At 37.0% G+C, this 72,089-nt stretch overlaps 1 non-coding gene across 1 annotated transcript; it reads left to right on the forward strand.

Annotated features, from left to right (window-relative positions):
• Positions 1-20,805: 20,805 nt before the first annotated feature.
• On the forward strand, positions 20,806-20,912 carry LOC141681721 (small nucleolar RNA R71). Its single transcript, XR_012559146.1, has one exon. It is a non-coding gene; the product is annotated as a small nucleolar RNA R71 (small nucleolar RNA).
• The last annotated feature ends 51,177 nt before the right edge of the window (positions 20,913-72,089 follow it).

Below are 72,089 nucleotides of genomic sequence, written 5' to 3' on the forward strand. Positions count from 1 at the left end.
TGTTCTAATACCTATACCTTGTCTAAAACCATTGCTTTAAGCTTAGTTTGGCATTACTCCTTCCTATTATCCAAAAACCCTACTAAATCTCCTTGTCAAAATCCTTATAAATAGAAACTGTTCAAGTACCCTGATAGAATAAAGTCTAGTGAATCATGGCCCTGAGATTTTGTGACATATTTCCAGTGTTTCAAAGTTGATCCATAATCCCTTGATAAAGATGTTTACTATTTAAGAAATTTTATTATCAATCGGCATCAGTTTTTGAAATGATTAAAATGTGGATTTTCAGTCCCAAAGGGGGATAAATGCTTTCTTTGAATAGCGGATCTGGACTGAGACGTGAGTCCTTTCCACACTTATATTGTAGGCTTAAAAGTTTCCTAGGGATCCCATTAATGTTTTAGAACCCAGCGAAGTTCGGGATTACTTCGCGGCTGATCACCGGCTGTAATCCATAGCGTCATAAAATGATTTTGATTAAGATATGATTTTGAAAATGTTTTGATTCAAGCAAATGATGCCATCACCCAAAGTTTCATCTCTTGTTATTATTAGTTATATCTTCGTATTGTCATTCTTTAATATATATATCTGGATTTATGTTTTGTATCGTATTTTTTAGCACTTGTTGAGCATTTGGCTCACTCCCTGCTTTAACCCTAATATTACAGCTAGCAGCTATGGTTAGATTCAAGCAGAAACCATGTAAGACTTGTGACGCCGATGCGTATGTCCGAGCTCAGGTAGAATAAGGGATAGTTTTGTGTGAGGATACGATGCTAAAACTAGTTGTAATAGTTAGTAGTGTTGGGCTGTTCCATACCCTAAACTGTAAGATCTTGGATTCAGATGTATTTACTTTCTTTTAAATATTGTAATAGTTATATATTATGTTTTGTTTAGTTGGGGGTGTGACAGGTTTTGGTATCAGAGCTACGGTTTAGAGTCCCTAGACAGTCCAATTAGGTTATAGAATATAGGTTATAAATAATATGCGAGTGAGTAGGTTAAGTAAATTTATTATTAATACTCCTCTTATTGGTTTGTCAGCAAAGGGCGCACTCCTCGTCATCCTCTGGGTCAGATGACACTATTGCTTTCTCCGTGTATGCTGAGTTGAGGCACGAGTTTGACATGCTTCAGGGCAAGTACGACTGACTGATAGACCGATTGAAGAACGTGTATCCGGACAGCCGAAACTATGAAGGGAAGCCTAAGGAGCAGATGACTGTGATAAGTGGCATTTTATACCACTTAGAACGTCTTATAATAGCTTAAATTGGTGTCTTGAAATCAAGTATTTTTTGTATTTGATGCCTTTTTCTAGTGTTTGTGCATTTCAGGGTATTAGTTGCATTTCGGGGGAGAATTCATCAAAAATAAGCCTTAGCATGTGTCTAGCATTGCAAGAGGGAAGAGAGGAGCAGATTACAGTGAAGAAATGGAGCAAAAATAGACCATTTTCCAGTAGGGGTCTGAGCGCCAGCTGAGCGGCCGCGCAGGGATGGAAAATCAGATTTATTATTTTAGACTCCTATTTCTGTTTGGCTTCCAACTTCTGAGTAATCTGAGTTTTATGGGACTCCTATATAAGTAGATTTCAGAGACGTTTCACGTGTGTTGGATCGTTGTATTAATCAAGGAGCGAAGGAGATAAGGAAGAAGAACGTTTGTGCACACCGCAACGAAGAGGAAGCATATTTTCTTGTGATTCTTTATTTCGTTGTAACGTTGGATGCTAGTTTTCTTTGCTTTGAACCTATTTACTCTTGTGACGTACTCTGGTTTAATATAATTAGTTTAGTTATTATTCTTTTGTTTTTATTTATCATGTTTTCATATGAACCCATGATGACGATAAGTGCTAGCATGGGCTAATCGTGATCATGGGGTCGTAACGGATGTACTATGGAATTCTTTAGTTAGTTGTTTAATACCTTAGTGTGTGATGATTGTATGATATTTAGTATTGGTTGTGCGTATTCGTCTTATGTGCGTCACGAACATATAAGATAGGGTGTTAATCTCTTGTGAAGCGACGGTGGATCTCGAGATTTAGAACTTGCCATGCTAGCATAGGTTCATGTACGAGTCTGCATGATTAGTGGGTAACTCTAACTGTTTTATTCGCCCTGTGTAATCAAAAGGAATAACTTGTTCTTAAATCATTATGTTGTCAATTTCTGTAGACATATAGGGACTCAACATAATTGATGCCTATTCAACTTTTATCTTAATTGTGGATGTTTGGTAGAATGGTATTAGTACAATGAAAGTTGGCTTTTATCAGTTTCGTGTTATTCAATTAATATCATCACGGTTGCATGCTAAGGGTAATAACAATGACTATTGAAGGAAGTAGTAATGAAGTTATGATCTCATGAATGTTTTAATATTGTTAATTCGAAGTGTTAATTAAAAAATTAATTTTAGTAGTTAATTGTAGTCAATAATTAGTTACTTAAATCTAAGTATCATTATCTTAACATTGAGAAGTAATCATACATTGGTGAGTGAGTTTAATTGAAAATAATTAGTCTGAGTCTCTGTGGGAACGAACTAGAAAGTATTCTATATTACTTGCGAACGCGTATACTTGCGTGAATATTAGCGCGTATTTTCGCCCTAATGCGAGACTTGAGACTTTGGTTCGGTACGTCAACACTAAGCTTGAGGAGATGCCATCGCACCGAGACTGCACCAGCCAGTATATCATCCAGATGGTGGCGGATGAGCTCTAGAGCATTGTGAAGACGCTTCGAGAGGAGAAGACTACCAAGCCCCGTTCCGATGGAGTGGAGCCTTAGTTCTTTCCATCATCTACCTTTCATGTTGTTGTATTATCGGATTTCGTAGAATTCCCAGTTGTTTTCTTTAAATAAGCATGTTATTCCTAGAATAAGACTTTATCCTAATCTTGATGTATTGAGACCTTTAGATTTCAATTATTATGCACTATCATTCCATTTGCTTTCAGCTGTTATTTTATGCCTTTATATGCATCACCATATTTGTTTAATTTGGAACTTGACCTCATATGTAAATAAGAATGCCATGCGATACCCTCGAATTATTTCATCATTCATACCTATTTTGACATAACTCTTATTTCAGGATCATGCCACCCAAAAAGAAGAACCCAGCAACCACATCTACCACGGATCCAAATATTCTTCGATTATTGGAAACCTTACAACAGCAAACCAACGCTATAGCTCAACAACAAATAACTCTTCAACAACGATTTGAAAACCAAGATAACCGTGAAACACACCAACCACCTGATCCACCAGTACCACCTCGACAAGTTGTCACTTTCAAGGCTTTTCAGAATGTGAATCCACCTGCATTTCATGATACCACTGATCCAATAATAGCTAACACATGGATTAAGGAAATGGAAAGGGCTTTTGAGTTGGTACAGTTAGGGGACGATCAGAAGATACCATATGCTACTTACTTCTTGAAGGACGAAGTCATCTATTGGTGGGAATCAGTAAAAGCTATGGAAGTAACTCAACAAGTTTCTTGGGAAAGATTTAAGAAGTTATTTCTGGAAAAGTATTACCCTAGGTACATGCAGAATAAGATGGAGCTTAAATTTCTTGAATTGAAGCAAGGGAATCTGTCTGTACTGGAGTATGAGAAGAAGTTCACAGAGTTGTCAAGGTTTGTGACAAAGTATACCAGCAGTGAGGAGGAAAAAGCAAAGATATTTCAACAAGGATTAGAGCCTTGGATCAGAGATAGAGTGGCTATGTTTGAGCTTGATACTTATGCAGGAGTAGTACAAAAAGCTGCTCTGATTGAGAACAATGGGATGCAGTCAAGAAAGGAAAGGGATAACAAGAAGAGAAAGGTTCCATTTTATGGAGAAAAGTCCGAAGCCGGAAATTCACAAAATCGAAATGTAAAGAGGATTGGATTCCATAATGGCGGAAATTTTCAAAAGAAAGGAAGTTTGAGCAAAAGACAAGAATCGAAGGGGAACAACCAGGCAAGCCAAGGACAAGTTGGAGAAAACAGATTTCAGAGACCGGAATGCAAGCATTGTGGAAGAAGGCACCCCGGAGTGTATAATAAGTTGAGCATGACATGCTATAGGTGTAACCAGAAGGGACATTTGGCAAACGAGTGTAAGATACTGAAGCCAGGAGTTACATGTTACAAGTGTGGAAAGACTGGACACCCAGCTAGGGAGTGCAAGATAACTGGACCAGTCAAAGCTCTAATGAATGTGGCAAGTACCAGTGCAAGAGTGCCAGACGAGGTATTGGCATTACCTCCACCACCTACAACAACATCCCAAGCAACAACAATGACATTCAATTTGAAAATGAAGGACGCTGTTCAGAACTCTGAGGTGATAGCAGGTACACTTTTACTAAATAATGTCAAAGCTAAAGTATTGATTGATTCGGGATCAACGAGATCTTTCATATCAGAAACTTTTGTTAATAAACTTCAATGTGATAAAATGGTTATGAACGAGGTAGTAAATGTGGTAATTGCAAACCAAGAGAAGATTCCCGTGAATCAATTATGTCCGAAGTGTGAGATTGATATTTCGGGGTATAAGTTTTCAGCCGACTTGATACTCTTCAAGTTGGGAGAGTTTGATATAATTTTAGGTATGGATTGGTTAGGGAAGAATAACGCCCAGATTAATTATAAGACCAAGAAAGTGTATTTAAAGACGAAGAGTGGAGAGAAGGTAGTATTTAAGGGACAGAGGCAAGAACAATTGTTTCTTACAATCGTTCAGGCTAAGAAGTTACTTAGAAAAGGTTGTGAGTCGTTCCTAGCTTATGTAATGGATTCAGAAAAGGGCAACCCCAGCATAGAAGATATTCCCGTAGTTAACGAATTCCCAGATGTGTTTCCAGATGAACTACCAGGCTTACCGCCAGATCGACAAATCGAGTTCGAGATCAACCTTGCTCCGGGCACAAAACCAGTTTCAAAGGCCCCATATAGGATGGCACCAGCAGAAATGAAAGAGTTGGCGAGCCAGCTACAAGAATTGTTGGATAAAGGAGTGATACGGCCAAGTACGTCGCCATGGGGAGCACCTGTTCTGTTTGTAAAGAAGAAAGATGGAAGTATGCGGCTATGTATAGATTATCGGGAGTTGAATAAGGTAATAATTAAGAACCGCTACCCGCTACCAAGAATAGATGACCTATTTGATCAGCTGAAAGGAGCAAAGTACTTTTCAAAGACTGACTTGAGATTAGGATACCATCAATTAAAGATCAAAGAAGAAGATATTCCCAAGACAGCATTCAGGACCAGATACGGACATTATAAATTCTTAGTAATGCCTTTTGGATTGACTAATGCTCCGATAACATTTATGGATCTGATGAATCGGGTATTTAAAAAGTATTTGGACAAGTTCGTAGTGGTATTCATTGATGACATCCTTATTTACTCAAAGTCGGAAGAGAACATAAGCAGCATCTATGGATAGCATTGGAGATACTCCGACAAGAGAAGTTGTATGTCAAGTTTTCTAAATGTAAGTTTTGGTTAAAGGAAGTACAATTCTTGGGACACGTTATTGGAGATGAAGGAGTTAAAGTAGATCCGGCAAAGATTGAGGCAATTATGAGTTGGGAGAGGCCAAAGACACCTACAGAAGTGCGAAGTTTTCTAGGATTGGTAGGGTATTATAGAAGGTTTGTCAAGGATTTTTCGAAAATCGCCACGCCATTGACTAAGTTAACCAGGAAGAATCAGAAGTTCGAATGGAATGCAGAATGTGAGGATAGCTTTCAAGAGTTGAAACAAAGATTGGTAACAGCTCCGGTGTTAGTACTACCAGATGACCAAGGAAACTTTGTGATTTTCAGCGATGCTTCACATAAAGGATTGGGCTGTGTGCTAATGCAACACAGTAAGGTGATCGCGTATGCGTCAAGATAGTTAAAACCGCATGAGTTGAAGTACCCGACACATGACTTGGAACTAGCCGCCATAGTGTTCGCACTTAAGATTTGGAGACATTACCTCTACGGGGAAAAGTGTGAAATCTACACGGATCACAAGAGTTTAAAGTAAATTTTCACTCAGAAAGAGCTCAATATGAGGCAAAGGAGATGGTTGGAATTGATTAAGGACTATGAATGCTCGATAAATTATCATCCTGAAAAGACGAACGTTGTAGCCGATGCTTTGAGTAGGAAGGAAAGATTGAATATGATAGCAACACCAAAAGAATTGTCTGAAGAGATTAAGAAATTTGGATTGGAACTTTGTGATTGTGGAATAGTTGAAGAAGTTTGTCGTGCAATGACTTTTCAGCTAACACTGGTGGAAAAGATAAGGAAATGTCAGGAAGAAGTAATGGAGAAAGAGAAGAATCAGCTAACTGGAGAAGAGATTGGTACTCAAAGGGATGAGCAAGGTATACTAAGGTTTTCCTCAAGAATTTGGATTCCTCATGTACCTGAATTGAAGGATGAGATTTTGCAAGAAGCCTACAATTCAAGATTTTCAATCCAACCGGGAAGCACCAAGATGTATTGAGACTTGAAGCAGAACTTTTGGTGGCCAAACATGAAGCGAGAGGTGGCAGAATGGGTTACAAAGTGTTATACTTGTCAGAAAGTGAAGGCAGAACATCAACGACCAAGCGGATTAATTCAGCCCCTAAAGATTCCAGAATGGAAATGGGAAAATATTGCTATGGACTTTATAGTGGGACTACTGCGAACGAAATCCGGACATGACGCTATATGGGTTATAGTTGATCGCCTTATGAAGTTGGCGCATTTCCTTCCAATTAATGAGAAGTCGTCATTGGACAGGTTGGTTCATCTGTATGTGCGTAAAATCGTACTAAGGCATGGAGTACCCGTATCGATAGTTTCAGACAGAGATCCCTGATTTAACTCAAGATTCTGGAAGCAATTTCAAGAGAGTCTTGGCACGAAGTTGAACATGAGTACGGCGTATCACCCGCAAACTGATGGTCAGAGCGAAAGGACAATTCAAATAATTGAAGACATATTGCGCAGTTGTGCAATCGATTTTGCAGGAAGTTGGGATGACCACTTGCCATTAGTAGAATTCTCTTATAACAACAGCTATCACTCTAGTATTGGCATGCCACCATACGAAGCTTTGTACGGATGGAAATGTAGATCACCGACAAGTTGGGATGAAGTAGGAGAAGGACAGATTCTAGGCTCGGAATTGGTATAACAGTTGTATGAGACAATCAAGTTAATTCAGAAAAGGTTGCTTGCTGCTCAAGATAGACAGAGAAAGTATGCGGATCCAGCGCGTAAGGATGTTAGATTCGAAGTAGGCGAAGCCGTTTTGCTGAAGGTGTCACCAAGGAAAGGGTTGTCTAGATTTGGAAAGAAAGGGAAGTTAGCACCTAGATATATAGGTCCTTTTGAAATTTTGAGTCAAGTGGGGAAAGTGGCCTACGAGTTAGCCTTGCCACCTCAGTATCAGCATGTGCAAAATGTGTTCCATGTGTCATTGCTTAAGAAGTACAATCCTGATGCCAGCCATGTGATAGAATATGAACCTGTAGAAATTCTGGCAGACCTGTCATTTATGGAGCAACCTGTCAAATTACTCGACTGGCAAGTGAAGAGTCTTAGGAATAAGTCGGTAAGGTTAGTGAAAGTACTTTGGAGGAACCCCAAGGTCGAAGAATCAACTTGGGAGTTAGAGTCTGATATGCGTTCCAAGTATCCTCATCCGTTCTCTTATATTCTGGGGATAGAATCCCTTAAGGGGGAGAGGATGTTTCGACCCGCATTTTGTGTAATATTATTTGTGGACTTGGTATAATATTAGAGCCTAATGTAAATATGCCTAATGAATGTACGTTTGGGTGAATGAAAATTCTGCATTATAAATTTGCTCTATGTAGTATATGATTTTTCAAAACAAGAGTTCATTTATTTCCCTTATTTTTGATTTATAAGGAATATTCTAAACCTTGGAGAAATTTTCTTTTAAAAGTTATTTCGTTCACAAATTTTAAAAGTGATTTTATAAAATTTCTAAAAATCCAAGTTATTTTATGGTATAAATTTTATAATTTTTGAACTTGTATTTTATTTTATAAAAATAAATCTTTAAAAATTTTATTTTTTATAATTAGAAAATTACATGGAAGCCCTTGCATGCAAATCACTCTTCTATTCTCTTAAAGGGCAAATGAGACCTTTCCAACCCCACTAACTCATTTGTTGATTACCAAATTACCACACTAACCTTGCATGCAAAATGGCCTAACTCTACCTAGAGGTCATTTTTGTACATTCTCATTTCCACTCATTCTTTTTGCCAATAAAACCAAAAACAAAGTGGGAGAATTCATATTTCCACTCACTCCACACTCTAACACACCTCATTTTTTTTCTCTCATCCCCTCCCTCCCTTTTGCTCTCGGCCGAAGCCCCCATTCCCCCACTCCCTTCCATTTTTCATTCCATTTCTTATATTCTCTAGTGTATATCTTCCACCTATATTTATTTTATATACTTCCCAAGAGTTTTATGACTTGGGAGACGAAGTTTCATGGTTGCATGTGTAGTTCTTGTGTGATCTCCAAAGAGAAACTCTTGATTCTTGTGAATTCAAGAGCTCTCTATGAGATACATTTTATATATATGTTAACTAAGTGTTTTATGGAGACACCATGCTTTAAAATCCTTTTTATGCTACTGAAATTTCATTATATAATCATGTTTAGCCATGCATGCTAGTTTTAAGATGTTAAAATGATGATCAACCATGTTGTACATGCTACTCTTTTCGAAATCATGTTTTTATGTTTAAAAATTTAAAAATTCGAAATATTTGTACTTGAGATAGATTGTTTCCATGATATATTTCTTATTAATAGATAAGAGAAGATATATTTCATGATTATTAAGGATGAGCAATAGGTATAAGTCGAATTTACAAGAATTTTAACTTTATGCCTTAGCCGAAATCTTGTTAAGTGTTTTCCATGAGTTGCATGTTATATTTTTAGTTGCATATTGATGTTCTTGGGCATGGATGATTTCCCCCCCTGTTGAGGCACTATTTTAGGATATTGATGCACTAGGTTTGCTTTGGTAAAGGCTGGATGCTTGGTTATTAAGCGGGAGTCAAGGTGGAAGGGGATTAGTTAGTGTTTGCATTTTTCCAGATTTGATGCACTAGTTATGAGGAAGTTTTGAGTGAGCACTTGTTGTGCACTTTGAGGCCCAAGCCACCAGAAGCTAGAACTAGGAGTATATAAAAGGTTTTAGGTGTTTTTTGGAGGTTTGTAAGTCGTTTGGTTAGGTGCACGAGTGAAATCACAAAATCTGTCCTGCAGGGGACAGTTTTGTTACAACTTAGAAATAGGAAGTTTTGACCATGTCATGGGTAGGCCCTTGTAACACCCCCAAATCCGGGGTCGGGGATCCGGGTTGTCACGAGTTCCATTTCCCTTAATAACACCCAATCTTAATAATTAATCAACTACTCTTTACTGTGACCCCACAATAAACATACACACCACACGTTATAGTCTCAGAGATGAACATCCAAAAATAATCACAAGTCATTTTATTCCACAATTATCTGCCAATACACCTTAAAAGGTTTTCTGAATAAATTTACATTTTCTTTGCCATTATTACAATTCATAAGTATACATAAATCTGGTACATCAAAAGTTGAAGCCTAGTCTATTGGTAGTTCCCACCTTAGCTACAGCGACTTCAATGCCTATAGGAAGCTGCAGAACGTTTCCTATCCGCTCGCGAATTGAGAGCTTGGTCCTGTTCATCTTGTCTATCTGATGTTGTGTGATGAAAGAAGAAAGCAAGGGTGAGCAGCAAGCCCACCAAAATAATATGTATAATAATTTACAATATATGAGCCTTCTCATAGTACTCATGAAAGTTTTGGTCAAAAGAAATGAACCAAGTTTGATATCCTAATGCGATGAAGTCGCAAAATATTCAGTATATATACATATATACTTTTCAAAATCTTGGAAGTCCTTTTCCATGCATAATATACACAGAGTTCCAGTGTATAAATGTATAAAAATATCGTTGCAAGGTGATTTCATATATCTAACCTTGTCTCAACGTTTTTCTGAAAATCTTTGTCATGCATAAGATAATCATTTACTAGATATAAGTTTAAAAGATGAAGTTACAAGATACTCCAATATACTTATATCTTTTCCAAATACTACTTGAACTACCACCATTCAAGTTATAATTAGTTTCAAAAGTTCATTACGTAGATGAGGCTACAAGAACAGATTTGAATAGATTAAATCTTTAAAATATCATCAAAATAAAATGAAGTTACGAGATACTTCATTTGATGCAAACATCATTTTGAAAACTTAACCCTGCCAACACTCAACAATCGCCCAACCGTAGCCTTTCTATCGAAGTGCTCTGGGTAGTGTTGCAGAAATATCCAATTGGATGATGAACTCATTACGGGAGTTTGCCGCGCCAGGAAGACCACTTACGATGATCAGTTGTAGTAGTGCAACCCCACCATTTTCTACATGTAGAGGAGAACCTGTCGGATTTACTTGTCAACCGAACACTGAACTCCTAAGGAATGGACAGCCTTAGCGGAACTTCCAGGCCATTTGGGCCAATATAATAAGGCTGGTCCGGCGCCACTCGACCACTTACGCCACTCCTAGTTCAGATGAAATCTATGACTCTGAAACGTAAAGCTTGTTCCCCCTTTCCCCAAGTAGAAACTTGTTGATACGGCTCCACCAAGAAGTCGTATCTAGTTGGAAAGGAGAACTCACCGATATTTTCCAGGCGATGCCTGTTAATGGATTAACTTGTTCCAAGAATTTTACTTCCCGAGCGTTGGGTAAGTAATCGATTCATTTAACAAAACAGCAACCTTGTTGCGAATATAAAACACACCACAGAGCCGGATCCCTCAGGTTTTGAGCTAGTATTTAAATCCCCTTCGAAAGGAGGATCTTAAATATAAAAATGAGTTTTGGGATCCGCTCTAACTTTTAAAAATCATTTTGAAGACTCGCAAAATATTTTTAGGAATGTTTGGAGTGATGCTGATTTAACAAAATAAATCAGTCCCAATATATTAGAAAATATCTGAATATTATTATTTAAATAATATTTCCATAAAGAATAATCTTTATAAAAATAATTGAAGTAGAAGTTTTGAAACTTATACTTGAAATGAATATTAAATATCCAAAGATATACCTATACGAAAGTACTATCTTTATTTGAATAATCAAAAGTGAGTTTGATTATCGACACCTTATTCTTTAATAAAATAAAGAATATATCTCAGCAAATAATCGGAGTCATAGATCCTCAAATTAATATTCAAATAATATTCAATAAATAAAATAAGCTGAGTCATAAGCCCTCGAATGAATATTCGAAATAATATTCAATAAATAAATAAGCTGAGTCATAAGCCCTCGAATGAATATTCAAAATAATATTCATTAAATAATAAGCTGAGTCATAATACCTCGAATGAATATTATAAATAATATTCATTAAATAAAATAAAGGAGTCATACATCCTCAAATGAATATCCAAGTAATATTCAATAAATAATATAAAGGAGTCATAAGTCCTCGAATGAATATTCAAGATAATATTCATTAATAAAATAAAGTTATCGAATAAACCTTATTCGATTAATAGTTTTGAAAACTATAACCATATATATATATAAATATATATATATATAAAATCTACTCGGGATCCTTGTTAGGGCGAAATCACGCACTAATATTCACGTAAGTATACGCGTTCGCAAGTAATATAAAATACTTTCTAGTTCGTTCCCTCAGAGACTCAGACTAAGTTTTTGTCTAATTAAACTCACTCACCAATGTATGACTACTTCTCAATGTTAAGATAATAACACTTAAAATTGTTGATTAAATATTAACTATAATTAACTACTTAATTAACCACTTAACTAACACTTCAATTTATCAGTAATAAAATACTCATGAGATCACAACTTCATTATTACTTCCTTCTATAGCCATTGTTATTACCTTTAGCATGTGACAGTGATGACATTAATCGAATAACACGAAACTGATAAAAGCCAACTTTCATTGTACTAATACCATTCTACCAAACATCCACAATTAAGATAGAAGTTGAATAGTCATCAATTATGTTGAGCTCCTATATGTCTACAGAAATTGACAACACAACGATTTAAGCACAAGTTATTCCTTTTGATTACATAGGGAAAATAAAACTGTTAGAATTACCCACTAATCATGCACAACGTACATGAACCTATGCTAGCATGGCAAGTTCTAAATCTCAAGATCCACCGTCGCTTCACAAGAGATTAACACCCTATCTTATATGTTCGCGACGCACATAAGACGAATACGCACAACCAATACTAGATATCATGCAATCATCACACACTAAAGTATTAAACAATTAACTAAAGTATTTCATAATAAATCCGTTGCAACCCCATGATCACGATTAGCCCATAATAGAACTTATCGCCATCATGGGTTCATATGAAATCATGATAAACAACACAAGAAAATAATAACTAAACTAATTATATTAAAACAGAGTACGTCACAAGAGTAAATAAGTCAAAGCAAGAAAACTAGCATCCAACGTTACAACAAAACAAGAATCACAAGAATATATGCTTCCTCTTCGCTGCAGTGTGCTAAATCGGTCTTCTTCCTTATCTCCTTCGCTTCTTGCGCAAAAACACAATCTAAAACATAATCTCCTTCTTATTCTCTATGAAAACGTCTCAAATCTACTTATATAATAGTCCCATAAAACTCAGATTACATAGAAGTTGGAAGCCAAACAGAAGTAGAAGTCTAAAATAATTCAGCTTTTTCCCCGACCCTGCGCGGCCGCTCAGCATTTCTGCGCGGGCGCGCAAGGTTTCTGCGCGGCCGCTCAGCATTGCTGCGCGGGCGCGCAGGACCCTACTGGAAAAATTCCCGGTTTGCTCCGTTCCTTCGCCGTAATCTGGCCGTTCTCTTCCTCTCTCAATGGTGAACACATGCCAAGGCTTATTCTTGATGATTCCTCCTCCGAAATGTAACTAATACCCTGAAATGCATAAACACTAGAAAAACGCATCAAATACACAAAATACTTGATTTCAAGACACCAATTTAAGCCATTTTAAGACGTTCTAAGTGGTATAAAATGCCACTTATCACACCCCCAAACTTAAATCGATGCTTGTCCTCAAGCGTCACAGACTCAAAACAAAGAAAAATATGCATGAATGCAATCTATATGAAAATGCAACGATCCCCCTTACTACAATTAACCAACCAAATTGTCACGTCTCAACGAATGCAGTTAGACACTAAAGATCAATTAACTCATGCAAACGGACATACAACCACAAACGTGGTGTGTGCAAATGCTTAACAGATATGCTTCGGAACTAGACCAATTACTATGACTAGACTATCCTCAAGGCAATCCTACGATTATACAAAGAATAAAAATTCTAGGCACAAAGTGATATACAACACTACAAGAACTCTGGAGCTTACTACGGAATCATGCTTTTTTTTTACAACTCAAATGCTTATTTGACCGTGCAATGAGTGAGGTCCACAAAAGACTTATACAATGGTATCCATGTAACGAGCGTTAGGTTAGCGGATCCCAGACTCTAAAAGCCTTAGGTCACTAGGCACAAAGTCCCCTAAGAACTTAATAACTCGAATACCAAAGAGCCCACTCTTGATCAATTATGCAAAATATTTTTTTTTTTGTTTTTTTTTTGTTTTTTTTTTCTCTGAGCAAGTGCGTTTCGCTCCATCTTGCTCAACCCTAGACTACTCGCATAACATGCGAGCCGGCTACTAGCCATTTGACGCCTAGCCACAACTAGCAACAAATTCCATTTTTACTCCATTTTTTTTTTCTTTTTCATGCCTTTACCACTAAGAACCTATTATCAAATTCTAAGCATAATAAATAGATTATCCTCGAAAATAATCAGATCATAACAACAATCTTGCCCTTAAGCATTCTCTAAGACTTAGTGAAAATACAAGTGCTTCTAGCATGCATATCAACCTACACAACTTAATATCACTTTAATGCTATCACTACACTCGCATCAATATCACAATTCAGTCGATAAATCATTGCAAAAGGGATCATGGTATATGCATGAGCTATATGATATGCATGAGCTATATGATATGACAAACAAATAAAGCTATATAAAAAAGAACTTATATGGCAAAAATTATGCAACTATATGAACTAACTATCATGAATATGCAGCTATATGACACACACAAAATATTCCTTAACTACCACCCCCAAACTTAAAATCTTCACTGTCCCCAGTGAAGGTAGTAGAAAGGAACACAGGGTATACCTACTCGGAGTCATCATCATCATCACCCTCAGTGGGTGGAGTATCAGGCGGCGGGTATGCAGAGTCTTCACCAAAAACTGGCCACTGGATATCAGCTCCAAGGCCTCGAAAAGCAGTCCCTAACGCAAGGGTGAGCTCCTGAGCAAACCTGCTCTGCGTCTCATACATGGCATCCATCCGCCGTGAAAGCCTCCTATACTGGGCATCACCCATCCCAGCACCCTCCTGAGCTCTCGAAGAACCAGCCTCACCACGCCCTGGCCTAGCTATAGTAGCACCTCGTGCTGGACGCCCTCCTGGAAGACGATAACCCAGCCCATGCTCCTCAGGCTCACCACCGGTCCACTCCTACATCCCATTCAGAGTGCCAGAATCTATCGGAGCTGCTGGCAACTGCAACTGCTCATGAGCCGGCCAGTTCACTCCTACTGCTCGGCATAGCTTCGTAACCGTGGATTCATAACGGATGTTTATATACTTTGCTCCCCTCAAAAACTTCAGAATTCCTTGGTATATAAACTCACCAAGGTCCACATAGTATTCCTCATTCAGAATTCCCCACAACAACTGTGCTCTCTCAACTGTGACCTCGTGTGCATGTGAAGAAGGCAAAATATTAGCACATATAAATGCATTCCATGCACGGGCATACTTGTTCATGGCGATCGCCGGAAAGTGATGATACTCATTATTGGCTGGACTGCGGTTCCAAACTGTGCCCGGTCAACAGAGAGTCGCACAAATCAAATCCAAGTCAAAATCCTCAGCAGTCTTTTCATTCCAGTTCTCCTCCTCGGGCTTCCTTTCTCGCTGTCCAATCACACGGCGAATCTCCGCAGGATGATAATCAACCGTCAGCCCACGAACTACAGAAAACCCATTCTTTTCAGCCTTCGCGTTCGCGTAGAACTCGCGAACAACACTCATCGGTACTGCTTCGGGTGACTCACAAAAAGCTATCCACCCCTTCTCTGCAATTATGGGCAACAACTCACCATCCCTCCCTGATGGTAAAAACCCCCTCTCCTTCAGAATCGGCTTCCCCAACAGCCTAGTGTACTCCTCCTCCGCAGCTCTGTCAGTTAACCGAGGCCTTGCAGTAGTACCCCTTGATGAATCAGCAGTAGGAACTGTGCTGCTGCTGTCAATAGTGCGTGCTCTCTTGGGTGCCATTGATTTGTGAATAAAAGTGTGTAAGAACTGATTTTTGATGTTTATGAGAGGGTTTAAGTGTAGGAAGTTTGTGGGAGATATGTGGGATAGGTGTATGTATATATAGGGTGTGGAGTAGGTTAAATTAGATTAGGAGTGGGGTTGAGGGATAAAATCATGGGGTAATGGGAAAAGAATTCGTGGGTTTATGGGCTGTGATGGGTTTTTTGTGTTTTGTGTTTTTTTTTTTGAACTGTAAAAAATTTTCTGGAACTCGACCCCTGCGCGGCCGCTCAGCATTTCTGCGCGGGCGCGCAGCAAGCTGCGCGGCCGCTCAGCATAGCTGCGCGGGCGCGCAGAGGGTCTCTGGAAAAAAAAATTTTCAGCCCCTGTTTTTTGATTTTTTTGTGTTTTTGGATAGGTTATTAACTTCTAAGGGTTCCTGTAACAACAATTCATGGGTTGCCTCCCACGCAGCGCTTCTTTTTCGTCATTAGCTTGACGTTCCGTACCTTTCTCAAGTAGTCAACAAAATGGCACTAACCACCTCTCGGTTTGCCATGTCCCCATAGTAGTGCTTCAACCGCTGACCGTTAACCTTGAATGCTTGGTCCGAATCATTCTCAAAAATTTCCACCGCTCCATGTGGAAACACAGTTTTGACAATAAAAGGTCCAGACCACCTTGATTTCAACTTCCCAGGAAAAAGTCGCCGAGAGTTGAATAACAGAACTTGTTGCCCTGGCACAAATAACTTAGGATGTAGCTTCCTATCGTGCCACTTCTTCACCTTTTCCTTATACATTTTGTTATTCTCGTACGCTTGAAGTCGAAATTCATCAAGTTCATTAAGCTGAAGCATTCTTTTCTTACCAGCTGCATCTAAATCCAGGTTCAATTTCTTCAATGCCCAGTAGGCCTTATGCTCAAGCTCCGCCGGTAGATGACATCCCTTACCGTATACCAACTGAAACGGTGACATCCCAAGTGGAGTTTTGAATGCTGTTCTGTAAGCCCAAACAGCTTCATCGAGCTTTAAAGACCAATCCTTCCTTGACGGACAAACAACCTTCTCTAGAATGTGCTTTATCTCTCTGTTAGACACTTCCGCTTGACCATTTGTTTGCGGATGATAGGCAGTAGCTACTCGATGATTCACATTATAACGCTGCATCATAGAAGTGAACTTACGGTTGCAAAAATGCGATCCTTCATCACTTATGATTACCCGAGGCATTCCAAACCTTGTGAAAATTTGCTTATGAAGAAAATTTAGCACTGCCTTTGCATCATTTGTCGGTAAAGCTTTAACTTCGACCCATTTTGAGACATAATCGACTGCCAGCAAGATGTACTGATTATTGCAAGATGAGATAAAAGGCCCCATGAAATCGATTCCCCATACATCAAAGACCTCGACTTCAAGCATCACATTTAATGGCATCTCATCCTTCCTTGACAAATTTCCCACTCTTTGGCAACGATCACACCTTAAAACAAACTGATGAGCATCCTTGAACAAAGTAGGCCAGAAAAAACCTGCTTGCAGAATACGAGCTGCCGTCTTCTCACCTCCATAGTGTCCACCATAAACCGTGGAATGGCAGTCTCGTAATATCCCCTCCGTCTCACAGAACGGGATACATCTCCTGATGATCTGGTCAGCTCCCTGTCTAAACAAATATGGTTCATCCCACATATACCACTTCACCTCATGCAGAAACTTCTTCTTTTGAGCGGATGTCAAATTAAGCGGCATTATATTGCTGACAAGATAGTTTATAATATCTGCAAACCATGGTTCTTCCTCCTGAATTGCAAACAACTGCTCATCCGGAAAAGATTCATTGATTAACGTCCTATCTTGTGAAGTAGAATCGGGATTCTCCAACCTAGAGAGATGGTCAGCTACTTGATTCTCAGTACCTTTTCTATCTTTGATCTCTAACTCAAATTCCTGAAGTAAAAGTACCCAACGAATGAGTCTCGGCTTCGAATCCTTCTTAGAAACCAGATAGCGAATAGCTGCATGATCAGTGAATACTATTACTTTCGTACCAAGCAGATAAGATCGAAATTTCTCAAAGCCAAAGACTATAGCCAAAAGCTCCTTCTCAGTAGTGGTGTAGTTCAATTGGGCCCCATTTAAAGTCTTACTCGCATAGTAGACCACATGGAAGAGATTTTTCTTGCGCTGTCCCAGAACTGCACCTACCGCATAGTCACTCGCATCACACATCATCTCAAACGGTTCTGTCCAATCTGGTGCTGTAATAACTGGTGCCGTGATCAAACTCTCCTTGAGAGTCTTGAATGCTGCCAAACATTCATCATCAAATTTGAAAAGCACATCTTTCTCAAGAAAATTGCACAACGGCTTAGATATCTTTGAAAAGTCCTTGATGAATCGCCGATAAAAACCCACATGACCAAGAAAACTACAGATTCCTTTCACCGAATTAGGTGGGGGAAGATTTTCAATGACTCCCACCTTGGCCTTGTCCACCTCCAGGCCTTTGCTAGAGACCTTATGCCCAAGGATAATGCCTTCACGCACCATAAAATGACATTTCTCCCAATTAAGCACCAAATTAGTTTCCACGCATCTTTTGAGTACGGCGCGCAGATTATTCAAACATTCATCATATGAGTGTCCAAAGACGGAGAAGTCATCCATGAACACTTCGACGTTATTTCCAATCATGTCAGAGAATATAGCCATCATACATCTCTGAAAGGTGGCCGGGGCGCCACATAACCCAAACGAAACTCTTCGAAAAGCAAATGTGCCAAATGGACAAGTGAAGGTAGTCTTTTCCTGATCCTCTGGTGCAATACAAATCTGATTATACCCGGAATAACCATCCAGAAGACAAAAATACTCATGTCCCGCCAATCTGTCAAGCATTTGATCAATAAATGGGAGAGGGAAGTGATCCTTCCTTGTGGCTTTGTTCAATTTTCTATAATCCATGCATACTCTCCATCCTGTAACTGTTCGAGTAGGGATGAGCTCATTCTTTTCATTTGCGACCACAGTGATACCTCCTTTCTTAGGTACACATTGCACGGGACTCACCCACGAGCTGTCAGAAATAGGATAAATGATGCCTGCATCTAGCCATTTCAGAATTTCTTTCTTCACCACCTCCTTCATGATCGGGTTCAGTCTTCGCTGCTGTTCCACAGTTGGCTTACTACCTTCCTCTAACAGAATTTTATGCATACAATATGAAGGACTTATCCCCTTGATGTCTGCTATGGTCCATCCTATAGCCGATTTGAATTCTCTCAAAATCCTTAAGAGCTTGTCTTCCTCACTACCTGAAAGGTCAGCTGAAATAATAACATGTAACGTAGATGAATCACCTAAAAAAGCATACCTCAAGTGTTCAGGTAATGGTTTGAGCTCCAAGGTAGGTGCTTCCTCTATTGATGGTTTGAGCTTCCCTTCAGCATTCTTAAGGTCAGAAGTACCAAGAGATTCAAATGGTATGTCGAGCTTTCGCTTCCATGGAGAAGCGTTCAGATATTGTAATTGCTCATTGCTATCTTCATCATCACTGTCAAATTCCCCCACTAAGGCCTTTTCTAATGCATCAGACATTAGCATGTGATCGAGTTCCGAAGTAACCGCAGAATCAATCACATCCACTTTTAAGCACTCCTCATCTTCTGTAGGGAATTTCATTGCCTTGAATACGTTGAAGGTCACATCCTGATCTTGGACCCGCATAGTAAGTTCCCCTTTTTGCACATCTATCAAGGTACGGCCAGTAGCCAAGAAAGGCCTCCCCAAGATTATGGGAATCTTCTTATCTTCCTCAAAATCCAGAATAACAAAATCTGCAGGAAAGAAGAGCTTATCTACCTTGACAAGCACATCCTCAACTATGCCCCTTGGGTAAGTAATGGAACGGTCCGCCAATTGTAGTGACATGTATGTGGGTTTTGGATCAGGCAGATCCAGCTTTTTAAAGATCGACAACGGCATCAGATTAATGCTTGCTCCCAAATCACAAAGGCACTTGTTAAAAGTTAGATTGCCAATGGTGCAAGGAATGGTGAAGCTTCCTGGATCTTTCAGTTTTGGTGGTAACTTTTGCTGCAGAACAGCGCTGCATTCTTCCGTGAGAGCAACGGTTTCAAGGTCATCCAGTTTCACCTTTCTTGAAAGAATAGTCTTCATAAACTTTGCATAACTAGGCATTTGTTCCAGAGCCTCAGCGAAAGGTATATTGATGTGAAGTTTCTTGAACACCTCCAGAAACTTCCTGAACTGTCTATCCAGCTTTTGTTGCTGCAATCTCTTAGGAAAAGGTGGTGGAGGATAGAGCTATTTCTCCCCTGTATTAGCCTCAGGCAGAGTGTGTTCAACAGTAGTCTTCCTTGGTTCCGCCACTTTCTCCTTTTGCTTAGATTCTTCATCTCTAACTTCAGCTTCGACTTCTTTTGCCTTTTCAGCATCAGCTACTTTTCCAGACCTTAAGGTAATAGCCTTGACTTGCTCTTTAGCTTCCTTCCTGCCTGGTACTTCCGTGTTACTGGGAAGAGTGCCAGGTTGACGATTGAGCACTGCATTGGCTAATTGACCGATTTGATTTTCCAAGGTCTTGATAGAAACCGCCTGACTCTTGCACAACAGCTTAAGTTCCTCAAAATCAGCACTAGTAGGTGCAGCTGCACTTCCCTGTTGAGGATATGATTGCCTTGTAGCATACTGCTGTGGTTGCTGGAATCCAGGTGGGTTAAACTGTTTACTTACTCCTTGCTGATATGTTGGCTGAATAGCATTCTGATTATTCCCCCAGCTGAAATTTGGATGATTTTTGTTGTTAGGATGGTAGGTCGCTGGCACAGGCTGCTGTTGTCGCTGATAATTATTCACATACTGAACAGATTCGTTGACAAGAGAACACTGATCCGTAGCATGAGAACCTGCACAAAGCTCACAAACCATAGCTATTTGATTAACTCCATACGTAGCCAAAGAATCAACCTTCATTGATAGCGCTTGGAACTGGGCTGCAATAGCGGTGGCTGCATCAACTTCCAGAATATCTGCGACCTTGCCTGAAGTCATCCTCTGAGTTGGGTTTTGATGCTCATTTGCAGCCATCGTCTCGATAAGATTATACGCCTCAGTATAGCTTTTAGCCCATAAGGCGCCTCCAGCTGCTGCATCGAGCATGGGCCGAGATTGGGCCCCCAAACCATTATAAAAACCAGTGATTACCATCCAATCCGGTATTCCATGATGTGGACATTTTCTCAACATTTCCTTGTAGCGTTCTCAAGCCTCGCACATAGATTCTGTAGGTTGCTGCGCAAACTGAGTAAGAGCACTCCTCATAGCAGCAGTCTTTGCCATTGGATAAAACTTCACCAGAAACTTTTGCGCAAGATCTTGCCATGTAGTGATGGACCCAGCTGGTTCAGAATGTAACCAGTCTTTAGCCTTATCCCTCAGTGAGAATGGGAAAAGCCTCAACTTGATAGCCTCATCAGTCACGCCATTATACTTAAAAGTGCTGCAGATCTCGACAAAATTCCTTATGTGCATGTTGGGGTCTTCAGTTGCCGCTCCTCCAAAAGAAACAGAATTCTGCACCATCTGAATAGTGCCCGGCTTGATTTCAAAGGTGTTAGCTTGAATAGCCGGATGAAGGATGCTTGACTGAATGTCATCAATTTTAGGCCGAGAAAAATCCATAAGAGCTGGATCAGCTTGAACAATACGATCTCCCATGTTTACTGGTTCTTTCTGCTCAGTTCCTGAATCCGAATCCTCAAAATCTAACTTCTCCGGAGTATCAAGAACTTCGTCTTTCTCTTCAGCTGTATCTAAGGTCCTCTTGCGAGCACGAGAACGAGTTTGCATAAACGCTTGCTAAAGTACCTGAAACACAACCGAAAAGAGTAATTAACTACTACGTCCTAATCACTGAGTCCTAATGACCTATGATGGTAAGTACATAAACTAAACAAATACGCCGAGTCCCCGGCAGCGGCGCCAAAAACTTGTTAGGGCGAAATCACGCACTAATATTCACGCAAGTATACGCGTTCGCAAGTAATATAGAATACTTTCTAGTTCGTTCCCTCAGAGACTCAAACTAAGTTTTTGTCTAATTAAACTCACTCACCAATGTATGACTACTTCTCAATGTTAAGATAATAACACTTAAAATTGTTGATTAAATATTAACTATAATTAACTACTTAATTAACCACTTAACTAACACTTCAATTTATCAGTAATAAAACACTCATGAGATCACAACTTCATTATTACTTCCTTCTATAGCCATTGTTATTACCTTTAGCATGTGACAGTGATGACATTAATTGAATAACACGAAACTGATAAAAGCCAACTTTCATTGTACTAATACCATTCTACCAAACATTCACAATTAAGATAGAAGTTGAATAGTCATCAATTATGTTGAGTTCCTATATGTCTACAGAAATTGACAACACAACGATTTAAGCACAAGTTATTCCTTTTGATTACATAGGGCAAATAAAACTGTTAGAATTACCCACTAATCATGCACAACGTACATGAACCTATGCTAGCATGGCAAGTTCTAAATCTCAAGATCCACCGTCGCTTCACAAGAGATTAACACCCTATCTTATATGTTCGTGACGCACATAAGACGAATACGCACAACCAATACTAGATATCATGCAATCATCACACACTAAAGTATTAAACAATTAACTAAAGAATTTCATAATAAATTCGTTGCAACCCCATGATCACGATTAGCCCATAATAGAACTTATCGCCATCATGGGTTCATATGAAATCATGATAAATAACACAAGAAAATAATAACTAAACTAATTATATTAAAACAGAGTACGTCACAAGAGTAAATAAGTCAAAGCAAGAAAACTAGCATCCAACGTTACAACGAAACAAGAATCACAAGAATATATGCTTCCTCTTCACTGTAGTGTGCTAAATCGGTCTTCTTCCTTATCTCCTTCGCTTCTTGCGCAAAAACACAATCTAAAACATAATCTCCTTCTTATTCTCTATGAAAACGTCTCAAATCTACTTATATAATAGTCCCATAAAACTCAGATTACATAGAAGTTGGAAGCCAAACAGAAGTAGAAGTCTAAAATAATTCAGCTTTTTCCCCGACCTGCGCGGCCGCTCAGCATTTCTGCGCGGGCGCGCAAGGTTGCTGCGCGGCCGTTCAGCATTGCTGCGCGGGCGCGCAGGACCCTACTGGAAAAATTCCCGGTTTGCTACGTTCCTTCGCCGTAATCTGCCCGTTCTCTTCCTCTCTCAATGGTGAACACATGCCAAGGCTTATTCTTGATGATTCCTCCTCCGAAATGAAACTAATACCCTGAAATGCATAAACACTAGAAAAACGCATCAAATACACAAAATACTTGATTTCAAGACACCAATTTAAGCCATTTTAAGACGTTCTAAGTGGTATAAAATGCCACTTATCAATCCTCGACTCCCGGTTTTAGAAAATGTTTTCACCTTTGGGTCCCTATACTAAGGATATATGCAAATTACCGCTATTCTCTAGCATAGGTATTATCAACTGAACCAACAGATATATATGACAAGAATATGAAACAGGCATGCATATATACCATATCAACATGCTTCAATATATCGCAAAATTTGCTAATTAACCAACATGCATCTATCACAAGATAATGCATATACATATATACATCACAACAACAGTATAACGGGTAGAAAACTTGCCTGAGCGACTGGGGGAGATAAAAGGCTCGGGACGAGTCTGGTAACCTATAAACAACAAGTAAGTTAGAATTAAGCCAAAGTCACTTGTAAATCTATACTCTAACTACCTTAGACTCTAACGCTCGCTTTTCGCTTACTGATTCTCTTAAGTCACTCGAGTACCCTCGGCTCCACCATTTTTTATAATTTAACCATTACAAGTTTTAAGGCGATTCCTTCGTGAGTGTCTTACCAACTGCCTAACACTCTTACCATAATTGTTTCATACACTAATTAACCCTTTTTGGTCTTTAACCTATGTTCAAAATAAGGCGAGGGGAAAAGTTTCGTTCGTGAAATGCCGTTACTTAAAACGGCCGTTTCTCCTAAACCGTACATCGGAATCAAACGTACTACATATCAAAACGAAACTCGTAACATGAACTATCTAAACATGGTAATGGTCATAATCTAGCAGGGAGTTCTCGGGTCCAAATGTTATGAACAAAAGCAGTCTAAAGTAAATCAGACATTACGACGGCTATGTTTACGCGATTACCAATGTTTAAACTACTCCAATTAACCACCAACCAACTCATAACCATCAATACAACAAAACTTCACCTAAACCATACCACATCAGTCCATAATCTCCAAGGTTTTCAACTCAAACAACCACAATCAAGACCTATGAACTATAATCAAGCTTCAATTACCAAAACACTTCCAAATCAAACCAAACTACTAATAATCACAATCCATGCTTCTCATTTCACAAAACCAACCATTAAACTTACTAACAAATAAAGTAAAGTCTAGGGTTTGAAGTTTATACCTTCCTTGGGAGGTGTTAAGTTGCTAGGAAGCCTTAGGGAGCCTCCTACAAGCTTGATCTTTCGAAAGAAATCAAGAACACAAAGTTAGGCTTTGAAGTTTCTAAAAGTCCGATTTAAAGAACTGTAAAAATGAGGGTCTTACCCTGATTATTTGGACAAGACTTGTGAACAAGAGTTGTAGGCCATCTCAATACCTTTCCAATGAGCTATAGAACACAATATTTGAGTGAGAAATGAAGGAGATACAACAGTTTTAGTGTGCTGGTTCTGTTTTGGCCGAGAGCAATGGAAATGGGGGAGGAAATGCTTTTGCTTTCTTGTGTTGGTGGAATAATGTGGTGGATAATGATGGGTTGTCTTGATATTTTGCTAGGTTAATAATAAACAAAGGAGTTAGTGGAAGATGATCTCACCATTTGCCATGTGTTGGTGATTTGTGGTGAGATGAGATCATCCCTAGTTAACTATATAATTAACTAGCCATTCCTTCCTAACTATCACTTGGTTTCTTGTTTGATCAACCATCCACTTACCTTGCCACTTGCAAAGGTATTTACAAGAGTCGTTATTCATTTCTTTATCCGGTTATCACTCAATCTCGTTGATCGTTTGGTTAAATACCTTAATGGTTTTATTGATAAAATCTTCTTGGTATTTTTAATACCTAAAGTAATTCTCCTTTATAATCATTGAATTTAAAATCCTTCATCTTAATATTAATTCCTTAAATCCCTTAATGTCTGGTGGAAATCTCGGGGAAAAATAAAAGTGCTCGTTTTCAAAATCCGACAGCTTTTACATACACTTATTTTCTTTATGGAATACTAATACGATCTTAGAATTTCCATAACAGTACTCCTATATATCGTGGTCTGATAATTTTTCTTAATCAGCATTGTCAGCAAAAGTTAATATTCATCCGGGTTTCAAAAATCTCCAAAAATTGGGGTTATTACAGTCTCCCCTCCTTAAAAGGATTCCGTCCCGGAATCAGATAGAAAATAGTTGGGGATGCTTTTCTAGCATTGTGCCTTCTAACTCTCTAGTCACTTTTCCACATTATGGTTCTACCACCAAACTCTGACTAGTTTGATAACCCTTCTCCTAAGCACTTGTCCCTTTTCGATCTATAACCCTTCCTGGTTGCTCCATATAGGTTACGTCTGGTTGTATGTCTATGCGCTCATATGCCCCTATTTATCTGGCATCCGAATTACATTTTCTTAACATTGATACGTGGAACACATTATGAACTTGCTACATATTCGGGGGTAGGGCTAGCTCATATGCTATCTTCCCAATATGTCTTAATATATCCAAGGGTCCAACAATTCGTGGACTTAGCTTCCCTTTCTTTCCGAACCTCATCCTTCCTTTCCAAGGGAATACCTATAACAACACTAGGTCCCATACTTCCTATTCCTTGTCCTTTCGTGTCAAATCAACATACTTCGTGTTCCCATCTTGGGCTACTACCAGCCGTCCTCTGATTAAAATCTATTATATCCTTGATCCTTTGGACTACTGTGGGTCCGAGCATCTTGCGCTCTACAACTTCATCCTAACATAAGGGAGATCGACATTGTCTTCCCTCAAGGATCTCATAAGGCGATATCTCAATACTGACATATGATCTATTATCGTAAGAAAACTCAATCCGTGTTAAGTGATCATTCCAAATTCTTTCAAGTCTATTGCACAGACTCTCATTATAGCTTTTAACATTAGAGCTTTTGCTTCTCAATACCCATTCTTTTCCAGTTCGTAATCGCTACTACCTTCCATTCCTAATATTATACTGGTTATACTTTTGCTCCTTAGCGTTCTATAACCTTTTAATAACCATGCCAACCTTAGTATCACGAATGTGTTTCCATTCCGAATACTACCACAACTTTATTACTCCTTTTTCAGCTGTTTCTATTTTCGAAAGCTTAATCCTTCATATAGAAGTAAAAGAATTTATTGAGAGATCACTATGATCATGAACACTTGTTATATCGCATAGTTAGTACAGAAGGTGGCCAACCTTTAGTACTTGACAAGCAATTAAACAATAGATGGTATCCTACTAGGCTTCTATCACACAGATAGATAGTCATTCGGCAATACCTCCCCTTTCTGGAAGGGTTGTTCTTCTCAGCTTACATGAAATGAAAAGAAGAGAAAAGAACGAATTGAAGAGAATTGTATATATGAAAAAATATACTGCCACAAAATATCTGGCTTGGAACCTACCTCTGAACTATAGAGGTTTGTCATAGGAGAACAAAACATATATGTATTTATATCAACATCAAGTATTATAGCATCGCATTTCACATGCCTAAATATTTTCGCCATTCCGTCCATCATTCTATGGACCCATGCTCTTCCTCGAGCTTATACACAATCACCTTTGAAACTCCCTCGATATCGAAAATCGAATCTGGGATCTCATTCTAGACCTCATCGTTACTAGAATCCATTTCTATACCGCAACCTTCTTCGTATGGGTAATACTACTCTTTATCGATAAGAAGGAATAAATATATCATAGGTAGATAATCGACTTAATTAGTCTATCAATGATAACTTATACACCACCACGACCCGATTAGTGGTACTTACTCTCAACATCCCTTCCAATACAACTCTCACGGTTGTAAGTAATCAGCTCATTACTCTCAGAATCATTCCTGCATTACTATGGCCCACCGTTGACCTACTGTAGTTATTCGTTTTCCATGAAATTTTAATAGCTAACCATACGGAGTCCATTCATATCATATCGAATTCTTCTAAGGAGGTAACATGATCACCATTCTTGATTCATGAAGAACACTCCTGATCCTGACGTACATTCATGACGTGAAGCAGATAAAATTGCAGAAGAGTTTCAATGAAAGCAATGATAGCAGGTTAATACCATTCTTAATCATATGCCTTCAATAGAAGACTTAACTCAAAGGTTTGTTTAGTCCTTTTTTTTTGAAACATGGTCCAGGCTCATTCTCAAGATAGTATCTCCTGAGATAGATAGCCCGCTCATGGCGATTACACGAATTAAACCTTTACCAACTACTATTACGGTTGGGTATTGCACAGTCATCCGAAGGAATGTCAATCTTCCAAACTATAATACAACCTTCTTAGCTTTAACCATCATCACTGTATTCCTTTGGCACAAGCGCCTATAATTATCCTCTTACCTTTAAAGTGTCGGCCACCTCTTTGGCCTTTCCTGATAGTAAAATTTCCTTACAGTCAATGTCATTTTAACCACCTCCAAATAAATTTTCTACCTTATTTTAATCACAGCTTATGTGAAAATGCTTTTCTTTAATATCTGATGAGTAAATAAAAAAAATATCACCATTTTTCCATAAGTTATTGCCTCAATCTTTAGAGGTTAATCACTGTCACGACTGACTCTCAATCATACTTAGAACATCTTTTATCTTAGGTCCTAATTGCCCTGAACAATTTCGACCTTTACTGGTTCGATCCATACTTTCTCGTGGTTTAACACATGCCCCACTTGGCATCATTATAATTATGTCATATTTCCTTTATCAACATTTTTATTCTTGAGAATTTTGAATATTTCCTTTCTCCTTGTAAAACCTCTAAGGTTATCCTTCAATCGTTCCTCTTGTATTCCCTATATACAGGGCAATACTAGAACCATTGTCTATATACTTCTGAAAAATTTCTCCACTGATCCTTAAAGGTTATTATTACCTTAATCCTTTCCAATTCATACTGTCAAAACTCATACTATCCCTATTAAGGGTGAAATGCCAACCTTTATGCATTCCCCTAGGATTCGTTTTAAGTTACCGATGTTCTATCCTTAATTCCACCTTTAAAAAGGTACAAGCATCCTTCCATGGATAAATAAAGTCATATATCCCTGATAAGGGTATCTTATTCAATCATTTCCACCTCGATAGTCTATACCGAATTTCACAATAGCATCCTTATTCAAGTTAAGGTCAATCCACATGGCCTCCAAAAGATAAAAATGGTTATCTGCTTTTCTTTCCTGATTTGGTAATGATCACATGGATGATCTGGAAGATATTGGTCATGTTCAACGTGAACTTCTTCTTAATAAATCCTTATTTACTTTTGTTGTTTATCTCAACAGTCATCTCAATGTTGGGATATCTTTCATACCTGGCGTCTCCTTTCCTGGGTATCAAGCCACCGGTCTTACACTTCACATTCTTGAAGGTCACTTCCTTCATCCAATTTTTCTAATTTCTTACTTCCTTGTCTCCTCAGTCTATCCGCGTCTCAATATTTATCCTTCGAACTATCTCAAGGTTTCCTCAAATCCTCCCAACTTACAGGGGATAAAATATATTTATCTCTTATGCCTTCAACCATCAATTTAACTCATGGTGAATCACCCTCATCCTGATAATTACATACTTTTCTATTTCCATTGCTACGAGTCTTTACGGTTTCCTCATACCCAACTTCCTTATCATTCCTCAAACTCTATTGCCTTTATATTCCTTTCCACTTCAGTTTCTTTTTATTTTCCTTTCTCTTATCATTATTTCATGAACCAACACAACATAAGCATTGATTTCAAATATCCCGTCATTCTGGATTCGTGTCCTCAGAACGAATCTTGATAACTTTTACAACTTAGATTCATAATTCATCATACTCATCCGCTTTTGTTCTAGCTCCAAAGCTTTTACACTACCTCCATGACCTTGGGAAGTACTTTCCCGAAAATAATTTTCTGAATTTAAATTAGTTTATTATAATCTCTTGCTCCGTGCCTTCCTTGGCCTTTCACCAGCGGGTGGCCTCTCTCTTAGGAGGGTAAGTGACAAAAATAGTCTTTTGTGATTCGTCAATCATTTAGAATCTCAAATGATTCTTGTATTTCCTTTAGCCAGGCTCTTGCCTCGACTGGGTCAGCTTGTTCCTTGGAACTCTGAGAGCTTAGCGACTTAAAGGTCCTGAAAGAATTTCTCACCGCATTGTTTCCTCAGGGTGGTGTTTGGGGATAATAGTCTAACTTCTGTCTAGACTGGTCTATAAATTGTCGTATAGGAGTACCATCTCGGGTCTCCTTTCCTTACTCGACTTTCTGTTTCCTTAGTATGAAATATTTCAACCTTCTCCCATAATCGGGGTTATCTTATACATTAAAAACCTTGTTTTCCACTCTATTATGTTATGGGTTCTTTCTTTCTTGATGGCAACCTCCCTAACTATAACATTCAGGGTTTGCCCTAAATCTTATTCCTCAAACTATGGCTCTCATCCTTAAGCTCTTGAAATTTTGGAACCCAATTTCGGTAAGAACACCTCACTATCCCCTTATCATCTTTCTCGGTGTGGATCTCTTCTCCAGTCATTGACTCTCTGCCTTCATTCATCACTTTTTCTGGCACAATATGTTCTTTTCCAAAAATTCAGTCTGTATTGCAATCTCAAACAGCTTTTCGGTACCGGCTCAGGTTACCTTCACTTCTATTTCCATTTTCTCAAAATCTCTTATAAACTATCCCAAAGACATTATCATCTTGGGTCTCTCCTTTTTACTAAGGGCATCAGCCACCACATTGGCTTTCCCCGAATGATAAAGAATCTCCCAATCATAATTCTTGATTAGCTCTAACCGCCTCCTCTGGCGTATGTTGAGCTCTTTCTACGTAAAAATGTACTAGAGCTCCTATGGTTTGTGTAAATCTTGCACTTCTCTCCATACAAGTAGTGCCTCCAATCTTTAGGGAAAAACTATTGCCACGAGCCCAAGCTCATGGGTGGGGATATCGAATTTTATATTCCCTTAATTATCTTGACGCGTGCGCGATTACCTTGTTGTGCTGTATATGAAGCACCCTAATTCCTTATGCGAAGCGTCACTACACATCACAAAATCTCATTTTCCATCCGGCAACGCCAATATAGGGAACGTCACCAACCTTTGCTTCGGTTCTTAAAAGTTGTTCTCGCATTTCTCTGTCCATTCGAACTTCTCAGTCTTACGAGTAAGCCGCGTTAAAGGGGCTACTATCTTTACAAACTTGAACGAACCTCCGGTAGTGACCGGCCAATCCTACCTCTGGTAGTTTCCCTAACCATGGTCATCAATCCCTCAGTGGTCCTTTATTCATTCTTGTCAGGATCCTCCACAGGATCCTCCTCAGCAACAATCCCTTCTAGGACAACATCCTCAACCGCTACATCCTCAATATGAACATCATCCGGTCCTGCGTTAGGACGCTCTATCGGATCCACAATCCGATCTCCAATTAGTAATAAAACATCATCGCGTTGTTGCTCCTCAACCTCAGGGTTCGGAGTCCCGCTACCATATACGATAACGAACTACTCTTCTATCACGATATTTATAAGGGTTCCCATAAGGATTTTAACTGTCAGTACTACGTTAGGTAGCCCGACTATGAACTTGGCAAGAGTTCTTATTATCTTAGTTATTATCTTAACGTCACATCATCTCTGAGGTTTATAACGCTTAGCTCTGATACCACTTCTGTAACACCCCCAAATCCGGGGTCGGGGATCCGGGTTGTCACGAGTTCCATTTCCCTTAATAACACCCAATCTTAATAATTAATCAACTACTCTGTACTGTGACCCCACAATAAACACACACACCACACGTTATAGTCTCAGAGATGAACATCCAAAAATAATCACAAGTCATTTTATTCCACAATTATCTGCCAATACACCTTAAAAGGTTTTCTGAATAAATTTACATTTTCTTTGCCATTATTACAATTCATAAGTATACATAAATCTGGTACATCAAAAGTTGAAGCCTAGTCTATTGGTAGTTCCCACCTTAGCTACAGCGACTTCAATGCCTATAGGAAGCTGCAGAACGTTTCCTATCCGCTCGCGAATTGGGAGCTTGGTCCTGTTCATCTTGTCTATCTGATGTTGTGTGATGAAAGAAGAAAGCAAGGGTGAGCAGCAAGCCCACCAAAATAATATGTATAATAATTTACAATATATGAGCCTTCTCATAGTACTCATGAAAGTCTTGGTCAAAAGAAATGAACCAAGTTTGATATCTTAATGCGATGAAGTCGCAAAATATTCAGTATATATACATATATACTTTTCAAAATCTTGGAAGTCCTCTTCCATGCATAATATACACAGAGTTCCAGTGTATAAATGTATAAAAATATCGTTGCAAGGTGATCTCATATATCTAACCTTGTCTCAACGTTTTTCTGAAAATCTTTGTCATGCATAAGATAATCATTTACTAGATATAAGTTTAAAAGATGAAGTTACAAGATACTCCAATATACTTATATCTTTTCCAAATACTACTTGAACTACCACCGTTCAAGTTATAATTAGTTTCAAAAGTTCATCACGTAGATGAGACTACAAGACCAGATTTGAATAGATTAAATCTTTAAAATATCATCAAAATAAAATGAAGTTACGAGATACTTCATTTGATGCAAACATCATTTTGAAAACTTGACCCTACCAACACTCAACAATCGCCCAACCGTAGCCTTTCTATCGAAGTGCTCTGGGTAGTGTTGCAGAAATATCCAATTGGATGATGAACTCATTACGGGAGTTTGCCGCGCCAGGAAGACCACTTACGATGATCAGTCGTAGTAGTGCAACCCCACCATTTTCTACATGTAGAGGAGAACCTGTCGGATTTACTTGTCAACCGAACACTGAACTCCTAAGGAATGGACCGCCTTAGCGGAACTTCCAGGCCATTTGGGCCAATATAATAAGGCTGGGTCAGCGCCACTCGACCACTTACGCCACTCCTAGTTCAGATGAAATCCATGACTCTGAAACGTAAAGCTCGTTCCCCCTTTCCCCAAGTAGAAACTTATTGATACGGCTCCACCAAGAAGTCGTATCTAGTTGGAAAGGAGAACTCACCGATATTTCCCAGGTGATGCCTGTTAATGGATTAACTTGTTCCAAGAATTTTACTTCCCAAGTGTTGGGTAAGTAATCGATTCATTTAACAAAACAGCAACCTTGTTGCGAATATAAAACACACCACAGAGCCGGATCCCTCAGGTTTTGAGCGAGTATTTAAATCCCCTTCGAAAGGAGGATCTTAAATATAAAAATGAGTTTTGGGATCCGCTCTAACTTTTAAAAATCATTTTGAAGACTCGCAAAACATTTTTAAGAATGTTTGGAGTGATGCTGATTTAACAAAATAAATCAGTCCCAATATATTAGAAAATATCTGAATATTATTATTTAAATAATATTTCCATAAAGAATAATCTTTATAAAAATAATTGAAGTAGAAGTTTTGAAACTTATACTTGAAATGAATATTAAATATCCAAGATATACCTATACGAAAGTACTATCTTTATTTGAATAATCAAAAGTGAGTTTGATTATCGACACCTTATTCTTTAATAAAATAAAGAATATATCTCAGCAAATAATCGGAGTCATAAATCCTCAAATGAATATTCAAATAATATTCAATAAATAAAATAAGCTGAGTCATAAGCACTCGAATGAATATTCGAAATAATATTCAATAAATAAATAAGCTGAGTCATAAGCCCTCGAATGAATATTCGAAATAATATTCATTAAATAATAAGCTGAGTCATAATACCTCGAATTTATATTATAAATAATATTCATTAAATAAAATAAAGGAGTCATACATCCTCAAATGAATATCCAAGTAATATTCAATAAATAATATAAAGGAGTCATAAGTCCTCGAATGAATATTCAAGATAATATTCATTAATAAAATAAAGTTATCAAATAAACCTTATTCAATTAATAGTTTTGAAAACTATAACCATATATATATATAAATATATATATATATAAAATCTACTCGGGATCCTCGACTCCTGGTTTTAGAAAATGTTTTCACCTTTGGGTCCCTATACTAAGGATATATGCAAATTACCGCTATTCTCTAGCATATGTATTATCAACTGAACCAACAGATATATATGGTAAGAATACGAAACAGGCATGCATATATATACCATATCAGCATGCTTCAATATATCGCAAAATTTGTTAATTAACCAACATGCATCTATCACAAGATAATGCATATACATATATACATCACAACAACAGTATAACGGGTAGAAAACTTGCCTGAGCGACTGGGGGTGATAAAAGGCTCGGGACGAGTCTGGTAACCTATAAACAACAAGTAAGTTGGAATTAAACCAAAGTCACTTGTAAATCTATACTCTAACTACCTTAGACACTAACGCTCGCTTTGCGCTTACTGATTCTCATAAGTCACTCGAGTACCCTCGGCCCCACCATTTTTTATAATTTAACCATTACAAGTTTTAAGGTGATTCCTTCGCGAGTGTCTTACCAACTGCCTAACACTCTTACCATAATTGTTTCATACACTAATTAACCCTTTTTGGTCTTAAACCTATGTTTCAAAGTAAGGCGAGGGGAAAAGTTTCGTTCGCGAAATGCCGTTACTGAAAACGGTCGTTTCTCCTAAACCGTACATCGGAATCAAACGAACTACATATCAAAACGAAGCTCGTAACATGAACTATCTAAACATGGCAATGGTCATAGTCTAGCAGGGAGTTCTCGGGTCCAAATGTTATGAACAAAAGCAGTCTAAAGTAAATCGGACATTACGGCGGCTATGTTTACGCGATTACCAATGTTTAAACTACTCCAATTAACCACCAACCAACTCATAACCATCAATACAATAAAAATTCACCTAAACCATACCACATCAGTCCATAATATCCAAGGTTTTCAACTCAAACAACCACAATCAAGACCTATGAACTATAATCAAGCTTCAATTACCAAAACACTTCCAAATCAAACCAAACTACTAATAATCACAATCCATGCTTCTCATTTCACAAAACCAACCATTAAACTTACTAACAAATAAAGTAAAGGCTAGGGTTTGAATTTTATACCTTCCTTGGGAGGTGTTAAGTTGCTAGGAAGCCTTAGGGAGCCTCCTATAAGCTTGATCTTTCCAAAGAAATCAAGAACACAAAGTTAGGCTTTGAAGTCTCTAAAAGTCCGATTTAAAGAACTGTAAAAATGAGAGTCTTACCTTGATTATTTGGACGAGACTTGTGAACAAGAGTTGTAGGCCATCTCAATACCTTTCCAATGAGCTATAGAACACAATATTTGAGTGAGAAATGAAGGAGATACAGCAGTTTTAGTGTGCTGGTTCTGTTTTGGCCGAGAGCAATGGAAATGGGGGAGGAAATGCTTTTGCTTTCTTGTGTTGGTGGAATAATGTGGTGGATAATGATGGGTTGTCTTGATATTTTGCTAGGTTAATAATAAACAAAGGAGTTAGTGGAAGATGATCTCACCATTTGTCATGTGTTGGTGATTTGTGGTGAGATGAGATCATCCCTAGTTAACTATATAATTAACTAGCCATTCCTTCCTAACTATCACTTGGTTTCTTGTTTGATCAATCATCCACTTGTCTTGCCACTTGCAAAGGTATTTACAAGAGTCGTTATTCATTTCTTTGTCCGGTTATCACTCAATCTCGTTGATCGTTTGGTTAAATACCTTAATGGTTTTATTGATAAAATCTTCTTGGTATTTTTAATACCTAAATTAATTCTCCTTTATAATCCTTGAATTTAAAATCCTTCATCTTAATATTAATTCCTTAAATCCCTTAATGTCTGGCGGAAATCTCGGGGAAAAATAAAAGTGCTCGTTTTCAAAATCCGACAGCTTTTACATACACTTATTTTCTTTATGGAATACTAATACGATCTTAGAATTTCCATAACAGTACTCCTATATATCGTGGTCTGATAATTTTTCTTAATCAGCATTGTCAGCAAAAGTTACTATTCATCCGGGTTTCAAAAATCTCCAAAAATTGGGGTTATTACAGCCCTCATTAGGCCCTGTTGAGCCTCAGTTAGAGGGAGTGTCAGAGGAGTTTTTCCAGCCATAGTTCATAGGATTTGAGTTAGAATCATGTGTCACAAGTTAGTTCAGGTCAGGGCATTTTCTGCCCAAAAAAACAGGGAACCATGGACTTTAAGCTTAGGCCCAAGAAGGCCCAGGCTAGGCCCTTGAGCCACATCAAGTTTGGGAGATGCCTTATGATCAGAAGATTCTAGTGTAGAAGTTTTGGAGGTAAACTTGTAGTGTAAGAGTGTCTAATGCACTCAAGAAAATATAGATGTCATTCTGAAATTTACCTTAGTATGCACTTTCACTTACCACATAGTTTTAGAGCACTTATGAGTGAGACCTAGGTTGACCACTATAGTTGCAAGATAGCATAAATCCACCAGCGTAAAAGGACCAAGTGAGGGTCAATAGGTTTTGGATAGTTTAGTAAAGGCACATCGAGTTAGGAGACCAAAGTTGAAGACTTTGTCTAGTTTAGCGATCAAGTGACTTAAGTTGCGGATCGAGATCATCCAAGCCTAGTGTTGCATTATGGTGTGTGTGTGATATTATTTGGTATTAAAATATGATATGTGAGTATATGTGGCTATGTGTACTATTGTATTTATAAGGTGATTATAAATTGCGTGCATGTAGGCCTAAGTACCATTTATGTTTAATTTTGGGTTGTAAATAGGTTACGTTGGTGAGAATATAATAAGGTTATTATTAATTGTGTAGGATCTCGAGACGAGGGTAAACTTGCCATAAAGGCCGAGTAAAGCTTCCAGTTGCTCCTACTTTCCAGTCCAGTCCAGCCTTTCTCAAGGCAAGTGATTTAACCTGCTTTTTCGTTTACACTGCAAATGTGTGATAACTAGTTCCTATATATATATGATGCGAGTATCCTGAGTTATCTTGTTATACTTGAAACAAGTGATTCTCAAACCTATCTTCGTATTATATAGAAATTCCATGATCCCTCAAGTACATATTGCAAGTAGATCAAAAGTCGTATCATGCTAGTATATCAAAGTAATTAGAATGCAATGATAAAATAAAGATTTGTTATAATACTTGATTGATCCTCTTGATTAACATGCTATTGATTCCTAAAATCTTGACGTCTCACCTTGATGCTTGAACCCCAAAAGAAACTTTACCTTGATACCTAAAAGCCAGATATTCTTTAAAGTTGTTCATGATTGTTTGATAACCATATCCTTACCCTAAAGTTTGACATCCTGATATACCTTAAGCTAATGATCACTTTCTTTATACCTTAACACCTTTAGTATACTTGTAACCAGTGATGCTTATCTTCTTGATGTTCTAATACCTATACCTTGTCTAAAACCATTGCTTTAACCCTTGTTTGGCATTACTCCTTCCTATTATCCAAAAACCCTACTAAATCTCCTTGTCAAAATCCTTGTAAATAGAAATTGTTCAAGTACCCCGATAGAATAAAGTCTAGTGAATCATGACCCTGAGATTTTGTGACATATTTCCAGTGTTTCAAATTTGATCTATAATCCCTTGATAAAGATGCTTACTATTTAAGAAATTTTATTATCAATCAACATCAGTTTTTGAAATGATTAAAATGTGGATTTTCAGTCCCAAAGGGGGATAAATGCTTTCTTTGAATAGTGGATCTGGACTGAGACGCGAATCCTTTCCACACTTATATTGTAGGCTTAAAATTTGCCTAGGGATCCCATTAATGTTTTAGAACCCAGCGAGGTTCGGGATTACTTCACGGCTGATCACCGGCTGTAATCCGTAGCGTCATAAAACGATTTTGATTAAGATATGATTTTGAAAATGTTTTGATTCAAGCAAATGATGCCATCACCCAAAGTTTCATCTCTTGTTATTATTAGTTATATCTTCGCATTGTCATTCTTTAATATATATATATATATATCGATTTATGTTTTGTATCTTATTGTTTAGCACTTATTGAGCATTTGGCTCACTCCTTGCTTTAACCCTGATATTACAGCTAGCAGCTATGGTTAGATTCAAGCAGACAGCACGTAAGACTTGTGACGCCGATGCGTATGTCCGAGCTCAGGTAGAATAAGGGATAGTTTTGTGTGAGGATACGATGCTAAAAGTAGTTGTAATAGTTAGTAGTGTTGGGCTGTTCCATACCCTAAACTGTAAGATCTTGGATTCAGATGTATTTACTTTCTTTTAAATATTATAATAGTTATATATTATGTTTGTTTAGTTGGGGGTGTGACAAAATATATCCATTATACTCATCATATCAAATCAAATAATGAAATACTAACTCATCACAAGCATTATAACTCAAATAAACAAAAGTTAGCACATAAATGTGTAGTTTCGAATATATAAAATCATGACAACCTTTATAGTAGCAAAATCCAGCGATGAAACTAACATGCATTAGTGAAACCTTAATATTCAAGTTCATAAGTTAACATGCAATGACTCATACAAAATATTTCTTCTAGATTTCAAGTATCAAGCAGTTAACAAGTAAAATACAACCAAGTCGCCATTAAGAACCATTCATTCGGCTCCCTTATGGTCATGGCCGAATGAAATGGAAGGGAAATGACCATATAAACAAGAGTTTCACTCTCATGACTTGGAATTTTACCATTCCTTGTAGTTTCCTCAATAATACAACCTTAGATAAATACGAATCAAGATTATACTTTGAGTTCTAGTTAAAACCATGACATTCAAGTGTAAACATTAATCGACTTATGAAAATAACTATATGTAGGTGTTTGTCTTGAGGTGGGGAGTGTATTTACTTAGTAAAATAATGGAATCGATGAAGGAAAGGTGGGGGTATGGTGGTGATGCTAGGGTAGGCGAGGGAGAGATTGGGAGGGTGGGAGAGAGAGAAACTTGGAGTGATGTGTTGGTGGTAGGAAGAGTGTGGAAGTAAGTCAAAAATTGGATTTTGTTTATGCTATTTTAGTTAGTGGATGATGAAATGAGAAGCTTATCCTTCTATTATTAACTTGGCAAATTTGCATGCAAGGCTAGTTGGGTCATTTGCTTATTAAAAATGAGTTAGTGGGGTAGGAATTTCCAAATTTGCCCTTATCTTGCATTAGGAGTAAAATGCATGCATGGGCAACTAAGTAAATTGCAAATTAAAAATTAACTAATCTATATAAAAAAATTCTATAAATATAAATACACTTCCATAAATCACAAAATATATATATGAAAATACCTTATGATTTTAAAAATTTAATGATATATAATTTGAAATTTTTGTTAAAAGATTTTTAAAAATCAATTTTTCATATAGAATGAAATACTTTTGATTATCGTTTAAAAATACTAAATAATAAGATTTTCCTTTCAAATTTTTTTATATAAACTAATACATTAAACACTTAATTTATAGGCACTCAACATATAGATCACCCACATTTATAGTTCCACATAATTTAAATCCCCATTATAAACACATAATTATAGATAAGATTTAGAAATACCGGTCGTAACACTATCCGTGACAAACCCTTTTAAGATTTATCAACTGTAGTGCTAAGGATTATATTATCCACATGAAAAATGTACAATTATTTTAGAGCAATCTATATTTCTAAAAGAGGAGAGTTTAGACTTTTGTACCTCTGAAGAAATAATCTTTAGGTAAAACTCATAAAAATAGTCATACCAGGCTCTAGAAAATTGCATCAATCCACAAAGTTCTTTTAAAGGCCATCCCATAAAATCTATAACTCTTGAATCATCAAGATCATGAGATTGAAGTTCACAAGCTCCTTCTTTAAGTTTTTCATTTAGAAAAAGCACTTTCTTCTTTAGTTTGATAGATTTTGAAACTGATATGAACTGAGTAGACTTGAAAGATTGTGATTGCTTCAATTATAGTTACCAATGAGAATTATTTATAATAGTCAATCTTCACTTTCTGAACATAGTCTTTAGCTGTACTAGGTTTATTCCTTGAAATCATGCCATTTCCATCTATCTTAATTCTGAGTGCTCAATTAGTTCCATAGACTGAACTTTCTTTTGGTCTAGGAACCAACTTCCTGACTTTGTTTTCTTCAAATTGGTTTAAACCTTGTTACTTGGCTACAAACAAATTTGATTCTAGAAGAGTTTATTCCACTTTCTTGGGTTCTTCCTTATATAGGAAGTTGTTGTGCAATCATTCCTCTTTAGTGACTCCTCTAGCTTTCACTTTGGCAGATGTGTCTTCAAAAGATAAGTTGATTAGATGACTCCTTTATCCATTTCCCTTGATGGGGCAAGCTTAGGGTTGATACTGAAGTTCCTTAAGACTCGCCCTGAGTGAGAGACCTCAACTACTGTAGCAGTTGATGTTATTTCAGTTTCTCTATCGACTGATAGCTTATCAATGGATGGTTCAATTTAATCAATGGCTATTTTATTGAATTGATCAATGACTATTCCATTTTGTTGTTCAACTAGTATTTCCACACGTGTTGGATTAGCAATTAATTGATCAACAAGTATTTCCATTTTGTTATTTTATTGAATTGATCAATGGCTATTCTCTGAAAGAATCAGCATCAACATCTTGCAAGTCATTCTTCATATCACTTAATTTGAGACCCTATTCAAGGATCTGATCCCCAGTTCTTGAGTCTTCTTCTCATCAGATAAATCATGGAATGATTCCATAACAATTCATTTGAGTCTCAGATTGTAGATATTGTGGATTCTTCCTACTAAGCATACAATAAGGATTAATTTTTCTATTGATTTAGCTTCATGTTTGAAAATGATTTGTCCTTGTTTTAAACTAAAGCATCTGCGGCCAACGTCATGAAGAAATTTCCAAGTTATTTTTTTTTCAGATACTTGATTGATCAAGGAAGCATTCTGAATAGAGCCTCTGCTTTTAATGGCTTCAGTCTATAATTTTGTAGATATCTTTGATTCTTCAAGTATTGCGCTTAATGGCTCACTGAGTGTTCTATTGTTCTTTTGAGTTGCTCTATCTTGCAGTGGAATTCTTGATGCATAAAACTCATGAGTTAATACTTCCCTTGCACATAATTCTTTGGTGTGACTAATGATGGTCTTAATAGTTTCAATTTTTGAAAGCTAGAAGAATATCCAAGCATATTTTGAGAGATCATTAATGATCATTGAATAGAATTTCTTCAGATGCAAGATATAATCTGATCCACGTGGATCTTCATGTAGGAATAACAGGTGATTGTCAAATGATGAATCTGTCTTCTTCTTGAATAAGAACTTGTTCTTCTTATCAGGTTGATAAGTATCATGGATACCATCCCTGGAAAATTGAAACTCTGAAATTTCTCCTATTGGATTCTTCTTGATCAAATTGTTCATTTTTGAAAGATTCAAGTGAGATAGCTCCTTGTGTTCTAGCCATTTTTCATCCTTATTTGTCTTGCTGGGTAGACAAACCATTAATTTAACATCAGTTAAGCTGAAATCAGCTACATACACATTTCCTTTTCTCTTTCTAGATTAAAGGACCTTGTTGTCACTTTTGTTAATTAAAACACAGGCTTCATTATCAAAAATGACCTTAGAGCCATTGTCACATAGTTAGTTGATACTTAGCAAGTGATGCTTGAGTCCTTCAACCAGTGCTACATCATCTATGATGACATTTCTAACTGAATTCAATTTATATCCCACAGTGTGACCTTTGCTGTCATCTCAAAAGGTAATACTTGGGGCATCTTTCTCTTCAAACGTAATGAGCAGGGATGAATTAACATTCAAGTGACATGAATAACTACTGTCCACATATCAGACATTCTTCCTTTTTCCTAGCACACAACAAAACCATTTAAAACTAATTGAGGTACTCGGGTTTTCTTGGTTTCTATCATATTGACTATCTTCTTTCATTTTTGACCATCTGTTGTCTTAGAATTAATAGAATTCAGGTCCATTTTTACTCTAAATATTGGTCTTTGAGCAAAGGTGTAATTGTTAGAGTCAGATGTGAAAGTTTGAGAGTGCATCTTATTAGATAAAGATGCAAACATACTGTTCATTCCTTACTTATTTCCATGACATATTGAATGCAGAATAATAAGGATGAGAATTGATTGGCATATTTCTAGGATTCCGACTAAACATATTAGGCATGTTTGACATGACATTCATAGGTAGAGGAGAACCAAACATGACATGGATGGAAGTAATTTTACACTTAGCAGATATATGATTAACACTACCACACTTGACACAAGTTTTCCTTGAATCATATTTGTTAGGAGTGTAGTTGTCGTGCTTGTTAATCCCTTCTTTTCTATTCCTGTTGTTCTTCCTCTTGATCGCCATTATAGGTTCCCACTTATCCTTTAGTTTCGGACAAGTATATCCTATATTGCTCTGCTCAAACTTTTTAGTTTTGCTTCCTTCTCTCTTAAAAGAGCTCTTACTCATTGGTTCATCATCTTCATTTAACATATCCAGTTTGCAAGTACTGATACTTTCTTTCAACAAATAATTTTTATCCCTTGATTGATCTTCCTTTAATGAATAATTATTATTTATTGAGGCACAATTATCAGTAGAATTATCTTGTACAAATTTCTTTTTCTCCCTTTTCCAAGTATCTTCACAGAATGATTCAACACTTTCAAGATCTATAAATTTACTTGCTACATCCCTAGATTTCTTCCATTTGGAAATTACCTCTTTTTCAAGATTTAATTGCCTTTTTAGAATTTCTTCTCTTTTTAATATCCTCAACAAATCATCTTTTACAGCTAGGCAATCTTTCTTGGCATTCTTATAACTAAGCAACTAAGTATTTAGTAAAGTATTTCCCTCAAATAATAAGGAATTTGCATATTTAATTCTAGAATTTTCTTTTCTAATAGAATTAAGAGTGACCTACAAGTTATATATATTAAAATACATATCATGGATAGATTCTTGACGTTCACTCTTACTTAACTGAGAGAGATCAGTTGTAATTACTTGACTGCTTCCTGAGGTTGTCTCTGAATCATCATATTTAGCAATGAGAGACTAATTGGGAAATTCTTTGTTCAAGTCTGGAATCTAGGCTTCTACCTCCTTCTTAACCATGATTGATTGGATCGGCTTTAGGATCTTTAGACCTTCTGTTTGTTGAAGGAGGGCTCTGATACCAATGTTATCTACTAACAATCAACTTCGGTTAATTTGTAGATATGGGTTGAATAAAAATTAGATTTTTCACATTAATCTGTATTTGGGAGATAAAATTTGAACACAAATATTCAAAATTTTCAGGTGGTTTATTTTTTAACTTGTCACCTGAGTTTTTTATTGATGAAATAATCAATTACGATTACAAAGTAATTTTACAACTGCGGTTTACAATGTTTCACTCAGGAAGATCTCTCTCTCACTCTCTCTCTCTCTCTCTCTTTCTTTTACTTTCTCAAAATGTAAAACTTATTTCTTAAGTGAAACATATGCCTCTACTTGTTTTATAAATTACCAAGTTACAATGCTTGCTAGACTATACATGGCACAGTCTTCAAGGTCCAACAAAATTGCTTCTTCATTTATGTAATATCCCATAACTTTTGAATTAGATTAATAATAGAATAATAGAATAAAAAAGATTAAAATAAAATAAAGATTAGGAAAATAAAAATAAATTAGACTAATGGGCCTTGAATTTGGATAGGGTTTTAATACGGCTAACTTGGTGGTTTAGGAATAGGGTTTCATAAAGCTATAAATACTTCATAATCGTCTTCCTCATCTTTATTATTAAAATTCGTAGGGATTCTCTATAGAAAAATCAACAATCTTGTAAAATTCGTAGAAAATTCATAATAAGTCAGAATTCGTTGATTCTAGACTTTTCGGAAATGTTTTTTTCGTTCTCTACAACTTTTGTGTTTCGTGTTTTTCAAGAAAACATCATGTAGTCGATCAAAAGGGATAATTCCAGATCTAGTCAGGTTTAAAGGTAAGTAACTATTCGTTGCTCCGTTTTACTTATTTGCTTATGTATTTTTTAAGTGACTATCAGTTATTCCGTATTATTGTGTAACACTTGTTTAATTATGTGTTCTTAATTATTTAATATGTAACTATTCGATGCTATGTATTATTGTGTAGCGTATCATATGATGTTTGATAAGATGTTCTATGTTATTTATTTATTTATTATTAGTGTGATATTGATATGTAATTAATAAGATAAAATTTTTCAAAAGTCCCCATTATTAGTCTTATATAAGAATTATAACCCGATCACTGAGTAGTGTGATACATTAAACATAAAACTGGTTTGCGCACATTCTGGAACACATCGATACCTTATAAAGCTTCACTTTCACTTGATGAGGGACGTAAACTAGTCCCCCATTGAATAAGAATAAAACCCGGTCACTTGGGAAGTGTGGCATAAAGTATAAGATGTCGGTCACTGGCAAAGTGTGATATAAGGTGTGATTTAGGACTGTGAGACTTAAGATGAGAATTTGATGTTAAGTCTTATTGATTGATTAAGATTTTGAAAATGTGAATTATAGAATATGCCGTGTCCATTTCATTGATAATCGTTATAGAGTCTATCATGTGCAACTTGTTGTATTTGTTATCAAATATATGTATGATTCTACGTGATCTATGTGATATGATTGATGTCAAAGTTTTGTTTAAAAAAAGATATAAAAATATTATTTTGAGTCGTTGAACAGTACTTTCTTGCTGGGCTTCGAAGCTCATCCTTTTAATATTTCAAGTTCGGACTATGATTCAAGTTAGATAGCATTGGAATTCGAGGATCTTAGAAATGGAGTAGATTGACTTTTGGACTTCCGCTGCCTGCTTTTTTATAATAGTCACTCTTGTAATAGAATTTTGGATAAAAATATTGTATTTTGTATTAGTTTCGATTTATATTTAATAGTCCGGAAGGGCGGGCTGTTAAAGTTGGTATCAAGAGCAGGCTGTCTTTCAGAGTGTATTAGGTATGGGACTAGTACATTCCCTAGGATTTGATCGTGGGGACCATAGTTAAGTTTGACCTATATGAGATTATAGGGAGTAGACATATAGGATTGTTATGAATTTGGGGACCAAATTCTTTTTAAAGAGGGTAGTATATAATATCCTGTAATTTTTAAAATTAGATTAATTATATAATAACAGATTAAAAAGGATTAAATTAGATAAAGATTTGGATATTAAAATTAAATTAGACTAATGGGCCTAGAATTTGGATCGGATTTTAATATGGATAACTTGGTGGTTAAGAAATAGGGTTTTGTAAAGTTATAAATACATTATATTCGTCTTAATCATCTTTATTATTAAAATTCTAAGGGTTTCTCTATAAAAAAATTAGCAATCTTGTAAAATTCATAGAGAACTCATCACAAGTTAGAATTTATTGATTCTGGAATTTTCGGAAAGGTATTTTTGTTCTCTACAACTTTCGTGTTTCGTGTTTTCCAAGAAAATGTCATTTAATGGGTTAAAAGGGACAATTTCAGATCTGGTCAGGTTTTGAGGTAAGTAACTATTCGTTGCTTTGTATTACTTGTTTGCTTATGTGTTTTGTAAGTGACTATCTGTTGCTCCGTATAATTGTGTAACGCTTTTGTGTTCTTATTTATTTAGTTTGTAATTATTCGATGCTCTGTATTATTGTGTAGCGTATCATGTGATGTGTGATGTGATGTTTTATGATATTTGTTTGTATTATTTGTGTGATATCGATATGTCATTAATAAGATACCAATTTTGGAAATCCCCAATCTTAGTCATGTATAAGAATTAGAACCCGATCACTGGGTAGTGTGATATATAGAACATAGAACTAGTTTGCGTACATTCCGGAACACATCGATACCTTGTCAAACTTCAGTTTCACTTGACGAGGGATGTAAACTAGCCCCCATCGAGTAAGAATAATAACCCGATTACTTGGGAAGTGCGACATAGAGTATAAGATGTCGGTCATTGGGAAGTGTGGCATAAGGTGTGATTTAGGAGTATGGGACTTAAGATGAGAATTTTATATTAACACTTATTGATTAATTAAGACTTATTCATTAATAATCGTTAAAGAGTATATCATGTGCAAAGTTGAATTATAAAATATGTTATGTGACTAATTTCAAAGTTATGTTTAAAAAAAGATATAAAAATATTATTTTGAGCCGTTGAATGGTAGTTGCTTGCTAGGCTTCGTAGCTCATCATTTTAATATTTCATTTTTAGACTATGATTAAAGTTAGATAACATTGGAGTACGAGGACCTTACAATTGGAGTAGATTGACTTTTGGACTTCTGTTAGCTGCGTTTTTTGTAATAGTCATCCTTGTAATATAATTTTGAATAAATAGATTATATTTTGTATTAGTCTCGACTTAGATTTAATAGTCCAGAGGATAGATTGTATCTTGATATATTGCTTTAAATATCCTTCCAATTTGTCATGCATGGAAATGGAATGTTTCTTTTTCTTTCAAACCCAAGATCACATGCATAGTTTATGTTGGCTTCCATTTTCTTTACTGAGATTCTCAACGGCCCATGTGTTGTGTTAGACTCAGGACTTGACCAATCTCAAGTCGCTATCACCAGCTATGTGAGTTCTTTTAGTCATTGACAGTCACTTCATAAGCCTTTTGTGGGTTGATGTAATTAGCCATTGATGTTTTAGCTTCACGTAGCAGTTGGTCGCTCACTTTCATTTTATCAAAATTACATGGCATCGGGTATTTACAATGATCCACCCTATTCTAGTTTATCCATTTAGTCAACATGACTTCTGAATGAATGACAACATTGCTATTTATAACGAAAAATATCATATAAAAGTGTTACAAACCTCAATAATTGATGGGCAACTCCTTCAATGGCTATCCCTTAGGATGGCTATCCGTTGAAGGCTATAGTTTGTCTTAACATAATTATGCAATATGATTTTCTTATCATCAGGATTTAAGATTGATTCCTAACACGCTTCAGCTTACTTCGGACTCGGAATCGGGATTTGACCCAATCTTAAATAAGGCTTGTGATTTGACCTGGATTGTCACATTTTCCATTTTTTCATTGATCTTGCTTTTAAACAGCTTTAACTCAGCAAAAAATAACCTAATGATATATAATATCAATGGTTGAAGAAGATTACAAAGCAGTCACAGACAAATGGCATGACACAAAGTATCTTCAGGTTAAACCATTTTTTAGCTTGAAATTTCTGAACTCATTTATTAGCTTGTTGAGTTTAACTTTCTTTAAAGCATTCGATTCCACATGACATGATTCCAAGGTGTCCCATTTTCTTTGTTTTTTTTCCATGAATTTTTTTTCTACATTCACTTGGACATAATCCATTCATAAGAGTATTCATTGCCTTGCCGTTAAAGCTTGCTTTCATCAGCTTCCGTGAGATCATCAATATCTTTTGGCTTGCCATCTTTGTCGATGAATATTATATATATAGATAGATTGATAGATTTATCCAAATTTAAAATATGGGTATATCTCTATTAGCTAGCTACCATGCATATACTGATACATTTAGGGATTAATTTACTCGCTACATTTAATCTATATGCAACTACTTTAGCTTTAAGAAATACTAAATTCATAGAATAAGAAATTCAAAAGTTATAAGTTATACAACTACATCAACTTATGGCTAAGATATAATAGTCAATGACTGCATGCACATAAATATGAAAGCTTTTTTAAATTATGTGCAAGCACGCTCTTTCATCAACTAATCAGTTGTTTGGCAATCAATTATATATATAAATATATATATGTATATATATATGTATGTATGTATGTATGTATATAGGTATGTATGTAGATATATGTTTTATTTACTAATGAAAAATATGTTGGCCGATCATTAGTTACTTCAAAACAAATACATACAAATTTTGACAAAAAACACAAAGTATCCTTAGTACATCTACTAACAAACTCTGATCTTTTTTAATATACAAAGTATACTCTATGATTAAGGTTTGAGGTCCCACACTCTATTTTTTATTGAGGGTATGAGATATGATCATGATGATAATGAAACACATCTACATTTTTTTGAAACAAAATCAAATACGATCAATTAGAGTATAAATAACTAGCTTTTTATTGGATTACATATTTTTGTTCTTTGGTTGAATGATGTACTTCATAGTTCACTATTAATTACGACCCATTTTTTTTGAGTAAAAGAACCAACAAATTTTTCTTATTTTTAAGTGAATTAACCAGCCATTTTAGTTAAGTAATAGTGTCAATCTTTATGCTTATTTGTATAATATGTTGGAAAAATTATAGTATTTTTTACGATTCACAAATATTAGGTTTTTTGAAGAATTAATAAAACTATTTTTATGGAAAACTAAAAAAACAAATTTACCAAATTTTCTGAGTTGAGTCCCGGAGCTCACTTTCTTTAAGATGTTTCGTGATTCTGCTTAGAATATGCACCGCATTCGTACTTTACCAAGTCATCCCCAGGATAAAACAGCCCAAAAAATTTAGATTCTATATGATAAAATTTTGCACCAAAATTATCGCTCACTTCACACCCTTAACTGGTCAAATAATTTTCTCAAAAAATATACCTGAAAAAATTGAGATTGCACCGATTTGTAAATCACTTCTTAAGTAAACAATTGTCTCACTAATAACATCCAAACACCGAAACAAGGATGATAGATGTTGAACTCTTTTACTAATACTATATAAAATATATTAGTATCAATCTAAACAAGAAGAAGAGAAAATAATATAAAATGAGAGCTCGATATAAGTGATATAAGAGTGCAAAAAAGAAAAGAAAAGGTTGAATACATAACTTTATCTCAAATAAGCTCCTCTTTATATAGGCTTCAAAAGGATTTCTAGATTCAGTGAATTAGTCATAAAAAAGGAAAACAAGGACAACAAGACAAGCCTCCCTTCACTCAACCCTTCCACCACTCTTGCCCCTCAATAACTCTACCATTATACAATAAACTTGGAAAAGGTAAGGTACGTAATATAACTGTAGGGGGGTGAATAGAGTTTATGCAAACAATTCGATAAAGCTTAACATAATCAACAATTTTTATATTAATCAGATAAAAACTGTTACACAAGTAACCTCTCAAAAGATGAACAATTATCCTTGAGAGCTGCTAGGTTATATGGAAGATATAACAATTCGTAACACATATAGTGTAAACCTAATCTGTGATTATATAGTGCACATTTACACAATCAATAAGGAATCCTATTCTATTAAAATTAGGAAACCTTATACATATCTGTGCATGATTGCTTCTAAAATAAAGTCCCTCACCGCCTTGAATTATGCAATCCCTTTCCTTCTTGGATATCTACTGAAGTGACTAAATCCTGATCGACAAATGCTGATCATCAAGTACTGATAGACAAGTACTGATGACGTCACCTTCAGTGAATCCTGATATCAAATACTGATAATAACTCCTGATAGTTTATATCCTGATATCATCAATTATATCTAACAATCTCCCTCAACTTGTGCCTTATATAATTATGTACAATTTCTAATTGATGATGTCAAAAATTATCTAAATACAAAAATCAAGTAAACAAATGCATTCTTACAATCAGTGAATATCATACTTTATCTTCAATTCTAAACTATAATATGGTCTGTAGCTTCTTCAAGGAACTTTCTTAGTAGATTTTCTTCCATAACATCCAAGTACCATTGCATCCTCTATTTATGTTCTTTTAGCTTATCTGTTGATTCATCATTTTGATAAATGGCTACCCTGAGATCATGTAGCTTTGAATTTCCAAGTGAGAGATCATCCAGTTCTAGAAATCCAATATTCTTTCCATCAGGATTAAAGGTTAAGATTTTCCTTCCTAGACTCATTTCTATTTTAGCTCCTCCAACAGACGTATCAACAATATATTCAGTTTGATCAATGTACTTTGGAATGTAGTTAGATTTTTAAGGCATCCCTTTCTGCTTCAACTGTATCAAGTTCTTTATAAATGTAGACCATCTGGCAGTTACAAGATTAGTTACCTTAAGAATTGTAGCAACAAGTTCTAACTCCTGCCATTGTTTATATCTCATTTACTCTTGTGTCAACCTCAATCTCCTCCAAGACTCCAGAAAATAAATTAGTTTCTCTCCAACAAGTTCAATAACAATTTGTACAAATATGAACTTCTGCAAGTCTTCAAGCATCATATTATCTCCAATTTCTGTCGGGTTTGCTTGCTTCCTTAGAATCAAAGCATCAGCCACAGATGGATCAACACCTAATGTAATAACCCCAATTTTTGGAGATTTTAAAACCCTTATGAATAGTGTTTTTGCTGAATGAGAAAACTTTTCATGCCACACTATGTAGGGGTTCTGTTATTGATCTTCTGGGATATTATTAGTACTCTATGTGGTATATAAGTGTATGTAAAGATCGTCAGAATCCAATTTCCGAACACTTGGATTTTTCCCGGAAATCCAATAGATACGGAAAGAATTGAGTATAAGGTAACAGGATAAAAAGGATTTAAATTAAAGGATTATAGGAGAGGATCATAAAAGGAATATAATATATTGAGAAAGGTTAAGGGAACCTAAGTAATAAGATCCCGGGTATGATCCCTCAAATGATAAACGAGAACGAAAGATAAGCGAACCGTAAAACAAATAAGTGACCAAGAGACAAGCTTGTACAAGAAGCCAGGGATTGTGACATCATCAAACCACAAGGTGTGGACAAGTGGGAGCATTATGACATGTGCAAGGTGACACAAGCATGACATGGGAAGGAAGGAGGTGTGGTGGCTTTTTAACCACACAAATTCAAGGGAAACAAGGTAATTAACTAAATCAAACACAAAAACAAGCCAACCAAGCCAAGCAAAATCATTTTCATCAAAATCAAAAAGAAACCAAGGCATGGTTCATCATGCTCTCGGCTTTTTACTATTGCAAATGGGCAAGAATTCAAAAACTCAAGATCCAAGCCTCCTAAAGTGGTGAGTTAATTCCCTAATCATCTTCATGCTTAGTTAGGGCTATATCATGAGTTTAAGCCATCAATTCCTTCTCAATCTTCTTCATTTAATCAAAGAAGAAGACAATGAATAGTGTTTTCAAGTTTTTAACTTGAAGTTTTTCTTGTTTTCCTTGAAGATCCAAGCATTCCTAAGACTTCTCAAAGCTTTTTAAGGCTTCCTAGCTCCTCCCACCACTTCAAGGAAGGTATACCATCTCCAAACCCTAGATTCCTATGTATTATAAGATGATTTTGATTAGTAGGGTGATATGGTAGCTTAATGTTGGTGATTTAGAGTTTGGGATTGAATTGGTATTGAAATGGAATGGTAAATGTTGTTGTTTTGATTAAAAGAACTTAAGTATGATTAAAGTTAAGCTTAGGCATAAGTATGAATGATTAAATTGAATTGGTTGGGGTTGTTATGATGTGATAAGGATGGATGTTGGTTGTATGTTGGATTTGAGGTTGATTTGGGATGGTTTTGAATGGTTTAAAATATTGGAAATCGCGTAAACATAGCCGTCATAACGTCCGATTTTCTTTGGACTGTTTTTGTGCATAGCATTAGGACCCTAGAACCCCCTGCTAGATTATGACAACTGCAATGTTTAGATAGCTCATGTTACGAGCTTCGTTTTGATATGTAGTTCGTTCGATTCCGATGCACGGTTTAGGAGAAACGACCGTTTCAAGTAACGGCGTTTCGCGAACGAAACTTTTCCCCTCGCCTTACTTTGAAACATAGGTTAAAGACCAAAAAGGTAATTAATGTATGAAACATTTATGGTAAGTGTGTTAGGCAGTTGGTAAGACACTCGCGAAGGAATCGCCTTAAAACTCATAAAGGTTAAATTATTAAAAATGGTGGAGCCGAGGGTACCCGGGTGACTTAAGCAAATCAGTAAGCGCAAAACGAGCGTTAGAGTCTGAGTTGGTTAGAGTATAGATTTACAAGTGACTTTGGTTTAATTCCAACTTACTTGTTGCTTATAGGTTACCAGACTCGTCCCGAGCCATTCGTAACCCCCAGTCGCTCAGGCAAGTTTTCTACCCGTTATACTGTTGTTGTGATGAATATATGTATATGCATTATCTTGCGATAGATGCATGTTGGTTAATTAGCAAATGTTGCGATATATTGAAGCATGCTGATATGGTATATATATGCATGCCTGTTTCGTATTCTTGCCATATATATCTGTTGGTTCAGTTGATAATACCTATGCTAGAGAATAGCAGTAATTTGCATATACCCTTAGTATAGGGACCCAAAGGTGAAAACATTTTCTAAAACCGGGAGTCGAGGATCCCGAGTAGATTTTATATATATATATATATATATATTTATATATATATATATGGTTATAGTTTTCAAAACTATTAATCGAATAAGGTTTATTCGATAACTTTATTTTATTAATGAATATTATCTTGAATATTCATTCGAGGACTTATGACTCCTTTATTTTATTAATTGAATGTTATTTGAATATTCATTTGAGGATGTATGACTCCTTTATTTTATTTAATGAATATTATTTATAATATTCATTCGAGGTATTATGACTCCGCTTATTACTGAAATATATTCTTTATTTTATTAAAGAATAAGGTGTTAATAATCAAGCTTATTTTTGATTATTCAAATAAAGATAATACTTTCATATAAGTGTATCTTTGGTTATTTAATACTCGTTTCAAGTATAAGTTTTGAAACTTCTACTTCAATTATTTTTATAAAGATTATTCTTTATGGGAATATTATTTAAATAATAATATTCAGATATTTTCTAATATATCGGGACTGATTTATTTCATTAAATCAGCTTTACTCCAAACATTCTTAAAAATGTTTTCGAGTCTTCAAAATGATTTTAAAAGTTAGAGCGGATCCCAAAACTCGTTTTCCGATTTAAGATCTTCCTTTCGAAGGAGACTTGAATATTCGCTCAAAATCTTGGGGATCCGGCTCTGTGGTGTATTTTATATTCGCAACATGGTTGCTGTTTTGAGAAAACAATTTGATTACTTGCCCAATGTTCGGGAAGTAAGTCCATCTGATTGAGTCGGCATAAGCGACAGGCCGGGGTACGGTCTATGAATGTGTAAGTGGCTGGGTGGCAGTCCATCAACGCGTGAGTGGCCGGGTAACGGTCTAGCGCGAGGTCCAAATGCGGCCAGGGTGATGACCGGTGAGGAATTCATCCATCTACAGTAGAAAAGGTTACTTATTGGTATCTTTTCCTGATCAGCAAGATATCTGGTTTATGCCAAAATTCTTTTCCTTTCCAAAATTCATTGGATGTTTCAAACTCTGTTCATACTTTACATAACAGAGGTTCCAGGAAATGTTTAAGAGATATATATATGTGGATATATATATATCGGGACTAAATAAAGTATCTCGTAACTTTATTTCATTCAATAATATTTCAAAGATTGAATCTATTCAAATCTTGTCTTGTAGTCTCATCTATGTGATGAACTTTTGAAACTGATTATAACTTGAACGGTGGTAGTTCAAGTAGTATTGGGAAAGATATAAGTATATTGGGGTATTTGGTAACCTCATCTTTTAAACTTATATCTAATTAATAATTGTCTTATGAATGACAAAGATTTTCAGAAAAACGTTGAGACAAGGTTAGATATATGAGATCACCTTGCAACGATATTTTTTTTTATACAGTTATACACTGGGACTTTGTGTATATTATGCATGGAAGAGGACTTCCAATATTTTGAAAAGTATATATGTATATATACTGAATATTTTGCGACTTCATCGCATTAAGATATCAAACTTGGTTCATTTCTTTTGACCAAGACTTTCATGAGTATTATGAGTAGGCTCATATACTATTAATCATTATACATATTATTTTGGTGGGCTTGCTGCTCACCCTTGCTTTCTTCTTTCATCACACAACAACAGATAGAAAAGATGAACAGAACCAAGCTCCCGATTCGCAAGCGATTAGGAGACGTTCCACAGTTTTCTAGAAGCATTGATGCCGTCGTAGCTGAGGTAGGAACTACCAATAGGCTAGGCTTTCAACTTTTGATGGACCAGATTTATTTATATTTATGAATTGTAATAATGGCAAAGAAATGTAAATTTATTCAGAAAACTTTTTAAGGTGTATTGGCAGATAATTGTGGAAAAAATGACTTGTGGTTATTTTTGGATGTTCATCTCTGAGACTATAACGTGTGGTGTGTGTGTTTATTGTGGGGTCACAGTACAGAGTAGTTGAGTAATTATTAAGATTGGGTGTTATTAAGGGAAATGGAACTCGTGACGACCCGAATCCCCGACCCCGGATCTGGGGGTGTTACACCTAACCTTCTTAGACCACTTATGATTCTGGGTTTTTTAGCATGAGAACTATAACGACTCGTGTATTTTTATTTTATTTAGAAGTATAATAAAGGTTTAAGTAAATAAATAAAAGGTGTATAATGGTTTTTGGCAGCAGTATTGATTGTACTTAATTAATTATGATTTGTTGATATGTGGAATTGAATTGTGTGATTTATTAGTGAGTTGCATGATTTTATTTTGCTTGTAAAAGTGATTTTATTGTAATTTTAATTCCATAAATATTTGGGTTGTCTTTAAAATTGGTTTTCTAATTTTATAATTTCAATAATTATTTTTAGGACTTTATAAAATTGAGAAATCAATATTTTGTTAATTATTCATTTTTATATTTTTTTCTGAGTGTGTTAAATGCTAAAATCCATATTTAATTATGAGAATCTTTAAAAAATTATGAAACTTATATTTTATTAAGTTCGTATTATTCTGAGAATTTTAAAATTATTTTGGAAATTTTCGGAAGTTGTTTTAACCGCGCGTCATTTCGTTATTTGTTAAAACGCGGGCATAAAGTGTGTTTTAAAGATTATTTTAAAATTTCGGAAGTTACATTTTTATTTTCTTCAGGATATTTATAATATATTAAGATGGTTTTTATGATTTTCTGGGATCATTTTAAATGTCGCGGCGGTTCGATAATTGCAATTTTCGATCCCCGGATAATATTTGGACACGTGTTAATTTCATATATAAATTAATTGACACGTATCCTTTAATTTTGTGATACATGTTGCAGCAGGAGCAATTGTAAATAAAAAAAAATTAACAAACCCCCCCTTCATCCCTGTTCTCGGCTCATTGTCTCTCTATCTCGATCTCTCTACAGTCTCTCTTCTCTCATCTCTCGTTATCTCTCATCTCTCCACTCGTCCTCCTCCTTTTTCTTTTTCGTTCTCCTATTGCTTCTCGGTGCGGTTGCCGTCATCGTTTTCCGGTGGGTTCTTTTTCCGGCCACTCGGTTTTGCTTCTCTGTTCATCCGTATATGCTTGTGTGTGTGTGTGTTGTGATTGTGTGTGTGTGTGTTGTGTGTGTCGTGTGTGTGTGAGTTGTGTGTGTTGTTTGCGGTGTGTGCGCACGAGCCGCGGCGCGTGTGTGCTGTGGTCGTGTTGGTTCCTCTGCTGTGCTGTTTCCCTGTGTTGGATTCTGTTGGGCTCGATTCTGTTGGTTCTGTTGGGCCTATTATTGGGCCTGGCAGTTGGGTTCTGTTGTTGGGCCTTGTTGGGCCGTTTGGGAGTTGTTGGTTTGGATTGTGCAGATTTTAATTTAATTCCTTTTATTGCAGGGAATTATTGATTAATATTCGTGATATTAATTATTCGTGTTGGAATTGGTTTTATAATAATCGGTATAATTTATTTGGGAACTCGTAATATATCGGGCGCCAATAAATTGTGCCGCTATTGACGATGAACTTCGGTGAGTCAACGGTGGACGGTGATGACGAAGTTCTGAGTCCTAAATTCTATAAATAAATAAAATAAAATAATTATGTAAAATATGTTTGGATTTAAATAATTAATTTTGATTGGTGTTGGGTTGTACAGAATAATTTTGTGGATTGTTGAGAATTTTTGACGTCGATTATAATCGACGGGTAGTCTTATAAATAAAGAAGTTGCTGCCAAAATTTTCTAAAAATATATTTATAATCGTACATAATTATGTGGTAAGTGTTACCCCTATTTATGTTCGAGAGATGTGATTACATGATTATGTGTATAATAATAATCATACGAGTCGGGTTGTCGGATTTGGGTTATTGGGATTTAAGGATATCAAGCATGTCGATATAACTAATTAGGGTATTTTGGTAATTGTAGATCCCAGTCGAGTTGTTCCAGGATCAAAGTCAGTGTGAAAGCTACTTAGGGTTTTGTAAAGCGTTGCAAGGCAAGTACCCCTGACCATTCTTTTATGGTTCAGTGCATATGAATAGCTAAATCTTTTATTCTCGTAACGGAATATAAACGTTTTAAGTTACGTATCCCTTGTAGTTATAATTCACTGTTTTTAAATTGTTTTGGGGAAAAGTAACTTCGAGAGGTACCTGTCTCGAATGGAATGATTTGCGAAACGGATTTTATACGCGTGCTGGTTAAATAAATGATTTTGAAAATGAGATAGGTACAAGTATTTTGAAAACTGGATAAAACGGTCAGATATGGGATACATTTGGGCCAGAGTAGGCCTATTGAGGTGGCGTAAGAGGCTAATTCGGTTGCGCGCACTATAAAACCAATTAGTCCAGCAGGTCAGAGACCTAGCTAGTCTCTGAGTTCCGGAACAGGTAAATGGGATGGCAGTTAGAGCCGTTTGGTGGTGATAGCCTGATCGGCTGTCTTTACATATCCGTTATGTATCTGATTGGGATTTGTGAATTATATAAAAGCATGATTGATTGATACAGCGGTTATATAAAAAGATTAGCATGCTAAAATTGGACTCTGGTATTACGCAGCACACTACTATGTTATTTTCACAAAGCATGATAATTAGTGATATCCAGTTGCTTTGATTATCATTATGAAATGTTAATATTATGATTACAGCTCTGTTCCCGTTATTGTTACATTACTGTTTTAATCTGTTATTCATATTTGGTACTGCTGAGCTATTATGCTCACCCTTGCAAACTGTTATATATATTTCACAGATGCCTAGAAGATCAGTCAGACCGACCCGTGTTCCCGCCCCTACTGGACCTGGCTCCTCCGAGGTAGTTTGTATCAGGCCATGAGGTCTGAGGAATTGCTGAATAGAGTTAGTGTGTCTTAGATATTGAATAAAGAGTTTGTAATAATGAGAACCTGAATTATACTTGAACCTGGATCGGATCTTGGTTCGGGGTCAAGTTAGTATATTTTAATAATAATTTTGTTGTTTATATTTTTGCTAATTGTGTTTTATGACGTCAACTCCTGACGCCGGGGTTGAGGCCGTCACAGTTGGTATCAGAGCTATAGGTTCAAGTCCCTGATTCAGGTTAGGGATTGTGTCAAGTAGGTGATAACGTGAGTCTTTAAGTGTGAGTCAACAACTCATATAGATGAGCAAACCTTTAGAGTCAGTTGAGGGTTCCGACGGCGTTACCCTGGCATCTATTAAATGTTTTGATAGAATTGCCTTGACCTGGTTGTGTCTTGCCTGTATATTTATTATGTTGGAAGTGGCCTATTGCGATTTCGAGTTCTCCATCTCGGGAGAATCTTTCTGATTCGGATAGCTCGGATTCTGAGAGACCCCATGAAGCTGTTACTGAGGAGACCCCTATACCTCCTCCCCCAGTTCCTTCTTTTGTGCCTCGAGACATCCTTGGATCTGGTCCTCGTCCCCGTTGGGTACGTAGGTCTGTGTCTCCTGTCAGGGATCTCCCTCCCGACTGCGGTCCCAGTTCTTCCATGATGAGACCTCCGGTACCTCCTGTGGCCCCTAGTGGTACTTCTTCACCGATCCCTTATCATGTCCATAGGGCGGTGAATACTTCCTTTATCAGAGATCAGAGTCCAGAGTTTGCTGCCCAGTTGGACCAGGTACCTATTGCACCATTTCAGGGTATTTCTACCCCTTCCCCTGAGGTGCGAGCCCTTGTGAGAGCATTGACCCAGATGGCTGTAGAGAGGGCTAGATCTGTCGACCGTTTCATTAGTTCAGAGTTCAGAGCTGTGTAGTATCAGGACCTAGTGAACTGGCTAGTGTTTGAGCTAGGTTCCATTGGTGGCAGTGGTAGTGGCTAGACAGAGCTGCAGTAGAGGGATGCAGAGCTTAGAGTTGACATCCAGGAGTTCTGCAGTTGTTTACCTTGTATATGTACATTATGTTGTGATAGGTTGTAGTAGGCGAGGCTGTTATGACTGCCAATTTTGGTGTGTATTCAGATGGTTCTTTTTAGTTGGATTTTCAGTTATACTAGTTGGATTCTTTTGGTTACTGTAGTTCAGCTGCTTTATATTATTGTTCAGTTTTTATATATTGTGCATTGCTATAATTGTTGTTATTATTATTGTTGTTTCTGTTGCTGGAATTTTTAGACTATAATCATTAACTCAGGACGGATCCAATTATAATGGGGGATGAGAATATTGTTTTAGTGGCAACGCTCTCCTGATGCATAAATATAAACTGCTGGAGCAATCCATTTTCTTATATAATACTATCATGTTCCAGGAGATGCCACCAAAGAGAAATTCTCAGCCCAATAACGGATCTGCTGGGGATCCTTCCATGAGTGACTTGATGAACTTATTGCGTCAGCAGACTGTACAGCTGGCCAATAGCAACAACAATTCCAGCAGCAGCAACAACAATTGCAACAACAACAACAACAACAGTAGCTCATACAGCAACAACAACAGCAAATCCAACAGCAGCAACTACAAATTCAACAGCAGCATGAGATGAGAGGGGCAAATCAAGGTGTTAGTTTTAAGTCTTTTCAAGCAGTGAAGCCCCCAGAGTTTAAAGGAGAAGTAGATCCTGTCGCTGCCAGGAAATGGAAAAGGCGTTTGCGCTCACCAAGGTGAGTGAGGATTTAAAAACTGATTATGCTAGTTATTTTTTGAGGAATGATTCGAATTATTGGTGGGAATCTACACGAGCCTTAGAAGGAGAAGGTCCAGTTCCCTGGACCAGATTTACAGAATTGTTTTTGGAAAAATACTTTCCAGCCTGTCTCCAAAGTTAAATGGAGATGGAATTTTTGGAGCTGAAACAAGGAAATAGGAGTGTCACGGAATATGAAGTGAAGTTTACGGAGTTGGCCCGTATAGCACCGGAATATGTGAGTTCAGAAGCCCAACGAGCGAAGTGGTTTCAACAAGGGTTGAAGCCAGAAATAAGGAGTGGAGTTGTAGCCTTACAGCTTAAGACTTATACTTCGATAGTCCAGGATGCCTTGGTGATAGAGAGTGATCAGAAGTTAGCTGCAAAGGAGCGGGGTGAGAAGAAGAGGAAATTTGAAAGTGGACCTGCAAAGTCAGAATCAGGAATAACAAGTCGAACGTTCCAGCATTGGTTTGGCAAGAATAAGAATAAAAAGTTTAAAGGGCAGAACTTTCCCCAAGTTAAGCCCGGTACAACATCAGTTAACTCTGCCCCGACGAGGATGACTAAGCCAGTGGTAGATTGTAAGACGTGTGGGAAAAAGCACAGTGGACAGTGTCGAGAGAATGTTAATTGTTTTAAATGTGGACAGAAAGGTCACTATTCCACGGAGTGTAAGTCTGAGATTCAAGGAGTTACTTATTTTAGTTACGGCAAAGTGGGACACATAGCTAGGAATTGCAAGTCAGTGACTTAAGGTAATGTTGGAAACAGTGTGTCCCAAAGACCAGCAACCAGTACTGTGAGAGCTAGGACTTTTAAGATGACCCAGAAGTCTCCAGTTCATGATTCTGATGTGGTGGCAGGTATGCTTACTCTTAATTCCGTACCTGTTAATGTTTTGTTTGATTCGGGAGCATCCAAATCTTTTATATCTGTGAATTGTGTGAATAAAATACGATTGATGTTAGAAGACTTAGACGAACCTCTAACTATAGAAGTGGCTAATAAAGATAAAGTACCTGTAAAACAATTTTGTCCTAGTTGTTTCCTAGAAATTTCGGGGTATATGTTCCCTGTTGACTTAATACCCTTCGAGTTGGGAGACTTTGATGTTATTTTAGGTATGGATTGGTTGTCTCGATATAGGGCAAATATTGATTGTAAGAAAAAGAGAGTTGTTATGTACACCTCAGATAATAGAAGGATCAGTTACCAAGGGCAAAGGCAAGATAGGAAGTTTCTCTCAGTGATGCAAACAAGAAGATTGCTGAGGCAAGGATGTGAAGCGTACTTGGCTCATGTAATGGATACCAAGAAAGAGACCCCCATTTTTGATGAGATCCCTATAGTAAGAGAATTCCCTGATGTTTTTCCAGAAGAATTACCAGGATTGCCGCCTGATCGTGAGATAGAGTTTTCCATTGATTTGATACTTGGAGCTGAACCAGTTTCTAAGGCTCCATACAGAATGGCCCCGATGGAAATGAGAGAATTGGCTAAGCAACTTCAGGAATTATTGGATAAAGGAGTTATTCGACCTAGTGTTTCCCCATGGGGTGATCCAGTGTTATTTGTGAAGAAAAAGGATGGAAGTATGAGATTGTGCAATGATTACAGAGAACTGAACAAGTTGACGATAATGAATAAGTATCATTTGCCGTGAATCGATGATTTGTTTGATCAGCTTAAGGGAGCATGTTACTTTTCAAAGATTGACTTAAGATCTGGTTATCATCAATTGAAAATAAAGCCAGAGGATATCCCCAAGACTGCATTCAGAACAAGGTATGGCCATTACGAGTTTCTAGTAATGTCGTTTGGATTGACGAATGCGCCAGCGGCTTTCATGGATTTGATGAATAGGGTATATAAGGAGTATTTGGATAAATTTGTTATTGTATTTATTGATGACATCCTCATATATTCGAAGAACCCAGAAGATCACGCAGTACATCTGCAGATTGACCTTCAAAAGTTAAGAGAAAAGCAATTGTATGCTAAATTTTCTAAGTGTGAGTTTTGGCTAACGGAAGTACAGTTCCTTGGTCACGTAATAAGTAAAGAAGGTATCAAAGTAGACCCGGTAAAGATTGAAGCCGTATCAAAATGGGAGCAACCGAAGACACCAACGGAAATAAGAAGTTTTCTTGGATTAGCAGGATATTATCGAAGGTTTGTGAAAGATTTCTCGAAGATTGCATCCCCACTAACTAAGTTGACCAGGAAGAATGAGTAGTTCGTTTGGACGGATAAGTGTGAAAAGAGTTTCCAGGAGTTAAAATGAAGACTAGTGACGGCTCCAGTGCTAGCATTGCCAGATGAGACGGGAAACTTTGTAATTTATAGTGATGCTTCTTTGAAAGGATTGGGATGTGTGTTAATGCAGCATGGCAAAATGATTGCGTATGCCTCCAGACAGCTAAAGCCTCACGAGCAGAAATATCCGGTTCATGACCTTGAATTGGCGGCTATAATATTTGCTTTAAAGTTATGGCGTCACTACTTGTATGGCGAGAAATGCGATATTTACACAGATCATAAGAGCCTGAGGTACATATTCACACAAAAAGATCTGAACATGAGACAGAGAAGGTGGTTGGAGTTGATTAAGGATTATGATTGTTCGATTAATTATCACCCGGATAAAGCCAATATAGTGGCTGATGCCTTAAGTAGGAAGGAAAGGCTGAATATGGCTAAGGTTGCGGAGGAATTGGCACGAGACTTGGAAAGAATGGAAATTGAAGTTCGAGAATCTAACGAAAGTCAAGAGCAACTATATGAAATTACTTTCCAACCGGCCTTGATGGAAAAGATTAGAAGATGTCAAGAAGGAGTTAAGGAACAAGAGTTAGATACTTTGACATGAGAAGAGTTGTGTACTCAAAAAGATAGTCAAGGTTTATATAGGTTTTCGTCCAGAGTTTGGATTCCTGATGTAACGGAGTTGAAGAACGAAGTATTGCAAGGAGCACCTAACTCTAGGTTTTCTATCCACCCTGGTAGTACCAAGATGTACCAGGATTTGAAGAGAAATTTTTGGTGGCCACGAATGAAGAAGGATATTGCCAATTGGGTAAGTAAATGTCACGTGTGTCAGATGGTGAAAGCAGAGCATCAACGACCGAGTGGATTGTTACAACCTTTGCAGATTCCCCAATGGAAATGGGAAGACATTGCTATGGATTTTGTAGTGGGATTGCCAAAGACGAGAGCGAATCATGATGCTATTTGGGTAATCATTGATAGATTGACTAAGTCGGCACATTTCCTTCCGATTAATGAAAGGTATTCGTTGGAAAAGCTAGTGAAGTTATACTTGGATGAGATAGTTACCAAACATGGAGTTCCTGTTTCTATAGTGTCGGATCGAGACCCGAGATTTAATTCCAGGTTTTGGACTAAATTCCAAGAGTGCTTAGGAACGAAATTGAATATGAGCACCGCTTATCATCCTCAGATGGATGGCCAAAGTGAGAGGACGATTCAGACCATAGAAGATATGTTGAGAGTCTGTGTTTTAGATTTTAAGGGTAATTGGGATGATCACCTACCCTTGATTGAGTTCTCGTACAATAACAGCTACCATGCCAGTATAGGGATGCCACCTTATGAAGCTTTGTATGGGCGTAAGTGCATATCATCATTGTATTGGGATGAGGTAGGAGAAAAGAAAGTGTTAGGTCCTGAGTTGGTTCAGCAGACTAAGGATGCCATAGTGTTGATTCGGAAAAGGTTGGAAGCAGCTCAAGATAGACAAAGAAAATATGCATATTTACATAGAAAAGACATGGACTTAGAGATAGGAGCTCTGTGTTACTAAAGGTATCACCTTGGAAAGGGTTAGTACGATTTGGTCAGAAGGGAAAACTTAGCCCTAGATTCATAGGACCCTTTGAGGTTTTGAAGAAAGTGGGAAAGGTCGCTTATGAGATAGCGTTACGACCACAGTGGCAGCACATTCATAATGTGTTCCACGTGTCTATGTTGAAGCCCTATGTTCCTAATTCAAATCAAGTCATAGAATACGAACCGATTGAGCTTCAACTAGATTTGTCCTATGTAGAACAACCAGGTAGACCGTAAGGAATGAGTCCTTAGGAATAAGTCAATTCCTATAGTAAAAGTTTTGTGGAGAAATCCTCGAGTAGAAGAGTCTACTTGGGAATTAGAGTCAGACATGCTTGATAAATATCCTCATTTGTTTAGTTGAGTCAGATTCGGGGGACAGAATCTTTTTAAGGGGAAAGGATATAACGACTCGTGTATTTTTATTTTATTTGGAAGTGTAATAAAGGTTTAAGTAAATAAATAAAAGGTGTATAATGGTTTTTGGCAGCAGTATTGATTGTACTTAATTCATTATGATTTGTTGATATGTGAAATTGAATTGTGTGATTTATTAGTGAGTTACATGATTTTATTTTGCTTGTAAAAGTAATTTTATTGTAATTTTAATTCCATAAATATTTGGGTTGTCTTTAAAATTGGTTTTCTAATTTTATAATTTCAATAATTATTTTTAGGACTTTATAAAATTGAGAAATCAATATTTTGTTAAATATTCATTTTTTTATGATTTTCTTAGTGTGTTAAATGCTAAAATCCATATTTAATTATGGGAATCTTTAAAAAATTATGAAACTTATATTTTATTAAGTTCGTATTATTCTGAGAATTTTAAAATTATTTTGAAAATTTTCGGAAGTTGTTTTAACCGCGCGTTGTTTCGTTATTTGTTAAAACGCGGGCATAAAGTGTGTTTTAAAGATTATTTTAAAATTTCGGAAGTTACATTTATATTTTCTTCAGGATATTTATAATATATTAAGATGGTTTTTATGATTTTCTGGGATCATTTTAAATGTCGCGGCGGTTCGATAAGTGCAATTTTCGGTCCCCGGATAATATTTGGACACGTGTCAATTTCATATATAAATGAATTGACACGTATCCTTTAATTTTGTGATACGTGTTGCAGCAGGAGCAATTGTAAATAAAAAAAATTTAACAAACCACCCCTTCATCCCTGTTCTCGGCTCATTGTCTCTCTATCTCGATCTCTCTACAGTCTCTCTTCTCTCATCTCTCGTTATCTCTCATCTCTCCACTCTTCCTCCTCCTTTTTCTTTTTCGTTCTCCTATTACTTCTCGGTGCGGTTGCCGTCATCGTTTTCCGGTGGCTTCTTTTTCCGGCCACTTGGTTTTGCTTCTCTGTTCATCCGTATATGCTTGTGTGCGTGTGTTGTGATTGTGTGTGTATTGTGTTTGTCGTGTGTGTCGTGTGTGTGTTGTTTGCGGTGTGTGCGCGCGAGCTGCGGCGTGTGTGTGCTGTGGTCGTGTTGGTTCCTGTGCTGTGCTGTTTCCCTGTGTAGGATTCTGTTAGGCTCGATTCTGTTGGTTCTGTTGGGCCTATTATTGGGCCTGGCAGTTGGGTTTTGTTGTTGGGCCTTGTTGGGCCGTTTGGGTGTTGTTGGTTTGAATTGTGCAGATTTTAATTTAATTCCTTTTCTTGCAGGGAATTATTGATTAATATTCGTGATATTAATTATTCGTGTTGGAATTGGTTTTACAATAATCGGTATAATTTATTTGGGAACCCGTAATATATCGGGCGCCAATAAATTGTGCCGCTGTTGACGATGAATTTCGGTGAGTCAACGGTGGACGGTGATGACGATGTTCTGAGTCCTAAATTCTATAAATAAATAAAATAAAATAATTATGTAAAATATGTTTGGATTTAAATAATTAATTTTGATTGGTGTTGGGTTGTATAGAATAATGTTGTGGATTGTTGAGAATTTTTGACGTCGATTATAATCGACGGGTAGTCTTATAAATAAAGAAGTTGTTGCCAAAATTTTCTAAAAATATATTTGTAATCGTGCATAATTATGTGTTACGTGTTACCCCTATTTATGTTCGAGAGATGTGATTACATGATTATGTGTATAATAATAATCATACAAGTCGGGTTGTCGGATTTGGGTTATTGGGATTTGAGGATATCAAGCATGTCGATATAACTAATTAGGGTATTTTGGTAATTGTAGATCCCAGTCGAGTTGTTCCAGGATCAAAGTCAGTGTGAAAGCTACTTAGGGTTTTGTAAAGCGTTGCAAGGCAAGTACCCCTGACCATTCTTTTATGGTTCAGTGCAGATGAATAGCTAAATGTTTTATTCTCATAATGGAACATAAACGTTTTAAGTTACGTATCCTCTGTAGTTATAATTCACTGTTTTTAAATTGTTTTGGGGAAAAGTAACTTCGAGAGGTACCTGTCTCGAATGGAATGATTTGCGAAACGGATATTATACGTGTGCTGGTTAAATAAATGATTTTGAAAATGAGATAGGTACAAGTGTTTTGAAAACTGGATAAAACGGTCAGATATGGGATACATTTGGGCCAGAGTAGGCCTATTGTGGTGGCGTAAGAGGCTAATTCGGTTGCGCGCACTATAAAACCGATTAGTCCAGCAGGTCAGAGACCTAGCTAGTCTCTGAGTTCCGGAACAGGTAAATGGGATGGCAGTTAGAGCCGTCTGGTGGTGATAGCCTGATCAGCTGTCTTCACATATCCGCTATGTATCTGATTGGGATTTATGAATTATATAAAAGCATAATTGATTGATACAACGGTTTTATAAAATGATTAGCATGCTAAAATTAGACTCTGGTATTACGCAGCACACTACTATATTGTTTTCACAAAGCATGCTAATTAGTGATATCCAGTTGCTTTGATTATCATTATGAAATGTTAATATTATGATTACAGCTCTGTTCCCGTTATTGTTACATTACTGTTTTAATCTGTTATTCATATTTGGTACTGCTGAGCTATTATGCTCATCCTTGCAAACTGTTATGTATATTTCACAGATGCCTAGAAGATCAGTCACACCGACCCGTGTTCCCGCCCCTACTGGACCTGGCTCCTCTGAGGTAGTTTGTATCAGACCATGAGGTCTGAGGAGTTGCTAAATAGAGTTAGTGTGTCTTAGATATTGAATAAAGAGTTTGTAATAATGAAAACCTGAATTATACTTGAACCTGGATCGGATCTTGGTTCGGGGTCAAGTTAGTATATTTTAATAATAATTTTGTTGTTTATATTTTTGGTAATTGTGTTTTGTGACGTCAACTCCTGACCCCGGGGTTGAGGCCGCAACAGTTGGTATCAGAGCTACAGGTTCAAGTCCCTGATTCAGGTTAGGGATTGTGTCAAGTAGGTGATAACGTGAGTCTTTAAGTGTGAGTCAGCAATTCATATAGATGAGCAAACCTTTAGAGTCAGTCGAGGGTTCCGACGACGTTACCCTGGCATCTATTAAATGTTTTGATAGAATTGCCTTGACCTGGTTGTGTCTTGCCTGTATATTTATTATGTTGGTAGTGGCCTATTGCGATTTCGAGTTCTCCATCTCGGGAGAATCCTTCTGATTCGGATAGCTCGGATTCTGAGAGACCCCATGATGCTGTTACTGAGGAGACCCCTATACCTCCTCCCCCAGTTCCTTCTTTTGTGCCTCGAGACATCCCTGGATCTGGTCCTCGTCCCCATTGGGTACGTAGGTCTGTGTCTGCTGTCAGGGATTTCCCTCCCGGCTGCGGTCCCAGTTCTTCCATGATGAGACCTCCGGTACGTCCTGTGGCCCCTAGTGGTACTTCTTCACCGATCCCTTATCATGTCCATAGGGCGGTGAATACTTCCTTTATCAGAGATCAGAGTCCAGAGTTTGCTGCCCAGTTGGACCAGGTACCTATTGCACCATTTCAGGGTATTTTTGCCCCTTCCCCTGAGGTGCGAGCCCGTGTGAGAGCATTGAACCAGATGGCTGTAGAGAGGGCTAGATCTGTCGACCATTTCATTAGTTCAGAGTTCAGAGCTGTGCAGTATCAGGACCTAGTGAACTGGCTAGTGTTTGAGCTAGGTTCCATTAGTGGCAGTGGTAGTGGCTAGACAGAGCTGCAGTAGAGGGATGCAGAGCTTAGAGTTGACCTCCAGGAGTTCTGCAGTTGTTTACCTTGTATATGTACATTATGTTGTGATAGGTTGTAGTAGGCGAGGCTATTATGACAGCCAATTTTGGTGTGTATTCTGATGGTTCTTTTTAGTTGGATTTTCAGTTGTACTAGTTGGATTCTGTTGGTTACTGTAGTTCAGCTGCTTTATATTATTGTTCAGTTTTTATATATTGTGCGTTGCTATTATTGTTGTTATTATTATTGTTGTTTCTGTTGCTGGCATTTTTAGACCATAATCATTCACTCAGGACGGATCCAATTATAATGGGGGATGAGAATATTGTCTTAGTGGCAACAATCTCCTGATGCATAAATATAAACTGCTGGAGCAATCCATTTTCTTATATAATACTATCATGTTCCAGGAGATGCCACCAAAGAGAAATTCTCAGCCCAATAACGGATCTGTTGGGGATCCTTCCATGAGTGACTTAATGAACTTATTGCGTCAGCAGACTGTACATCTGGCTAACAGCAACAACAATTCCAGCAGCAGCAGCAATAATTGCAACAACAACAACAACAGCAAAAGCAGCTCATACAGCAACAACAACAGCAAATCCAACAGCAGCAACTACAAATTCAACAGCAGCATGAGATGAGAGGGGCAAATCAAGGTGTTAGTTTTAAGTCTTTTCAAGTAGTGAAGCCCCCAGAGTTTAAAGGAGAAGTAGATCCTGTCGCTGCCAGGATATGGTTAAAGGAAATGGAAAAGGCGTTTGCACTCACCAAGGTGAGTGAGGATTTAAAAACTGATTATGCTAGTTATTTTCTGAGGAATGATTCGAATTATTGGTGGGAATCTACACGAGCCTTAGAAGGAGAAGGTCCGGTTCCCTGGACCAGATTTACAGAATTGTTTTTGGAAATATACTTTTCAGCCTGTCTCCAAAGTCAAATGGAGATGGAATTTTTGGAGCTGAAACAAGGAAATAGGAGTGTCACAGAATATGAAGCGAAGTTTACGGAGTTGGCCCGTATAGCACCGGAATATGTGAGTTCAGAAGCCCAACGAGCGAAGCGGTTTCAACAAGGGTTGAAGCCAGAAATAAGGTGTGGAGTTGTAGCCTTACAGCTTAAGACTTATACTTCGGTAGTCCAGGCTGCCTTGGTGATAGAGAGTGATCAGAACTTAGTTGCAAAGGAGCAGGGTGAGAAGAAGAGGAAATTTGAAAGTGGACCTGCAAAGTTAGAATCAGGAATAACAAGTCAAAAGTTCCAGTGTTGGTTTGGTAAGAATAAGAATAAAAAGTTTAAAGGGCATAACTTTCCCCAAGTTAAGACCGGTACAACATCAGTTAACTCTGCCCCGACGAGGATGACTAATCCATTGGTTGATTGTAAGATGTGTGGGAAAAAGCACAGTGGACAGGGTCGAGAGAATGTTAATTGTTTTAAATGTGGACAGAAAGGTCACTATTCCACGGAGTGTAAGTCTGAGATTCAAGGAGTTACTTGTTTTAGTTGCGGCAAAGTGGGACACATAGCTAGGAATTGCAAGTCAGTGACTCAAGGTAATGTTGGAAAGAGTGTGTCCCAAGGACCAACAACCAGTACTGCGAGAGCTAGAACTTTTAAGATGACCCAGAAGTCTCCAGTTCATGATTCTGATGTGGTGGCAGGTATGCTTACTCTTAATTCCGTACTTGTTAATGTTTTGTTTGATTCGGGAGCATCCAAATCTTTTATATCTGTGAATTGTGTGAATAAAATGCGATTGATGTTAGAAGACTTAGACGAACCTCTAACTATAGAAGTGGCTAATAAAGATAAAGTACCTGTAAAGCAATTTTGTCCTAGTTGTTTCCTAGAAATTTCGGGGTATATGTTCCCTGTTGACTTAATACCCTTCGAGTTGGGAGACTTTGATGTTATTTTAGGTATGGATTGGTTGTCTCGATATAGGGCAAATATAGATTGTAAGAAAAAGAGAGTTGTTATGTACACCTCAAATAATAGAAGGATCAGTTACCAAGGGCAGAGGCAAGATAGGAAGTTTCTCTCAGTGATGCAAGCAAGAAGATTGCTGAGGTAAGGATGTGAAGCGTACTTGGCTCATGTAGTGGATACCAAGAAAGAGACCCCCATTTTGGATGAGATCCCTATAGTAAGAGAATTCCCTGATTTTTTTCCAGAAGAATTACCAGGATTGCCGCCTGATCGTGAGATAGAGTTTTCCATTGATTTGATACCTGGAGCTGAACCAGTTTCTAAGGCTCCATACAGAATGGCCCCGATGGAAATGAGAGAATTAGCTAAGCAACTTCAGGAATTATTGGATAAAGGAGTTATTCGACCTAGTGCTTCCCCGTGGGGTGCTCCAGTGTTATTTGTGAAGAAAAAGGATGGAAGTATGAGATTGTGCATTGATTACAGAGAACTGAACAAGTTGACGATAATGAATAAATATCCTTTGCCGCGAATCGATGATTTGTTTGATCAACTTAAGGGAGCATGTTACTTTTCAAAGATTGACTTAAGATCTGGCTATCATCAATTGAAAATAAAGCCAGAGGATATCCCCAAGACTGCATTCAGAACAAGGTATGGCCATTACGAGTTTCTAGTAATGTCGTTTGGATTGACGAATGCGCCAGCGGCTTTCATGGATTTGATAAATAGGGTATATAAGGAGTATTTGGATAAATTTGTTATTGTATTTATTGATGACATCCTCATATATTCGAAGAACCCAGAAGATCACGCAGTACATCTGCAGATTGACCTTCAAAAGTTAAGAGGAAAACAATTGTATGCTAAGTTTTCTAAGTGTGAGTTTTGGCTGACGGAAGTACAGTTCCTTGGTCATGTAATAAGTAAAGAAGGTATCAAAGTAGACCCGGTAAAGATTGAAGCCGTATCAAAATGAGAGCAACCGAAGACACCAACGGAAATAAGAAGTTTTCTTGGATTAGCAGGATATTATCGAAGGTTTGTGAAAGATTTCTCGAAGATTGCATCCCCACTAACTAAGTTGACCACGAAGAATGAGAAGTTCGTTTGGACGGAAAAGTGTGAAAAGAGTTTCCAGGAGTTAAAATGAAGACTAGTGACGGCTCCAGTGCTAGCATTGCCAGATGAGACGGGAAACTTTGTAATTTATAGTGATGCTTCATTGAAAGGATTGGGATGTGTGTTAATGCAACATGACAAAATGATTGCGTATGCCTCGAGACAGCTAAAGCCTCACGAGCAGAAATATCCGGTTCATGACCTTGAATTGGCGGCTATAGTTTTTGCTTTAAAGTTATGGCGTCACTACTTGTATGGCGAGAAATGCGATATTTACACAGATCATAAGAGCCTGAAGTACATATTCACACAAAAAGATCTGAACATGAGACAGAGAAGGTGGTTGGAGTTGATTAAGGATTATGATTGTTCGATTAATTATCACCCGGATAAACTCAATGTAGTGGCTGATGCCTTAAGTAAGAAGGAAAGGCTGAATATGGCTAAGGTTGCGAAGGAATTGGCACGAGACTTGGAAAGAATGGAAATTGTAGTTCGAGAATCTAACGGAAGTCAAGAGCAACTATATGAAATTACTTTCCAACCGGCCTTGATGGAAAAGATTAGAAGATGTCAAGAAGGAGTTAAGGAACAAGAGTTAGATACTTTGACATGAGAAGAGTTGTGTACTAAAAAAGATAGTCAAGGTTTATATAGGTTTTCGTCCAGAGTTTGGATTCCTGATGTAACGGAGTTGAAGAACAAAGATTTGGAAGGAGCACATAACTCTAGGTTTTCTATCCACCCTAGTAGTACCAAGATGTACCAAGATTTGAAGAGAAATTTTTGGTGGCCACGAATGAAGAAGGATATTGCCAATTGGGTAAGTAAATGTCACGTGTGTCAGACGGTGAAAGCAGAGCATCAACGACCGAGTGGATTGTTACAACCTTTGGAGATTCCCCAATGGAAATGGGAAGACATTGCTATGGATTTTGTAGTGGGATTGCCAAAGACGAGAGCGAATCATGATGCTATTTGGGTAATCATTGATAGATTGACTAAGTCGGCGCATTTCCTTCCGATTAATGAAAGGTATTCATTGGAAAAGCTAGTGAAGTTATACTTGGATGAGATAGTTACCAAACATGGAGTTCTCGTTTCTATAGTATCAGATCGAGACCCGAGATTTAATTCCAGGTTTTAGACTAAATTCCAAGAGTGCTTAGGAACGAAATTGAATATGAGCACCGCTTATCATCCTCAGACGGATGGCCAAAATGAGGACGATTCAGACCATAGAAGATATGTTGAGAGTCTGTGGTTTAGATTTTAAGGGTAATTGGGATGAGCACCTACCCTTGATTGAGTTCTCGTATAATAACAGCTACCATGCCAGTATAGGGATTCCACTTTATGAAGCTTTGTATGGGCGTAAGTGCATATCACCGTTGTATTGGGATGAGGTAGGAGAAAAGAAAGTGTTAGGTCCTGAGTTGGTTCAGCAGACTAAGGATGCCATAGTGTTGATTCGGAAAAGGTTGGAAGCAGCTCAAGATAGACAAAGAAAATATGCAGATTTACATAGAAAAGACATGGACTTAGAGATAGGAGCTCTGGTGTTACTAAAGGTGTCACCTTGGAAAGGGTTAGTACGATTTGGTCGGAAGGGTAAACTTAGCCCTAGATTCATAGGACCGTAAGGAACGAGTCCTTAGGAATAAGTCAATTCCTATAGTAAAAGTTTTGTAGAGAAATCCTCAAGTAGAAGAGTCTACTTGGGAACTAGAGTCAGACATGCTTGATAAATATCCTCATTTGTTTAGTTGAGTCAGATTCCGGGGACATAATCTTTTTAAGGGGGGAAGGATATAACGACTCGTGTATTTTTATTTTATTTGGAAGTGTAATAAAGGTTTAAATAAATAAAAGGTGTATAATGGTTGTTGGCAGCAGTATTGATTGTACTTAATTAATTATGATTTGTTGATATGTGAAATTGAATTGTGTGATTTATTAGTGAGTTACATGATTTTATTTTGCTTGTAAAAATGATTTTATTGTAATTTTAATTCTATAAATATTTGGGTTGTCTTTAAAATTGGTTTTCTAATTTTATAATTTCAATAATTATTTTTAGGACTTTATAAAATTGAGAAATCAATATTTTGTTAAATAATCATTTTTTTATGATTTTCTGAGTGTGTTAAATGCTAAAATCCATATTTAATTATGGGAATCTTTAAAAAATTATGAAACTTCTATTTTACTAAGTTCGTATTATTCTGAGAATTTTAAAATTATTTTGAAAATTTTCGGAAGTTGTTTTAACCGCGCGTTGTTTCGTTATTTGTTAAAACGCGGGCATAAAGTGTGTTTTAAAGATTATTTTAAAATTTTGGAAGTTACATTTTTATTTTCTTCAGGATATTTATAATATATTAAGATGGTTTTTATGATTTTCTGGGATCATTTTAAATGTCGCGGCGGTTCGATAAGTGCAATTTTCGGTCCCCGGATAATATTTGGACACGTGTCAATTTCATATATAAATGAATTGACACGTATCCTTTAATTTTGTGATACGTGTCGCAGCAGGAGCAATTGTAAATAAATAAAAAATTAACAAACCCCCCTTCATCCCTGTTCTCGGCTCATTGTCTCTCTATCTCGATCTCTCTACAGTTTCTCTTCTCTCATCTCTCGTTATCTCTCATCTCTCCACTCTTCCTCCTCTTTTTTCTTTTTCGTTCTCCTATTGCTTCTCGGTGCGGTTGCCGTCATCGTTTTTTGGTGGGTTCTTTTTCCGGCCACTCGGTTTTGCTTCTCTGTTCATCCGTATATGCTTGTGTGTGTGTGTTGTGATTGTGTGTGTGTTGTGTGTGTCGTGTGTGTGAGTTGTGTGTGTTGTTTACGGTGTGTGCGCGCGAGCCGCGGCGCGTGTGTGCTGTGGTCGTGTTGGTTCCTGTGCTGTGTTGTTTCCCTGTGTTGGATTCTGTTGGGCTCGATTCTGTTGGTACTGTTGGGCCTATTATTGGGCCTGGCAGTTGGGTTTTGTTGTTGGGCCTTGTTGGGCCGTTTGGGTGTTGTTGGTTTGGATTGTGCAGATTTTAATTTAATTCCT

This window comes from Apium graveolens, chromosome 8, assembly GCF_009905375.1.
Source record: "Apium graveolens cultivar Ventura chromosome 8, ASM990537v1, whole genome shotgun sequence".
In the NCBI taxonomy this organism is placed as follows: domain Eukaryota; kingdom Viridiplantae; phylum Streptophyta; class Magnoliopsida; order Apiales; family Apiaceae; genus Apium; species Apium graveolens.